Here is a 63,539-nt window from a genome sequence, read left to right on the forward strand (position 1 = left end):
GGATGGACAGTCACTGCACGTGATTGACCACCACTGCACATGGCTAGAGCCGCTGTGTTATGCCCCTCATCGCCATCACAAGGCTATCACGAGCCCTTCCAAGACCACACCTAGCTATCCAAATGCCTAAACAGTTAACGTACGTGGGTCAGCCGCCACGTACGACACTGTCGACATCATCGGCTGTGACGATCAACGAGCAACGCACTGGTTATCCCGTTGATGGTATAACCCTCTATCCCTCGTTAATTATGTTGGATATTGATTAGTTGACTAGGTTGTGGACTGTGCTGTTGGTATTTGTGGAGTTGTGGTATTGTGATATGGTGCTGTGTAATGAAGTGTTGGGCATTCTGTGTAGTGAAGTGTTGGGCATATCTGTGTTGGATGGAGATGTATTGTTCCGTGTAATGTGCTGTGAAGTGCTGCATGTAATTGGGTAGTGCACTGTGTAGTGTTGTGGACCCTGTTGTAATGGTGGCGTGGTGTATGTGGAATGGGAAGAGTACACGCTATGTGTACTCTGGGTGGGGCGTAGTGTGAGACGAGGAGAGTATATGTGGAATATACTATCCTGGCATATTGTGGAACGGGAAGAGTACACGCTGAGTGTACTCTGTGTGGTGTAATATGCATGCAGGGAGTACATTGGAAATGTACTCCAAGTGGCGGAGCGATGCACCATGTGGCGGATATGCTATAATGGTGATGTGGCGTAATGCAGGTGAATGGAGTACACATGGAGTGTACTCCATGTGTTGGAGTAACGCACCATACGGCAGATATGCCGTAGTGGTGATGTGTCGTAACATGCATGGAGTATACGCGGAGTGTACTCCATGTGATGGAGTGACGCACCATATGGCGGGTTTGTCGTAGTAGGTGATGTGCAGTAACGTGTATGGAGTATACGCAGAGTGTATTTCATATAGTGGAGTGACACATCATATGGCGGGTATGCCATAGTGATGATGTGGCGTAGCGTCTGTGAATGGAGTATATGTGGAGTGTACTCCATGTGATGGAGCGATGCACCATATGGCGCGTACGCCATGATGGTGATGTGGCATAGCGTATGTAAAGGGAGTACACGAGGAGTGTACTCTATGTAGAGGAGCAATGCACCATGTGGTGCGTATGCCGTAATGGTGATGAGTTGTAGCATATATGAAGGGAGTATGCACGGAGTGTACTCCACGAAGTGCAGCGACACATCGTATGGCGTGTCACAGTGATAAGGATGGTTATGCAGTTGATAGGCGTAGAGCGTGGTGAATAGTGTCGAAAACTATGGAACAGTGTCCTGAAGTAGTTGTGATGTGGCCTGTAGTCTGAGGTGACAAGTGTCACTGTACTTGACTTATTGCTGGAAGTATGGGTGTAGCAGTAGTATAAGTGTAAGAGTACGCAGCGGAAGTATGACTGGGCAACGTCGCCTCGTGATGTAGTTACTGACAGTCGTGCTTGCCATGTAGTGAAGCGATAGGGTATGAATGGCGTAAGGGGAACGTGACAAAATGTCACGATGTGTCGGGAGTACGTAAGGAATCGTACTCATGATGAGTTAGGAATTTACGTACCAGAATGTTGGGTAACGCGACAAGGTCACGGTGTAGCTTGAGAATAGCCTCGAGCTGTATGATGTGGCATAAGACATCGTTATGATTGGAGTCTTGTCGTGATAAGTGTTGGGATGAACTGTCAAGGGACGGGTAACATGAGGAGTCATGTTAGCCGGGTTAAAAGAAGGTTGGTATCGGAGTATGGCCCTTATCCCTCCAAACAGGTGATCAACGTGTTATATATGTTGATCTTAGGTGATAAGGGGTAAGGTACATGTGTAACATGGTAGACACATGTGTCAGATGGATTCACCATATGTAATGGGTAATCTGTCATTAGCACAGTTACACGGTGCTGAAGCCTCAGAGTTGGCTTAGAGCTGTGTGACTTGTCTGGATGGGAATGAAGATTTGTATGGGCTAAGATGCATGAAGAAAGTGACGAGTGTACTGTCCAAGGAAGGGATGCGTGACTTAGTTGATTTGAGTCATGCATCGGAATGTGGTTAATGAGAAGAATGAGACAGAGGTCTTAGTGTCTTAATCTTAAGGTGAGTCATGAGATCCACTTTAGTGAATGAGCACTGGAGGCAAGACCTTGAGTTGGAAGATGGGGTGACCGTAATGGGTCCCCGAAGGTTTTAACATAGTAAAGGGCACGTAAGTGCATGGGATAGAAGGAGAGTGTTCAAACGATGTTTTCTCATGAAAAGAAAGAAATGAATGAAAGCTCCAGCTCTTTCGAGCTGACATGAACAAATGAATGAATGAATGAAAAGCAAAGAAAGAAATGAAAGCATGAATGTATGAAGATACGTAACAACCACATGAATGAATGAAAAGGGTACCAATGAATGGGCAGATTGCAATGCCTGGTAAGTAGTACTGGAAGTGCACCCAGTGCTGCCCCCTATGAAAGAGATTCCCAACCTGTGGCCACGAGCTGAATCCGGGTCCAAAAGAAGACCGCTAACCCCAACACACGGGGTGTAACAATGTGTACTAGCCTATGAAAGTGATAAGAATGAATGGATGTATGCATGTATGTATGAACGCATGATTGCACGAACCTTGAAGAAATGAAGGCACTGACGGGAGAAACGTTTTACGAAAAGGATGCCCATGTTTAAAAGAGAAAAATCCCGTCCAGTGACGTTTTCAAACGAACGCACGTATGACACGTATGCATGCACGTAATAGTATGTACGAATGATGAATGCATGAATGAAAACCTATATTGTTGTATTTTAACTGTATGAAGTAATGCTTACGAGTTTTTGACCATTTTAGTTTTTATGCATGTCCCTCCCCCTCACAGGAACTGCACGATCAGGACTGACACGGCCCATGGGGAAGAGCATGGAAGTCTAGGCACGAATTTTAAACGTACGAGAGGCCTTTTTATTTCAAGATTTATGTTTTCCACTGTAAACCTCTTTTATTGTCAAAGCACATTTTAATTTATAAGCGTGGAGTCTTGCACCCTGGGTATGCAAGTGAAAAGTTTTAAATCGGACGGTAATTCCCGTCGTCCTTTCCAAAAATATTTTATAAAAGTCCCACCATAAGGATGGGCGTTACACGCCTAAGAAAAAGCTTGCTCAACTTGGCCAGGATAGCCATAATCCTATCAAAAAACTGGAGCATTGACATAATGAGCTCCTAGTGGTTGCGTTGTGGTCTAGTCGACCTCGTTTAGATGATCATTTGCAGGTCCTCCTAATCCTGACACATGGTCCACCATTCGAGATAAATTGTAGTTGGGATTACCATGTGAATTATAAATCTAAGCAAGTTAAGAAACAACTTAAACTAGCAGTTTACAGATGCCTACAGAACAATAAAAGACATGAATGTTGACATGAACATGAATAAACATGACATGACTTGGCAAATAGCATGACATGTGCTGACATAACCTGTAAACCGACATGAATTGAACTGACTTGAAATAAACTTGACATGAATTGAAACTGAATTGAACTTGAAATTGAACTTGAACTTGAACTTGAAATCTTGTTCCCATAAATAAATTGGTTAATTAAACATGACATGTGCATGATTGAAAATATGTGACTAAACATGGACGTGAAATGACACGACTGAACTTAGCTTAACATGAACAGGAACTGACATGAATTGAACGTGAACTAAAAATAATTGACATGAAAGTGAAATGCCCTGATAATTAGAATGATTTTGCCAGTTGTTTTGTTAGAAATAGGCAAAAAATCAGAATGATTCTACCCAACATATTTTGTAAAAGATACTCAGAAAATTAGAATGACTACATCATGAGTATTTTAATGGGGATGCCCTAAAAATCAGAATGATTATGTCAAGACTACCTAGTAATAACTTGAATGAAAATACTTTGACAATCAGTATGACTACACCATGAGTATTTTAGTAGAGATACTCTAATAATTAGAATGACTACTCTAGGAATACCTAGTAATAACTTTAATGAAAATATTCTAACAATTAGAATGGTTATGCTATGAGCATTTTAGGGGAGATACCCTAACAATCAGAATAATTACGTCAGGATTACCTAATAATAACTTGAATGAAAATACTTTGACAATCAAAATGATTAGGCCATGAGCATTTTAGTAGAGGTACTATAAAAATCAGAATGATTATGTCAAAAGTACCTTACGTGAATTATCAATTGAGATACTTGGACAATCATAGTGATTACACCATGAGTATCCCATGCATAATTGACGGGGAAAATATTATTTTTCATGAAAACTGTATGCATGGGACAATGACGTGTCGTTAAATGAAATGACAGATGATATAGCTTAACATGACGTGACATGTACATGTGACTAAATGACATGACATAATATGGCGTGCAACAATTAAGCATGTAATGACATGACATAACATGTAACAGATAAGTATGTACATGAAATGAAATCATGGCATGGCGTAACATAACATGTATATAAGTATAACAAATATGAATGATGGTTCCTTACCACCATACATACATAAGTATCTTGAAGGTAAGTTAGAAGCCAACTTACAGTGATTGAAGCATGACAAAATAATGTGACCTGAAAGGATATATTTCTCTAAGGGTTAGAAACTCCTCATTAACAACTTAGAAACATAAAATTACTGGCTCAAAGTAAAATGACCATTTTACTCCTCTACTTGTTGAGAAATGACCATTTTACCCTTTGCTTAAGGATTTTGCATCCTAATTTCAAAACTCACAAAAATTTACGTTTCTCACATTCAACTTAAAAGCATGATCTAAGCATTAAACCTAAGATTATATGGCAAAAATTGCATTATAACACAAAACAAACTGTGAGCCTCAAGTTTATGTCCTAACCGGACTATAGCATGCATAAAAATTCATTTCCTCAAGATCAAACCCATTAATCTCCAAAAATGACTTCCGAACATATAGAGCAATGTCTTAAGATCAACATATGTGAATATCAAGACCATAGGATCATGCTTCCATAACAAAAGATCAACACTTACTCAAAATATAAACTATTTTTACACCTCCAATTTCCAACTTCCAAAAATCATGCAAAAATTTTAGTAGAAACTCTTAACATACAACAAATCTAAATCCAAATTGTATGTTAACATGTTAACTCTAAACCATAAAAATATCGGACCTAGTAAGACCTTTGCATGTTTAAACATACTTTTCACTAATCCAACCTCTATGAAAAATTACACAAAATACACCAATGGAAGCTAGACTCAAATAGAAACAACTTATATGAAGGTAGTTTTGTGATAATCTACTTACAAAGGCTTCAAACAAAATAGCAAGAACAACGAGGAAAACTGCCTAAAGACTCTCTCTAGAAACAGGATTGTGAATGCTAATTCTGAAGTGTGGGAGGCAATGGATGACTTATACAAGATGTAGGGCTAACATGGGTAGCTGAATGAATTCTGGATCGGAGGTTGGAAACCAAAGATGGGGGGACAAAGGGCTACACAGCTACTGTTGGTAGCAAAAATTTTCTGGTTGAGTGGATGGCTATGATCTTGAAGCCTTTACATCTTCCATCAAAGGACTCTTGAGGGCTGAAATGTGTGGTGGTGTGTGCCAGTTTCTAGGCCTTGGGAGGGGAGAAAAACTTTCTCAAGAAGCCACCCTTTGTGGTGGTTTTCGGTGGGCCTAAGATGCACCTTACCCATGGGCTCAATTTTGAGGGTTCATAAGCTTCATTTTGGGGTTCCGATTAGGTTCAAGCCCAAGTTCAAAATTTCTTGGCCCAATGTGATTACCAAAGTATAAAATAATAAATAAGGGTGTGATAAAATGAATTTGAATGGTTAATAACATGTAGAAGTGATTTAATCAAGTGATTAAACGCTACGTTAAAACCGGCCAATACTTAGGGTTTCGGGTAACCATGCATTTGGGGTTTGGGGAAACCTTTTAGAGTTTCGGTTTTCACCAAGGTTTTGGAGCTTCAATTGGATCCCAAATATTTGTGATTTCAATAGGGTGGAAACCCTCTTTGGTTTGACACAAAAATGAATGGTTGGATGGAATAGTGTTTGGCTTAAGTGGCATGATCACACTACTTGATTTTCCTTCACATTTCCATCTCATGGTTCCTTTTGGTGCCAAGTGTCCTATACTATTCATAAATTGTGGCTATGAACTTGTCATGTATCCAAATAAAACTTCTCTAGACTGATTTGGACAATCCACATTGTGATTTGAAAATAACTGGACTAAGTGCTAACATTGATGTTACTATTCACTACAAAAATGGCGAAAATAACTTTGCTCCATAAAATTCTAAATAATCCTATGAAACTAGGAGTGCAATTCATTTCAAGAAATTCGAATCTTAAGCAACTCGAATAAATCAAAACATGTTTTCAAACAACTATCATCCGAAAAACAAAAAATGGTTTTATTGCATCGTAAAATCCTAAATATTTATCTGAGACTAATGGCACAAACTGTTTCTCAATCATATACTCCTAAGTACCTTAAATAAATAAAATTGTACTTCTGTCACCAAAGTGAGTAAGAAACTGACTAAGCTGATAGACTAAAACCTACATGATTGCACGATTCATGAGACATTTTCGAGATTCTGACGACGTTCCTAAAGCCTAAAGAATTTCATCCGCTGAATTTCTAATGGGTTGTTACAGAATAACATAAAAAATATAAATATATGTAATCAATCGATCTTCAAACTGGAACCGAACCAATTGACATCGATTTCCATCACTTTGTAATGTTGATCGACCGGTTCTCCATTGGTTTCGGCTGATCGATTCTGAAATCCAATGGTTACTATTCACTCCTACTTTTTTATTTAATTAATGAATAGCAAAACGACACCAACCTATGCATTTAATGCTTCCCAACCTTTTTTTTTTTTTTTTCATACAATTTGATTTAAAAAATTCTATTTATAAGTAAGTGTATAAAAGTTAAAACACATTCTTCACACAAATGATGTGTCATCTTCAAAAAGATACAATTTAAAATTCAAAAGTTCAAACTTCTCTCGCAATCTAATCCTTGCCATATCAATAGTATAGAGAGCGTGTCATCAAATTTACAAATAGAAGATTCTACTAAATGGAAAGATAAAATATTTTCTATTAATGGCTATTATACAAATACTAAATGGATCTATTATTTTAAAAAGTCTGTTTGATTCTAACGTATAAAAAGATTTTTTTTAATAAATATTAATTACTCATAAAATAAAATTGAGGTGACATTAAATATCATTAAAATCATTGACATAATCATTAATTTTTAATTATATGATATATTTGATTGGTTGAGAGTAGAATTTTTGTGTACTCAAAAACCTACATTAATTATATCACTCATGAAATCTCCATTGAGATTGAGCATTTCTGCATCCAAACTGCGGAAAAGATTACAAACGATTATTAATCAAAGTATAAGATTAAAGAAAAACCCCCTCATTTGTCCCAAATGAACATTATGACAGTGAACTAAATCCAAACTGCGTTAGACCCATTTTACATCTTCTTACACTATGGCGCTACAATTTCCTTTCCACAAATCATTGCATCCACAAACCAGTTTCATAGCAGCCTACCTAGCAATGCTTGATCTGCAACATGCTTCCCCGTGAATTGGGCAAAACACCGATGGATCTACATACATCATACATCCATCGATCCATACATGCACACACACACATGTATATACTAGTAAGGGCTTAACATGCAAAACACGTTTGCCTGGTTGGAATAACAACACCAATTGATTAAAAAAAGTGCTTATTACATACAACACAAAGCTTTTGGTATTAAAGCTATAACATCTTAGAACATAGCAAATGATGTTGTGTATAATTCTTTCAATTCTACTGGGATATAGCTTTGATGAAATACTTATGTGTTCACCATAGATTAAATAAAGTATAACTACATGCGACACATAATTGTATCTCATTGAAGCACCTGTTAGTTCACAATTAATAAGAAAATTCAAATAGTGTGTAAGACTAATCAGTAAATTGCCTAACATACAGGAACACAAAATCCAACAAAAGTAGGCAACTATTCAAATGGATCAACATACCTTCCTAAGGTGTTTGTTGGGTCCGTTTCACGTATGAAAGGTTACCTATCTTCTGTTATATTTGTGGCAAATTGGGTCATAGTCATAAAGATTGTGAAGAGAGGATGAAAACTAGTGAAACACAGAAGGAAGAGGAATATCCATATGGGCCATGGTTGCAAGCAGGGACCTCCGCTGTAAACTACCGAAACCACCAGGCCGAGCAAGGCAAAGAGGTTCCTGTTCCGCCACCTTGTTCAAGTTCCAAAGGTAATGGAGCAAATCCGACAAAAACAAGTGTAATCTCATATCCTACTATCCTGGGCAGTGCAGGTGGGAGCGTGATTCAAGGCACTATGGCACACGAAGTCAACTCTACTAAGGCCACAAGTATTGACCTCCATGTTGAATTAATGAGGGGAAAAGAGGCCTTACCTCATATAACAGCTAGACTAGATGGGGGAATGGAAAACTTGCAGGAGGAATAGTCAAGAAGGGATGAGGCTATCATGGGTAAACAAACAAACACGATGACTGATATTGACTCTAACAGGAGTTTGAAAGATGAGGCCCTTCCAAAATCAGCTTTGATCCATAAAGAAGGTTCCCTTTCTACGTCTGGTGGTGGGTTGAAATTAGTAGATGAATTGGGCCTAGTTGATCCAACTTCCCGGAACAAATGAGGGAGACCAAGGAGGAAATGGACTTGTGTAGAGGGAACACAAGGAATTACAGTTGAGCTTGATGAAAGAAGAACGATGGAGGCTGCTAAGCAGCCCCGCTGCAAACAATGAAACTCATTAGTTGGAACTCTTGTGGGCTTGGGAACCCACGGGGAGTTCGAGTTCTTCATAATCTCATCATGAGGGAAGTCCCCACGGTTGTGTTTCTACTCGAAACAAAGTTGACTGCTACTACTATGGAAAGAACTCGAATAAGGGTGGGTTTTGACGGTTGTTTTGTTGTACCGAGTGAAGGGAGGAGTGGAGGTTTGGTTCTCATGTGGAAGAATGAGATTAGCTTGAGTATCAAGAGCTACTCATTCTTTCATATTGATGCAAAGCTAGAGGACCCGAGTAAAGGAATTCAGTGGAAGTTTACAGGATTATATGGACATCCAAAAACTGAAAGAAGAGGAGACTCTTGGGATTTAATTCGACGTTCAAGGGAACCTCAAGATATCCCATGGTTGGTCTGTGGCGATTTCAATGAGGTGCAGAGCAACTATGAAAAGTTGGGTGGAAGACTAAGGCAAGAAAGGTTGATGCATGCCTTTAGAGATGCTCTTGATGACTGTCATCTGCTAGACTTGGGGCTTCAAGGTACTAAATACAAGTGGTCTAGTAGGAGAAAAAATCAATAGGTGATAAGTGAAAGGCTTGACCGTTTTGTTGCTAATATGAAATGGCAAGAATGTTTTCCACAAGCTCAAGTATTCCACTACTCTGCTGCATATTCTGATCATCTACCAATATCACTTTCTCTAAGTGATGGATTGGCTAGAAGTAGAACTAAGCTATTTAGGTTCGAGGCCATGTGGATAGAAGATGATGAGTGTGAAGAAGTTATTTCATGACATTGGCAAGAAGTTGTTGGAGGCAATAATTTAATGGCCATGTCTCAAAAGGTCAAGGTTTGTAGCAGAGGTCTAGAAGTTTGGAATGAGAAGAAATTTGGCCAAAGTGCATCAGAATCTGAGGAGTGCATGAGCTACTCTTCATAGAATGCAAATGACAGATCCTAGGCAAGTCACAAAAGAGGAATTGGTAACAACAAGGAATAATGTGCAAGTTTGGCTAGAACGGGAGGAAATTCTTTTGCACCAAAGAGCCAAAGTTTTGTGGCTTAAGGGGGGTGATATGAACTCAAAATTCTTCCACCATAAGGCTTCACAAAGGAAGAAAAAGAACTTTATTAATGGACTAAAGGATGAGCAAGGTATATGGAGATTTGTGGAGGAGAGAGACCAGCTTATTGTAAGCTTTTTCCAGACTTTGTTTCATTTTGATATTAGTAACAATAATTGGGATTTTTTGGATGGATTAAGTGGTCGGGTGTTTGAATAAATGAATGCTGAGTTACTGAAAGATTTTCATCAAGATGAGGTCAAGACAACTTTGGATCAAATGGCTCCAATGAAATCTCCTGGACCTAATGGAATGGCGCCTGTCTTCTTTCAACAATATTGGCATATTGTAACATCCCGATCCTATATCATTAGAGATATTTCATGGATATTTTATTAGGTTTGATAATTAGGTTATTATTATTATTATTATTATTTATTTTTAGTTTTTCTCCAAGCTCACGAGTCTAAATACTATTAAAATTCTTATTTCTTTTTAATGATAAAAACTCTCTTGCACGTACGTCTTTTCTTCTTATTCATTAGGGTTTCATGGGTCTATATATAGAACTCGTTCATTATAGACGTAAATGTCTTCAACCTAGAGCTAGGGTTGCCGCAGCCACTGCATGCAAACCATCTGCACGACAGCAATGGCCTCCTTCCCCAAACCTGGCCACCCACATGGCAACCACCATGCCTCCCTGTCTAGAAACCAGCCGCGACAACTCCACGCCACCACCAGCCACCACAGAAGACAACAGACCATCCTCAGCGGCCAAGGCACGCCGCAACAGCAACGGACGTGGAGAAGCCTTTGCTTCTCTTCCACGGTAACGACCACACGGACGCACCTCTGTCTAACACTCCCAAAAACAGAGCATCCCGATAGTCCGAAACCACCATCACCCACGTTCCTCCACGGCGACTCCACCACCGCCCAGAACATGCCGACGCCGCCACCACTTTCAGATCACGCCGGTGCCAGCTCATGGACAGCCACTTCCGAGAAACCAACTCAACCACGTTGCGGCCTCTTGCACCCGTAGCCGAGCACCTCGACGCTACCAGTTCAGATTGTTCTGCCGCTCACCCCAGGACGTCGGTGCACCACCCACGGTGCCAGAAACCGCCGACCAGCTCTTCTCCGTGGCACCTACTCCATCTCGGTTGGCCTACGACCCTCAGCCACCCAGCTCAGCACGTGCTCCTCCCTCTCTCTCGGTTACACTGCCGCATGGTTCACTTCCTTCGGCGTCGCACCACCACAGACGAGCCCCCAGTCGCGCCGCCGTGACCCCCCGCCAACAACCCAGAACCGCCGCACGTCAGCTTATCTCTCGGTGAGCCCTTGCTTCGCGCGCCTCTCTCTCCCGAGCTCTCTGTTCTTCTGCAGAATATATATACGTATTTGCTTTCGGTTTCAGTTTACTAAGTGTTAGTAGATGAAATTACAAGTATGCCCTTTCTAATCTAGTATCTTGAAGCAGTGTTTTTAAGTATAATTATATTTATAACCTTACGTTTAAGTATATGTTAATTATGAATATTGTTATGTCATTTTAATTAAAGTTGAGTTTAATATTTCAAGTTGAGTTTAATTTTGTTAAGTAAATATATTAGTCAAATGCTCTTTTTATTAAGAAATTGTTTAAGGAATTTAAAATGTGTTTTGAAGTACATTATGAAGCCTATTATTTTAGTTAGTTTTCTTTTATCTATTTAGTCGGATTTTAATAAAATTATTATGTTATATTTTAAAAAGAATTAAGGAATATGTTATGAGTTTTGAATAATATTATGATTAAGTCTACTTTTATTAAATCGAATGTTTCCACCAATTATTTTAGAATTATATATATATATATATAACAGTTAAATTATATTTGAAAGATTAGATATCATATTTCAGCAGTAAGAGTTGTTAATTTATTTTGAACGATTTATTAAATGATATTAATATTTATTAGATTTCTTATAAGATTTAATCATTGTGTTAAGAAATGAAACTTATTTTAAGAATTGAAGTTTTATGACGTATTTAAATAGTTCAAGTATTCTACTAAGTTTTAATATGTTATCAGTATTTTAAGTAATTTAAATACTATGAATTATCGATTTTAGTGTTAAACAAATATTTGTTTGACTATCTTTTAGAATTCCAAATTTAGCTAAGTAAGATATTAGTATTTATTTATGTATTTCCAAACAATTTAGTGATAATTATTTTTTGAATATAGGTCTCAAGTTACAAAGTATTATTCAAGGAGAAACGCATCGAAGTAAGTAAATTTGATCATAAATTAGGATCATCACAGTTAGCTTATATGTATGTATTATTCAAGCCAGTTTTTCGATAGCCATTATTTATGAACCGCTCATGTCATATGCAAGCATGTCATCCAGCATAGCATACAATCATGTCATTCCGCATCACGTTTAAATTCAGAAATTATAATTTATGTATGTAATATGCCATGCATCTCATGTGTATAAGACACGTAAGCCATATTAATTCAAGTGTAAGATAAGTTCAGATCAGTTAATAAGATGGCCATTCAGATGCATGGTACCAATGCAGTTCAGTTTCAGGGTGGTGTGCAAGCCACGAACTCAGTCGTGGTCCACCATAGTATGCTAGAATACTATCAGCAGTTCCCCTTGCTGCAGCGGGATGTGGGGCTGGTGCACAACCTTGCACACAGGGTTAAGTGTGTTGGCCAGTCAGATAAGTCAGATAAATCACTCAGTTAGTTCAGATAAACTAGTCATACATAGCATAAGCATCAGCATGAATAGTCATGAATTTTAAGCTCAGCATGAAAGTTCTTATGAAAATCTTATGTTTATTACATTTTCGTTATGATAGATTTCTTACTGAGTCATCGACTCATTTTAGTTTATTTTCATGTTTTTAACCACCCAGGTGAAGATGATGATTACGAGCAGGCAAGCCAGGAGTAGAAGGAGCATTTTAGTTTTGTTCAGACTTTCTAAAATAAAATGTGTCTTTTATGACGAATTTATTCAGTTTATTCCTTTAATGTTTTTGGGAAGACATTTTTATTAGACCTTTTATTTCATAATAAATTACTTCAGTTTATTTTTCAATTATGAAATTAGAGAATCGCTTGCCGGGTTTATTTTCATGAAAAATACGTGACACACCTAGCCTACGGGAAGGGGGTGTTACACATATTGTGGGTGATGAGGTAACAAATGGAGTGTTGTCCTCCCTCAGAACTGGTACTCTTCCTTCCTCTCTTAATCATACTTTCATAACTCTAATTCCAAAGCAAAATAAGCCTGAGAAAATTTCTGAGTTTAGGCCTATTATTTTATGCAATGTTTTGTATAAATTAGTGGCTAAAGTTCTTCCAAATAGGCTTAAGAGTGTACTTGATGTAATTATCTCAAAAACTCAATGTGCTTTTGTACTAGGAAGGATCATTACTGATAGTATTCTAGTGGCATAAGAGGTGATGCATTTTTTGAGAAATAAGAGACAAGGCAAGAATGGATCTATGTCCATTAAGTTTGATATTAGCAAAGCTTATGACCATGTTGAATGTCCATATTTACAAGTGGTTATGGAGGCAATGGGTTTTAATGCTCGATGGATCCATCTCATTATGATGTGTGTCAAAATTGTTTCATTTTCAGTTTTGGTTAATGGTGTGCCAAAAGGTCCATTTGTTCCATCTAGAGGCTTGAGACAAGGTGACCCTCTTTCACCTTACTTATTCTTACTATGTACTGAAGGTTTGATCTCATTGATCAAACATGTCGAGAGAAGAGGGGAAATTTCAACTGTGAAGATTTGTAGAGGTGCTCCCAAGATCTCTCATTTACTTTTTGCAGATAATAGCCTTTTATTTTGTAAGGCAAATATGCAAGAAAATCAGAAAATTCAATCAATTCTCAACTTTTATGAAGCATCTTCTGGTCAAGTGATTAACAGAAGCAAAACAGGCCTTGTGTTCAGTTCAAATGTGCAACCACCACTTAAGGATGCAATTATGGACTTTTGGGGAGTAGAACAAAGTCAGGAGTATGAAAAGTATTTAGGACTCCCATCTTTTGTTGGGAGGTCAAAGACTAGATCCTTTTATGAAATAAAGCATCGAGTGTGGAGGAAGCTGCAAGGATGGAAAGAAAGGTACTCTTGGCTGGGGGAAAGGAAATGTTGATTAAAGTTATCGCCCAAGCTATTCCTACCTATTCCATGAGCTGTTTTAAGCTTCCATCTTATTTGTGTCATGATCTTGAACAAATGATGGCAAAATTCTGGTGGAGGCAAAAAAATGAAGAGAAGAAAATTCATTGGATGAGCTGGAAGAAGATGTGTGAAACAAAAAAGGAAGGTGGAATGGGATTCAAGGATTTGAGGATCTTTAATGATGCTCTTTTGGCCAAGCAGGGATGACACATAATATCAAATACATACTCGTTGCTACACAGTTTGTTTAAGGCAAAATATTTTCCACTTTCTAGATGTTGGGTTGGGAAGCAATCCTTCATTCATTTGGAGAGGAATTTGGGGCACAATTTCAAGACTAAAGGAAGGGTGCAGATGGGGAATAAGTTCGGGGAACATAGTGAAAGTATGGACTGATGTATGGGTTCCAGGTTTTAAAAGGATTGCTGATATGAACTCTATGTTTGTTATAGGTGCAGAAGAAGCCAGTGTGAATTCATTATTTCTCCCTAGGTAGACAGTTTGGGATGTTAACAAAATTACAATCATTTTCCGTCCTGCAGTGGCAATACAGATCATGAAGATTGTGCTTAGTCAAGGAAATTCATATGTGACTTGCTGGACGCTTGAAGCTCATGGTAGATTCACAGTCGAGAGTGGCTATAGTTTGTTTAGATCAGTAAATATGGTGACACAAAGTGGTGAAGCATCAAATGCTACTCTTATAAGGAAATTGTGGAAGTTTATCTGGAATATGAAACTCCCTTAGAAAATAAGAGTGTTTGCATGGAAGGCTGTCAAAGGAGTTTTACCTACTAAGCATAATCTTTGGAAGAAACATGTAAATATTACAAAAAATTGTGCTTTCTGTAATGATAGTAGAGAATATATTTTGCATGTACTACTCTCCTACCCATCAATAAGAGAAGTCTGGATTAGAAACTTCCCAAAGTAGTTACAGGTTGATGACTTCAGCTCCTTTATTGATTCTGCTCTGAAACTGCAACTCTATAACTGTGCCGAGTTGCTGGAGTTGTTCTTTTTGATATGCTGGAGCTGCTGGTATAAAAGAAACATGAAGATTTTTGAGGAAAAAGATGTTCATGCTGAAGATATATTGGGAAGTGCCTTAGCAATGCAAAAAGGGTTTCGTGAATTGAGGAACAAACCTCTATCTGTAATTAGGCAGCACTGCAGATGGGAAGTGCCACCACCTGGCACTTTCAATTTGAATGTAGATGGAGCTTTCTCTCAAGGTGGATCTGTGGCAGGTATAGGCGTTGTATTGAGAGATTCAAAGGGTGAAGTTATAATGGCGGCAGCGATAAAAGAAAGGGTAAGTCTAAATGTTCTTGAGCTTGAAGGTCTTGTAGTCCTTAGGGGGCTATAGCTGTGTCTTCATCTTGGCATCTATCACTTGTCAATTGAATCAGATTCTCTCTTGGTTGTAAATGAGTTTAATCGAAATGGACAGTCTATGGCCACCATGGGGAACATGGTTAGTGAAGTCAAGAAGTTAATGCATCATTTTCAAACATGTGTTCTAAAACATGCAAATAGAAGCTGCAACACAGTAGCTCATACTCTTGCCAAGCTCGGTTTGAGTGTTTTGGAAATTAGTTTATGGTGGGGTTCTTACCCGGTTGTAATTGCTGATTTTCTTTGGCTTGATTCTTCTTTATAATCTGTTTTATTATATGAATGAAGAATTGGTTTTCCTATAAAAAAAAAAAGTAAGCATTATTCTTTTTTTTTTACCTTTTGCCCTTGTATTTACTTTTGTTCCTTTATATGATTTGTATTAATTATTCTATTTTACTTACCGCTTTATACATTTATGCTTCAGATTAGTGACATTATTCCCTTTTAGATTTTATAAGTAAAGGTTTTATACATTTATATTCTTTTATATCACACGTGGCTGATTCAGAATTAATCAGAGTCTAAATATACCCAAGCATCCATATAAGTTATATTTTGTTATGCTTGTTTTTTGTAGTGTTTATACACAAAAAATCTAATGGAATTGGGAAAAAGAATGAGCATTGTGAAATTTGATATCTTATTTCATTGAGAAGAGATGAGGTTATGCAAGTTAGGTGAAACACAGACTCAAGCGTGTTTCACTCCATGATATGATTAGTTATGCAAGTTAGGTGAAACATATATTCAAGCTTGTTTCACCTCATGTTAAGAAAAGATATGCAAGATAAGTGAAACACGGACTCAAGCATGTTTTACCATAAGATAACAAGATAAATAAGTTATGTATGCATTCACGTTACATGTTTGCCATGAATATGTGTGTTCCACTCATGTTAATGATGAATAGCTATGCTAAGTGAATCTATGATGATGTATGTATGTTTTGAACAGTCTTTCAAAAATTAAGTCTATGTTAAGTTATATTTTACGGTATGAAGTGCTACTTACTGATTATTCGACCCATTTTTTGTTTGGCTTTTTGTTTTCCCTTTTGTTTAATTTTTACAGATGGTGATTGTGATGACGCAGAGCTGGATGGCCAGGAGTAGATCTAGTAGAAAGACTTAGGAAGGAGTAAGTGTTATTCACTCAAGAATTAGATTTATTTTATGTTCTTTTTACCTTACGTTTAGTTTCAAAACAATTATGTTTAGTTCTGTTTTAATATTTGTGATTCTTTTCAATAAATGAAGTATTTCAAAATATGAATCTTTTTATCAGGCATTATGTTAGGAATGTTTCATAATATTCCTAACCTATGGGAAGGGGTGTTACGTTATCCACTCAACCATCAATAGAAAATGCTTAAAATTTGTATCAATCAACCCGAAATGGCAAAAGGCACGAGGATAAAAAGGAGCACTCCCAAGTATAAAAAAAGTATAATTACATGTAGTAGGAACATCTTATATCAACCCTTTCTTACTATCCAAAGACATTTGATTTGTTGATTCTAAAAATTTAAGTTTTCTTGTTTGTGATCCTTTGACATATTTGATACTTTTACGAAATTTTTGGATAGCACAATCAATCTCTTTTAACCCATCTTGTACTACCAAATTGAGGATATGAGCACAACAATGAAGGTGGAAGAAGTCACCATCACAAACAAGGGTTTTCTTAATATTCACTTGAGTTCTTAACATCTCCAATAAATCATCATTTGAAGAAGCGTTGTCTAAAGTCAAAGTAAAAGCTTTGGTTTCAATTCCCCACTCCCATAGAAAATTATAATTTTTTTCAAACAATGATGTCATTATCTGGTGGTGGCATAAAAGAAAATTTCACAACATCTTTTTGTAAAACCCAATTCTTATCAAGAAAATGTGTCGTAATGCATATATAACCATAAGTAGTTATAGAAGCCCATAGGTCAAAGGTCAAGCTATTTATAACAAGAGCATCAAACAACAAAGATTAAAACCTCCTTTTTTTTTTCTCGATTATGCATCTTAACCAAATTAGCATTGGTGGTATTTCTAGATATGTACATAAAAATTGTAATAAACACATAAACTATAACACAACTATAACAATAAAATCAGCATTCCAGAACACTACCACAGTAAATAAAAAATATAAAATCTCAGCATGGTTTTACAAGTGTATAACAATAAAATCAGCATCTAGAACAATGCCCAAACCATTTACCCATAGAGATTTGTCACCATATTTAATTTTTCCTATGTGAAAATGCCCTCCATTCCCTTTCTTACCATCTTTAGTATTCTTCTTCACATAATTAACGGAAATGAAGCTGTAATGGAACTCTCATTAATTCATTGTTACGGGATAACAAAATTTTATACCCATAATAATTTTCTTTCCTCATCTAATGTTTTTTTTAGAAAACGAAGTAAAGGAAAAATGAAGCTCAAAATTCACAAACATGTGACCAATAGCCTCCCTTAAACCAACCAAGATATTTACCATCAAAAGTTCAACGAAGCAACAGAACATTGACATTTTTTTTATTGCTTAGCGGGATTTTAGGTTTTCCTATGGCTATTATTTTCTCGAGAACCAAACAAAGAGAGTTCTTCCAATGGTCAAGCTAGCTATGACAAAGGCACTAGGAATAATAGATATTAGGGTTTAAACCTCAAACATCGATACTAGCACTCGATGTTATAAAGAAAAATAAAGGAGAAGAGAATTAGTGAAGAACCTAGTTTTTGCGGTTGGTGTACCGTGAGAGATGGGGATGCCCTAAGATAGGGTTAAGTTATTTGAAAGAAAAGTTGAGCCTCCAGACCGAGGGGCGAGCAATGGTGAGAGTATGAGATAGAGAGATAAGAGAGAGGGAGACTGAAGGCGGAGGGTTGCGGTCGCGAGGGATGTGGGAGAGCAAGGCTTCAAAAGAATGAATGAGGCAACATGATTCGTTAATGATGAATAAGATTTTGAAGAGTAAGGGATCGAGGGTGGCTTAGGGTTTAGCTTTTAGGTATAAGAGTATAAGTGTAATTTTAACTTTCTAAATGGGTCAAAATGGGTTGACCTATATTAAGCAATCAAGTCATAACGGGCCAGTTGTTAACATTAAGCTCAAACCGACTAATTTCGTGTTCGTCTTGAGTTAACGGTAAGTGTCTGTGTTGAGTTAAAGGGTCGTGTCACATATTGCTACCCCTAGGTAAGACTTATTGAAGGGAACCCATTGAGCATCCACCTTTCTTTAACTCCATGACATTGCGTGGCCACCCAGTTCCCAACATAAACACAAAATTAGCTTAATATTATGCAACCAAGTCCAAAGCACAGGCTTCCTCACTCAAAATGTTCGTAGCCACCTTCATTTCCCACTTTAGTCATCAAACAAATTAACAGTGCCTCTCAGAAGTCTAAGATTACCCCCATGCCACTCCTTTTGATTTTCTAGCTGCATTATTTTGGACATGTATCACATATGGCTGATAAAAAATTCAAAAATTCGACTCTGAATATGGTTCCACTCCAACTTCAAAAAAATGGAGTTGGAGTTGGATTTTTTCTTAATTTTTCAATCGGAGTTGAAGGTGACTCCAACTTTGGCCTCTGACTTCGATTCCAACTCCGATATTATACATTTGTTATAAAAATATGAATTTATCTATATATTTATCATAAATACTAGTATAATTATATAGTTATATAACTAGAACTTATATAGTTAAATTCAATAATATACTAGTATGATCTAATTACTATAAAATAATATACTTATACTGTAATATAATAGACTAATTATTGTTTAGTATATGTAAATATCATAGTATTACTACCATACATAATCAAATATAGAAATAAGTTAGATCCTAGTATTTAAATAAGTTTAGTTTAAAAAGTTAATAACACATATACTAATTTACTAAAGTATAATAACATGTAATTAGATACTAGAAATAAGTCTAGTGTAGAAATAAGTTATAAATAAGTTAAACATTAGTATAATATAATAACAAGTAACACTATATAGTGTAATAACATGTAATTAGATACTAAAAATAATATGTAATTCTATAGTATGATAACATGTAATTAGACACTATAGTTTAAGTCTAGTATAAAAAAAAGTTAGATAATAGTATAGAAGTAAATTAGCAATGAATTATTTAATTTTAGTTTTTAATTTTTTGGAAAATTTGAAATTTGAAAGCCCACAAAAAAATCTTTTTTAAAATGGAAAAAATATGAAGCTAGAAAAAACTAAAGCTGAAAGCCCAAAATCGACTTCGCTCTGACAAGCCGAAAACAGAGTTGGATCGGAGTCTACATAAGTCAGAGTCAGAGTTGGAGTCAGAATTTGGATTTGAACTCCGACGAAGTTAGTGCTCACCCCTAGTATCTCACGTGTGAAGGGCCTAAAAAATGGCTTTGCACACTCCCTCTCAATCTATATGGACTTTAGGAGGCTATTGCAAGCTTCATTCCCATTTGGTTATTTTGGCAAGGCATTGCACTTCTCAATATTTTCATTGGAGGGAGGAGAGATGGGCCAGGGCGAATTGGGACGTGTTGTGCAGTCAGTGCAGTCATAAGTTGGGCATAGAGGAGGAAGAGAGGTTTGGTCAGCAATAGGTTGGTTTGAAGCAGATATGGTAGAGGGAGAGAAATTTGTAGCACCCTTCAGAATGTTTGGCCCAGAGCTGACGTATATTAGCTTCGAACACAAGATCGTCCCTAGCACGATAGTAGAAAGCTCTGCTAGGACATCATTGATACAAGCGATGTTCAACAATGATAGAAATCTTGTTCACATCTCATATCATGTCGTAAATGTGGAGGGAGAAGGGTTGATTGTGGTAATGCCTTCAATTTATCCTGCAACTAGAAGTCTGGAACCAACAATGCTACTATGTGGTAAAAGACAGTCACTTTTTGTTCTGATGGTTTTGATTGTACAACATTGGAGTTCTGAGGATGTGTTGATTTGTATATGGTTTGCCCAATAATAATTGTAAGGGGATTTTTCCCACTAAACCCAAGAAGCCTGCGGATGAAAAAGAAGTAAGATCAAAAGCCCAGCCCAGAGTAAATAGTCCCTAACCCAGCCCATGGGAAAGTTCCTCTGACCACAACTTGCAGGAGGAATGGTGTTGTAGGGGATGCGACTTGTGAATCTGAGGACCCACGAATAGTGTCCAATTCTCAAGTACCCACCCGCACAACAAGTGTGACATATGGGGAGCCATTGATCTATTGATAGAGAAGTCATGAATGAACCAAAGGGGAGATAGACTAAGAGAAGGAGGTCGAAGAACCACGTTGCATTAATGGGTCCCCCACCAGGGCAACACGCCACATTAATGATGTTGTTGCAGAAACTACACCATATTTAAAGATTCTGACACAATGAACAGTACGGGGAATGCGGACTTCATGGGAGTAGGCATGATCTGCTCTCCAGACATATGGTATAAATAGTATATCCTAGGTACGAGAATATCTCTATGATCCCTAGACTCCTTCAGTTATTGATAAACTTCCAAGAATATTTACTAACTTTGACATCGGAGGTTACCCGGCCCCTAGGCCACCCTATCAAGCCACAGTCTTCACTATCTTTTGCATGCTCGTTTGCGAAGACCTGAGTTATTAGAACTTGGCCTAATGGTGTGCAAAACACTACGTTAACTATGGCACCGTCTGTGGAATCGTAATAGATCTGGCATGTCCTTTCATGCCTGCGACAACGCGTTCCAAACGACTCAAAAGAGACATGGAAGATGCTATGGAAGTAAGGTTGAAGACTATAGAGGAGTGGGTGACAAAGCTAACTGGCGAAGAACAAACACTCCACAAGAATAATGAGGAGCTCAGAAAACCCCAACAGGAGCAGGATGGCGGGGCAAGATCCAGTAACATTGAGCACGTGGGATTTTGAAACATGCAAGTAGGACTTAATAAGCAAGAGGAGCAGAAGAATATGCAGGACGAGCTCCACTGCCTTAAAGGGAAATACAAGGAGATAGCAAGGAAAGTAGATACGTCGTCGATGGTAGATCAGTTGCTCACAAGCACGGGTCTACCCTTTACTGAAGAAGTAATGGTGGTGCCTCTACCATTTGAGTCCCCACTATGGAGATGTATAATGGAGGAAGGAACTCCCTTGAGTACCTGGAAACTTTTAGAGCTCACATGACGCTGCATGGCTTCCCAGGGGAAGTAGCTTGTAGGGCATTTCCGCTAACCCTCAAAGGATTAGCACGAGCATGATTCAGGTCACTAGCACCTGGATTGGTGGATAGCTTTGGGGAACTGTCCAGACTATTCCAAACTCAGTTTATGTCCAGTCGAAGGAGGCGGTGTCCCACTGCGTATCTCCTCACCATCAAACAAATGGAGGATGAAAGACTGAAGTCATACTTATCTCGGTTCAACAAAGACTGCATGACCACCGATGACCAAGATGAGAAGATAACTTTGGCAGTGCTCTTGGGAGGGGTCTGGCGACGATCCCAGTTTATGGCGGAGCTGACTAGAAGGACTCCAGTTATATTGCAAGAGTTCATGGACTAGGCCGACAACTTCATCAACGCGAAAGACACTCTCCGAGCATTGAAGGAGTAGCGAAGGAAGGAAGTGGAGCGTGTAGAGAAGAGGGGGAAGGTCACAACCAAGGCCAAGCCCTACAAAAAATGGGAGAAGGGCTCCCAAGAAAAACAGTGAGAGGAAGTCCCGACAAAGGGACCTGGACCACGATATGACAGGCCCACATTCCCCATTCAAATGGAAGATGATCGGGGTACAAAGCGTCGCTAGTGCATGTACCATCGGTCCACCTCACACAATATCGAAGACTACTTCTCCCCACAAGGGAGGAGGGAATATACAAAGAAGCAGAAGCGACTTCACTTCCCGGCCTAGAGACTGAAGCAAGAGAAAAGGGGAAGGTCGAGAGAAATGAGTCAGAACCGAGGCAACTAGAACAGGCGGGCAAACAACCCTCAATGGCAATCGGTGATAAGAGAGCCATTGCCAAGTCGTTCCTATTCGCCAAAGCAAGCACCCCCTCTTGGGAAAATTCGAATCATAGCTGGAGGATTCGCGGGCAGGGGTGTTACCTCGTCACACAGGATGGCACACACCAGACGAGTCTGATACCACAAGGTGTACTTGGCTGAGGGATGACCCTAACTCGACAATCTTATTCTCGGAGGCCGACAAAGAAGGGGTCCTATACCCCAACGATGATGTGCTAGTGGTCACTATACTTGTCGCCAAATTTACCACCTATAGAATCCTCATCTATAACTGGAGTTCTGCAGACATCCTATTCTAGGGAGCCTTCGCCATAATGGGCATAGAGGCCACCTAGTTGCAACCCGCCCCTATGCCCTTGAAAGGTTTCTCCAGAAGCATTGTCAAGCCATTGGGACTATCACGCTCTCCATCCTCATGGGAAGTAGCCCCTGCACAGCCCCTATCATGGTTGACTTCCTAGTAGTGAAGACATCGTCATTGTCAATGCTATTATTGGGAGGCCCACCGTCAATAGTTTAAAGGTCGTCACATCGACCTACGACCTCAAAATGAAGTTCCTGACTCCCCAAGAAGTGGGGGAAGTCTAAGGAGAATAGGTCCTAGCAAGAGTGCTACGTCCAGGAGCAAAAACAGAATGATGGAAGACCTGCCTCAAATAGCATTACCAGGACAGAGTAGGTCGGGCTTTGCCAAAGAAGCCACGGTTGACCTCCATCTAAAACTCACCCAGCCGGTCTCGAAAGGGGAAGGGGCGGTGCACGACTTTAGAATAAAGGATGGACGAGGACCTCCCCTGCTTGAGATTGTATTTTCCTTAATTTTACAATACCTGTTCACCCAGCATGTACTTTTTTATATTTAATGAAAATGCCACTTTTTAGGACAATGCCAAACATCTACCCCATACTTTCATATTACCAGTAAAGCATTAGCAAAAGAAAAAGGGGGGGGGGGGTGTGGCTAATGAAACAAGGTCATCAACAGATTACCTCCTTATGAGGCACTATAAGGAAAGGCAGGCCAAAGGGTTGCCTTATCCCTCTCATGGCGGAGTGCAGGTCAACCTTTGGTGGCCCGAAAATGAAGGCTTACCTTCCTTATGAACATCAATAGGTAGGTGCGAGTCCAGTCACAAACTGCTCGAATGACTTACCTCCCCATGGGATACTATAGGAAAAGGTCAGCCCAAAGGTGGCTTTATCCCTCCCGCAAAGGAGAAGGGGATTGGCCTCACAACTCCCCAAATAAATTACCCCAACCTCCACCACAATGAAGAGTGGAATCAGCGCCAGCCTAACCGAAACATACATTTTCCTATGATGTCAACTGGCGGGAATGGAACCAAAAGAAACTGCCTGAACAATTTACCTACCCATGAAGAATGATAGGCGGGCAAGAGTAGACCAGCCCGAGGAGGTACGAATAACTTACCTTACCTTGACCCCTATCATGATGAAAGAGAAGATCAGCCACGCCACTGTTTTAACTACCTCCTCGTGGGACAACAGAGGGAAAGGTAGGCCTAAAGGTTGCCTTACCCTTCCCACGATGGAGTGCATGTTAGTCCTCAACTACTCGAAGTCAGAAACTATACATTCCTCGTAAATGCCAAAAGGTGGGAGCAGATACAGTAACAAACTGGCCGAATAACTTACCTCCTTGCGAGATACTATGGGGAAAGGTAGGCCTAAAGGTTACCTTGTCCCCCATAGAGAAGAGCGGGCTTGGCCTTTGCGGTAACTTGAATACTTACCCCAACCTCCACTACGAGCAAAGAGTGGGTTTAGCGCTAGCCTGGCCCAAAATGTTGCATTTCCCTGTGATTTCAACGAGCGGGAGCGAGACGAGTAACAGACTGGCCGAATGACTTACCTCTCTGTGGGACCTTACAGGGAAAGGTCGGCCCAAGGGCTATCCCTCCCGCAAAAGAGAACGAGTCTTGCCCTCAAGGCAGCCCGAAAAAGTTACCCCAACTCCTATCACAACGGAAGAGTGGACCTCCACTATGGCAGCTGTCTGAAGAAGTTACCTCATTGGGGAACCAAAAGGGGCAGGCTAATTTTAGGTAGCCTGACCTCTCCCCAACTGTAACAATCCGCTCTTTCCTTCTGACGTACGCTTATTCTTTCTGACGCAAGCAAATTCTGAGGACGGAAATTATGTAACAACCTGCCCTTCTCTCTAGTGACTGTGAGCCTCGTTATGCGTGTCAAACCTCGATAGCATGTTTTAAAAGATATTATGTGATTTCTAAAGTACACCCAGTGTTTTAAATGCACTGGAAATATTTATATGGAGTATTTCCAGCGTTATTGAATTAAGCTTGATTTTAAATAATACAATTATAATATTTTTGGAGCTCTCCAAAAATATTATAATTGTCAGAAATCATTTTAATATCATTTATTAAAATTATTCCAGTTATTTAAAATACTATGTGATTTAAAATTATGTTTAAAACTCTAATTAAATTAAATGATTTTATTCCTTAAAGATACTAAATAAGACTTCATCATTTTATTAATGATGAAGGAATATTATTTTATAAACTAAAGCTTAGTTTAAATAATATTCTACCTTAATTCCTCTTAGTACTTTTAATTAAATTAATGTTTACGTATTTTCAAATAAGTATTTAAAACTCATCGTTAAATCGTTTTGTAGATCCCAAAACGAAGGGACTAGATTAAATGCCCAGCCCCCTCTCTTTCAAACTCACTTTTCCCTCCCCTCTCTCTCTCCTCCCTCTCCCTCACGCGTATGACGTACGCCTCTCCCCCTCTCACCCATTCTTCCATAGCCCAGCTCAGCGCCGCCGTGGGCCGCCCAATCTCACCTCCACCACCGGCAGCTTCCCCTCTTGCTAGCGAGCTCCCACCGGCAAACCCGGCTCCCACCTCGTAGTCGTCCTCCCCTATACACACACGGCCTCACTGTGCCAACACCTAGCGCCGCTGTACGCAGCCACCATGGTCACTGAGCATTGCCACGAGCTCCTCCTTTCCTCCCTCTTCCTCCTCCCCTTGGCAAGAGGCCCATAGCCTCCCTCACACGCACGAGCACTCTCCCTCACATGCACAGGTTATCACCCTTGCACAGCCGTGCGTTGCTACCCAAGCCACCGCACCACCACCGGAGCTTCCTCTGGCCACCATCTGCCTACCCCGACCACCCATAGCCCCGATCTACCCCTCACACATATCCACTCTCTCTCACTCTCTCACGAACTCTCCTTCCACCGTTGGCTTCAATCCGCCGTCGTAAGCCGCCGTGCCGCCTCCACCTCGCCACCGTAGCTCCACCATTCCCTCTCCATTTTCATACTTTGGGACACACGAGTTCCCTTGGAAACCCAAGGCTCCGCCAAGTTTCGCCCCTCACCGCCACCACGAGGCCACCATGAGACCACCCTTAGCCTCCCTTGGCCTTCCCTAGTCGAGCCCTAAGCCCAAACCACCACTTTACATGGTGGACAACCACTGTACGTGGGTTAGCCGCCACATACGACCCTTCCGACATCATCAACCGTGACAGCCAGCGATCAACACACGGGTAAACCCCATCGATGGTATAACCCTCTATCCCTCGTTATTTATGTTAGATGTTAATTAGTTGATTAGGTTATGGACTGTGCTGTTAGTATTGTGGAGTTTGTTGTATTGTGATGTGCTGTGTAATGAAGTGTTGGGCATTCTGTGTAATGAATGGGCGTAGTTGGGAAGTGTGTTGTGAAGTGTTTTGGACTGTGCTGTGTAGTGTGGTTTTGGAATATGTGATGTAATGGTGGCATGGCGTCATGAGAATTGGGAAGAGAGTGTGTACTCTTGTGGCGTAGTGTGGGATAAGGAAAGTATATGTAAAATATACCCTCCTGGCGTATTATGGGATGGGAAGAGTACATGCTGAGTGTACTCTGTGTGGTGTAGCGTGTATGAAGGGAGTACACGCGAAGTGTACTCCATGTGATGGAGTGATGCACCGTATAGTGTGTATGTCATAGTGGTGATGTGGCGAAGCGTGTGAGAAGGAGTACACGTGGAGTATACTCCAAGAGGTGCAGCGACACATCGCGTGGCGTGTCGTGGAGATAATGATGATTGTGTGGTTGATGGGCGTAGAGCGTAATGAGTAGTGTCGGGAACTGTGGAACAGTGGTCCCAAGTAGTTATGGTGTGGCCTGTAGTCTGAGGTGACAGGTGTCATCGTGTAGTTGACTTATGGCTGGGAGTATGGGTGAAGTACAAGAACAAGTGTAAGAGTGCTCAGCGAAAGCATGATTGGGGAATGTCACGAAGTGACATGGTTATCAGCAGTCGTGCTTATGATAGGTGAGGAGTGAGCGTAGGAATGGCGTAGCAGGGATTGTGACGAGATGTCACGACGTGATAAGAGTACGTGAGGAACCGTACTCGTGATGAGTTAGGAGTTAGCGTAGAAATGGTGTAGCAGGATGTCAGGTGACTTGACATGGTCACGGTGCATCTTGGGAGTAATCTCGAGCTATATGACGTGACGTAAGGCGTGGTTGTGAACGGAGTCTTGTCGTGTTAAGTGTTGGGATGAACTGTCAAAAGGGATGGGTAGCATAAAGAGTCATGCTAGCTGGGTTAAGAGAAGGTTGATATCGGAGTATGGTGCTTGTTTACACAAGCAGGTGATCAATGTGTTATATGTTGATCTTAGGTGATGAAGGGGTAAGGTACGTGTTTAATCTGGTGAGACACATATACCAGACGGATTCACCATATGTAATGGGTAATCTGTCCTAAGCATGGTTACACAGTGCTTAAGCCTCAGAGTTGGCTTAGAGCGTGTGGCGTGTATAGATGGGAATGAGGATTTAGTGTGAGCTCAGATGCATGAAGGTCATGATGGGTGTATTGTCTAGGATTGGGATGCGTGATTCTGTCGGTCGGAATCATGCGTCGGAATGTGGTCAATAAGAAGAATAAGACGAAGGTCCTAGTATCTTAATCCTAAGGTGAATCATGGGTTCACCCTAGTGGATAAACACTCGTAGTAGAACGTTGAGTTCGGAAGAGGTAGTGACCGTAAGTAGTCCCCGAAGGTTTTAGCATAGTAAAGGACACGTAAGAGCACGAGATAGAATGAGAGTGTTCCAAGTGAAGTGTAGCTCTATTTCTAGTTTAAGTTGTTTATGCATTAGATAGAAAATGACGTGAAGGTTATGTGTATGCACGTAGGTTGCCATTTGACACATACATGAATGGACTGCATGATATGAAAGTAGCATGGAGTCTAGGTAAGTATTGTGTTCATACTTTTCTAGAGTTTTCTAAAATACAAGAAACGAAAATGAAACGCTTTTTCTTTACGACACGAAAGATGTTTTACGAAAGCATGCTAAGTATAAGTGTTCAAAGGTATACGTATGTATGACCCTTATTAGCAACCCCGTTTTACGCACCCAAAAGTATTAAGTTCACGCATGTGAATGGATGACTATATGCAGTATCTATTGTATGTATTTTCTAAGAAAATAAAAGAAATGTCAAGGCTTGTGCCTCAAGCTTTAACTGATGCTTTGATTGACGTAAAGAAAGTGTTTTAAAATGTTCCTATGAACTGATGTTAAAATGCCCCTATGAACTAATGCTTTATGGATGCCATGAAAGATGATGTTTAAGCCCATGCTCTTAAATGACGTTTTTCCATGAATGAACTGCTAAATGAAAAGGACTAAAGTGAAATGAAATGAAAGGACTGAACTGAAAGAATGGACTGAATGAAATGAACGTTTAATGTATAAAAAGACGTAACGGCCACATGAATGAATGGAAAGGATACCAATGAATGGGCAGATTGCAATGCCGGGTAAGTAGTACTGGTAGTGCACCCAGTGCTGCCCCGATGAAAGGGATTCCCAACCCGTGGCCACGAGCGGAGTCCGGGTCTAAAGGAAGACCGCTAACCCCAACACAGAGGGCGTAACGGTGTGTACCGGCCAATGAAAATTATAAGAATGAATGTATGAATGTATGAATGCATCGCACTCTTTAAGAAATGAAGGCACTGACGGGAGAAACGTTTTACAAAGAGAAAGCCCCCTTTTTAAAGAAAAACCCCGTCCAGTGATGTTTTCAAATGAACGCATGTACGTATAGTACGTATGAATGATGAATGCATGAATGAAAACCTATGTTGTTATATTTTAATTGTATGAAGTAATACTTATGAGTCATTGACTCATTTTAGTTTTTATGCATGCCCCTTCCCCCACAAGGACTGAATGGGAAGCACGCGTTAGGACGGACACGGCCTATGGAGAAGAGTACGGAAGTCTAGGCATGAGTGTCTAAATGTATGAGAGACTTTTTTATTATTAAAATTAATGTTTTCCGCTCTAAACCTATTTTATTCTCAAAGCACATTTATTTTATAACGTAGAGTCTTGCACCCTAGGTATGAAAGCAAAATTTTTAAATCAAACGGTGATTCCTGTCGTCTTTTCTAAAATTATTTTATAAAAAGTCCCACTACAAGGACGGGCGTTACACCAACAGAGTGCAGGCTTAGTCTCTCGACTGCTCAAAGTAAGAAGAATCTCCAGAAGGGAAGTGGTATCCCACAAAAGCCATAGAAGCATCAGCAAGCGAGAAGTAGGCCGAGGTTCTAAACTCGCCAAATATCGAGACAAAATATACAAGCAGGAGCAACAATAGCACACGGAGAGGACTATAAGCATGAAACGATGCAAACAGAAGAGCCTAAGAGAAGTATAAAGATACAAACAAAGAAGGGCAATAGTGGATCCAAACTGTCTAAACAACTCTCCATCAATGTGTGCGGAAGGACGGAGGAAAGAAGCCAGTATTAAAGATGGGCGGTAATGGAACAAAAAAAAGAAAAGGAGCTAACAGCTAGCGAGGTCGGAGGGTTTAAACCGAATGTCAGCGGGGTGGGTTGAGAATCTTTGAACCCAGCCACAGACTACGACTGCCTAAATAATCATGATAGCAAAATATAATGAAGAAAGCCCAGCCGAGCATGGTTTTTCAAAACAAAAAAGTACATCGCGGTTAAAAGTAAGCACAGCACAACCGGTCGGTGGGGTGGGTAGGAGCCCTACAAACCCCTTTATCGTAACTCCCCAGATCGGCCACCAAAGCAAAGAAGAGACAAAGAAAAGACATAAAGAATAAGGTATGTATGTTAGTCAATATATATAAATATATTTATATATATATATACACACACAAGTCACTGGGCGACAAAGTGCGAATACATATGGGCACCAAAAAAAAAAGGAGAGTAGAACAAAACAATGAAGCCTTTAAATCTCAACACCAGGGACACCGATCTCAGCAGCAGCAGGATTGCCTGACTCCACAACGGTTGGTAAGGGAACAATCAGACTAGGAAAAGCATCGGGCCTCACTTTCCTACCTAAGTTACAGTTGGTTTGGAAACCCACCCCGTTGGTGGGAATATCGGCAAGCACAAGTCTCTGAAGGTACATGGTAAAAGATCTGGAACGCAGCTCCGGACTCCCCAAAAGGAATGCCCACGTTGACCTACGACCCTCGATGACCCCGTTCCCCCACACTTCGTCACAAAGTCTTGGGAACCACTTCTACTGTGTTTGTAGGGAGAGGGTGACATCCTGAGGACATTGGTTCAGCTGCTCCATTTACACCTTTTCCTCTTGTGCTTAAGATAAATCATCCCAAAAACTTTGATTAAGCCACTCCAATTTTGCCTTCACCTCCCGTGACTTCTACTTATAGTTCCTCCGGTGATGCTCCAAATCCTTACCCTTTTGCGCCCGTCCGCTAGGTCGAGTTGCTTCCTCTCTAGCTCTTGCATCAACAACTCCCTTTCCTCCCTTTTGTCGCGAGCACAATCAAGGGAGGTTCTAACCACTGAGCAAAGATCCAAGTTATCTTGCACAACTGCCTCATGATCATCCATGATGAAAGTTGCAAGCTGGGAAGTACCCTGCGACAAGAGAGAGAGAGAGAGAGAGAGAGAGGAAAGGAAGGGAAAATAAGGGAAAAAAAAGGCAGGAAAAGAACGATCGAACCTCGTGGAAAAATCCAAACAACCATTTGACGACTCGACCAATGGCCTCCTCTTGGCTCTCCTCTGTGGCCAGACGGGATAATGAAAGGAGAACGCCTGCAGGGCTTCGAGTTCAAGAAATTCCGCAGAGACTTCAGAGGGAACAAGCGGGTCTCCGCTCAAATCCACCAGACTAAGGCCAATTGCAACATCCAGAAGAGAATCACCCTTAGCTGGGTACTCGGCTTGGTGGACTGTTCATCATGCTGACCCTCGCAAGCTATAACACCCGCAGAACCATCCTTCTCGGGAAACTCAACCTGGATAAGTGGGTCGATGACTGGACTCCTCGGACCTTTAGCGGCTAAGATATTCAAAAAGGAATCCCCCCCCCCTCTATGTTCAGCCCGATCAAAAAGGTCTGCAGCTGGACTTTTTAGACCCCAACGAGCTGCCATGTCAGAATGGGGCCCTGCCTGCTGTACGATCCTCTATCTCCATGCGGTTGCTAGCAGTATCCGCTGATGCCCCTCATCAGCAGCATAAAGAGAATGACTACTGAAGATCGAAAGAGACGAAAGAGGTAAGATCCATGAAGAAGAATGTTGTCCCTTGTCAGGATTAGTGGTCACAAAGATGCTCTAGAGGAGTGCGTCCATCTCAACCTCAACCCCGGACGCGTCAACAGTGACCACTAATAAAGGCGTTGGAACCGACACAGCAATGGGGTGGTTGGCCTCCAAGATAGCCGATCCTAGGGATAAGGAGTCTTGAGCCCCAGGAGAAGGCCTGCCCTCGTTTAGGGCATTCCCTTGGCAGGTTTTCTTCCCCTTGTCCGACGGAGGGAGATCTAAAGAACACTACTGAGCCAAAGGGATTTGAGGTCGGTTCCAATGCAGAGAGCTTCTTAAACTCTCTTCAGAAATGAGGGTTTCAGGATTGTTCTGCACCCATTCTCGTACAATTGCAATGTGCCGCGCCTCGTAAGAGGTGGCTGATGGACGCATAGCTTTGTCTTCTGGGATTTTTCCCCAGTTCGTCCATATTGGAAACTCACGGTGATTTAGCTAGCCTACCGGAAACTCCCATCTAAGGCCAAACACGAAGAAGAATTTGGGAAACCAGTCTTTCACCTTGCGATACCTCAGCTCTAGGGTGATTAGAGCATGTATCACTCTGAAACTAGATAGATTCCCCTTTTGCCGTAGCACATTATTGGTAAGAAGAAATTCACAACCGGTAAGGTTAGCATCATTCGGGAAGGATTCCAACAAAGCGTGCCGCAAGATAATGCTGTAGCACATCAGCAGTCTCCAAGCATTCGGGTGCAGTTGGGAAGGAGCCAAACCTAGGTGGTCTAGAAGGTCACGAACGGGGAGAGGGAATGGCAACCTCAGACTGCATGCAAACATGGATGGGTATAGGGCCACCTTGGTGGAATAACCCTTTGAATTGACGGCACCCTCGTCAGGGCTAGGAACTTTGAAGGAGGCAAACTCCAGTACTTGGTAAGTGAGAGCCAAGGAGGCCAACGTTGATTTGGTGGTAGTTGAGCACCATTCGCTACCCCCAAACAACGACCCTTTATCAACAGAGCCCACACCGAAAACATTGGGTTGAATGGATTTTTTAGAGGCCATCATCACTAGCATACGAAGTAGCAAAGAAGATTAGTTAGAGGAAAGAAAAATTGAAAGAACTAAAATAGCGGGACAATCACAGCGTAGTAGGTGGGAACCACGCCCCCCTCCCATGTTATATAAAGAGAAAATGAAGGTTAAACTCTCACTCACCAAGGCAACAAGAGTATGCGCCACATCAAATTCTGGGAATGTAGGCTACGAAGCAATGCAAACACAAAAAGCCACCTGACACCCCCTCATTAATGAACTTGAAAAGACGTTATGAAAATGTGAGTCCATCAAGGAAGATTGGAATGCTACTAGAAACTCCAATCAACGGGAGCCTCCCCAGGCTTCAGAGCAACATAATAAGGATCCCGACCTTAGCAATAAGGCGGGTTCAGTTAATGAAAGAATTCCCACCATACTCGTCCGGTGAGAATTAGCGGTGTAACTATAAGGGAATTTTTCCCACTAAACCCAAGAAGTCTGTGGATTAAAAAGAAGTAAGATCAAAAGCCTAGACCAGGGTAAATAGTCCCTAATTTGGCCCACAGGAAAGCTCCTTTGACCACAACCTGCAGGAGGAATGGTGTTGCAGGGGATGAGATTCGTCGATCTGAGGACTCCTCGAGTAGTCTCCAGTCCTCAAGTACCCACCCACACAACATGCATGATATACGAGGAGCCATCGATCTACTGATAAAGAAGGTATAAATGGACCAGAGGGGAGACAAACTGAGAGAAGGAGGTCGGAGAACCACGCCGCATTAATGGCTCCACCACCCAGGCAACACGCCACATTAATAACGCCGTCGTTGAAGCCATGCCGCATTTGAAGATTCTAACACAAGGAACAATACTAGGAACGCGGACTTCATGGGAGCAGTCACGATATGCTCTCCCAGACGTATGGTATAAATAGCAAATCCCAGGTACGAGAATATATCTCTGATCCCTAGACTCCTTCAATTATTGATAAACTTCCAAGAATATTTATTAACTTTGGCATTGGAGGTTACCCGGCCCCTAAGCCGCCCTCTTAGGCCGCAGTCTTCTCTATCTTTTGCAAGCTCGTTTTTGAATACCTGAGTTGTCGGAACTTGGCCCAAAGGTGTGTGAAACATGACATTAACAATAACATTAAAAAATAAAATTTATTCCACAAGTTCCTTAAAAATAGAGGTGAACAAAAGTCTAAAACATCAAATAACATGTGATATAAGGCAAACAATACTAAAATCATTCTCAAAACGTTTACATAACCATGCTGCTAATTGTGTAGAATGCCTTACACAATTTGTCATTAACATAAATTTTGTACTTCAGTTCACTAAAAAGACATTATTATCCAAGCAAACATACATTGAAGTGTAAGTAAAGAGGATCATTTCTTTGGGGGAGTGTTGGCAAACTTCCATTCTAAATGATCCAAGTTTGTATAGCTTCTACTACCGGCTACCACTTCGATGGGTACAACATTAGATATCTCTTTGAGAGCTTCTCCTATAAGTTTCACCTTCAAAGAGCCAATATTGTTATCCAGGCTCTTGATCTTGGTTGTCCCTAAAAAAGTTCAAGGCCAATGTGAATAGCGAGGAAATGCAGATGAATGTCCCAACTAGATTTATTTTTTAAAAGAAGATATAAGCAATCATGCATTAGTATCACAATTTGCAGAAATCGCAGTGTAAATTGAGCTCTGGATTCTAGATTTAAATTCCGGATAATACATTCTGCACAACAGTGTGTAGCAATTCTAAAGAATTATTACCGTGTGGAATCAAGTCCTTCTAAGGGCAACTGAATAGACATTTTTAAAAGCTAATATATAAAAGGATGGGAAAATATTGGTGAAATTTATACCAAGCTGCTATCTGTGGCCAAACTTTCCACAACTCCTTTGCCAGGAAAAAAGCCACGACCAAGAGGACTGTATGGAACTATTCCAATTCCAAGTTCCCTGCATGCACAAAACCATCAAGTCATAATTCTGGATAACATAATTAGTAAATACTTGAGCTATAAATTGAACAAACCTGCAAAGTGGGATTATCTCTTCCTCAATATCACGTGTCCAGCGAGACCACTCCATTTGTAGAGCTGTGATTGGATGTATAGCATATGCCCTCCTTATTGTGTCAGGGCTGGCTTCAGATAGACCAATATCTAATGAGTTTTGCCACCTAAGTCCCATCATAATTAAACTGAAATAATGAATTTCAATAAAAACCGACCATTTCAGATTGAAAAACAAAAGATAATTAGCAAAGCCGCCCATTACAGGCCTGCATCTAGCTGAAACACTAACAGTTTCTTCAATAAGTACATTTATGTCTACGCGATGCTGATAATACAGATCAATATAGGCCACATCAAGGCGCTTCAAGCTCGCCTCACAGCATGAGCGAACATAATCTGGACTTCCATTCACTATCATATGAGAAATGACTGCTTTTTCGATGCCAAATTTGGTGGCTATTTGGATTTTCTCTCTTGGCAGTTGTTTCAAGGCCTGAAGGATGGATATAAAGTTGTTTGATCAGTTAATGTCAGTAAGTTAAGGGCAGGTTTGGGGGGTGGGATGAGAATTTTTTGTTTTGTTTTGAAGTTTAAAATTTTATGTTTTAATATTATTATTGTTTTGGGATTTGAAAAAGGTGTATTGGAATTTGAAAAAGTTGAATTGTTTATTATATTTTAAATGGAGATTTGAAAAAAGTGTAATGATGAGATGAGATGAGATGAGAATTTTGTGTTTTGTCTTGTGTCCCAAACCTACCTATGTGTTCCTCAAATGTTAATCAGTTTGCTAACAACAGAACATACAACATGAAAAACTGCAAATTTAATTTCCATCAGTAACAATCACCTTCCCAGTCAGAATCTCATTAGTATGAGGCCCTAAATTGAGAAACTACTATCTCACGAGTTGAGATAGAGAGTGTGCTTTCATTCCATATTTATAGTAGCATATACAAGCTGATCCATCTATGGAAAGTGTACAAAATATAGAAAGAATGCTATACAGAAAATATAAATTAAATACACAGCTATATACAGCTGACAGATTTGATCTATTTCCTAAGTATAGCCATTAGTTGACTTGCTGGGATCACGTGCTGTGTTGAGCTGTGTTGCTTGATTGAAGCACGGCTGATCTTGTGCTGTGTTGCTTGATTGAAGCACAGCTGTTTGAATTCTATCATCATTCCTTATATTCTCCCTCAAACTTGGCTGTGGAAGAAAACAAAGACCAAGTTTGTCACGCAACAACTTGAATTGATTTTTGAGCAAAGGTTTTGTGAAGATATCTGCAAGTTGAGCAAGAGAGGGAACAAATTTTGTTTCCAAGGAGCCGAGTGCCACCTTTTCCCTGACATAATGGTAATCAAGTTCTATGTGCTTTGTTCTAGCATGTAGAACTGGATTGACTGTCATATACAGGGCACTAATGTTGTCACAGTGAAGAGAGGGTGTTTTCAGTAAGGGCACTCCAAGGTCTCTGAGTAGAGTTGAAATCCAAGTTAATTCAGCTGCAGTGGCTGCCATAGCCCTATACTTTGCCTCTGCACTTGATCTTGCAACTGTTGGTTGCTTCTTTGCACTCCAAGAGATGCAATTGCTTCCAAGAAAGGTACAATAGCCTGAGGTGGATCTCCTTGTGGTTGGGCAACCTGCCCAATCTGCATCAGAGAACCCATATAAGTCAAGTGAGCTGCTGGACATGATGTGAATGCCTACGTGTGCAGTGCCTTTCAAGTATCTGAGGATCCTTTTGACAAGCTGGAAATGATGCACTGTTGGTGCTTGCAAGAATTGACAGACATAGTTCACACTAAAAGACAAGTTTGGTCTGGTGAATGTGAGGTACTGCAGACCACCCACAAGACTTCTATAAGTTGTTGGATCATGAAACAGCTCCTCAGAGGCAGTGGATTGTTGAGCTTTGGAAGGCATAGGTGTTGCCAAGGGTTTGCATTCATGCATATTGGCTCGAGTCAACAAGTCCATGATGTACCTGTGCTGAGATAGAAAAAGATCAGTACCCACTTTAAGAACTTGGATTCCCAAAAAATGATGTAGAAAACCCAGATCTTTGATTGAGAATTGTTGGCTGAGCTGAGATATCAACCATTGAATTCTCTTTGGATTATCACCAGTCACTACCATGTCATCTACATAAAGGAGAAGAATAAGGAGTCCCTGATCTGAGTGACATATAAAAAGGCTAGGATCTGCCGAGCTTGAGTAGAAACCAAGCTGCAAAAGAAAGTCACTTAGCCTATCAAACCAAGCTCTTGGAGCTTGGATGCTCGGTTTAACTTGCACACATGCTAAGATCTATTTTGATCTACATAACCAGGTGGTTGATCCATGTAAACAGGAGTGTTAAGAAAACCATGTAAAAAGGCATTCTTAACATCTAATTGGTGCAGTTTCCAGTGTTTAACAGTGGCAAGTGTAAGGACAATTCGAATGCTAGCAGGTTTGACCACTGGTGAAAAAGTTTCTGTAAAATCCACCCCATCAACTTGACTAAAACCTTTTGCAACCAGTCTTGCTTTAAGTCTCTCAAGAGTGCTATCTGCCTTTAGTTTGGTTTTATAGACCCACTTGCAACCAACTATATTCATCCCCTCAGTTTTTGGAACCAATTGCCAAGTATCATTTTTGGCAAGAGCATCAAGTTCTTCCTCCATTGCAGCAGACCAACCAGGATGTTTGAGTGCAGATTTTATGGACTTTGGTTCAGAAGGAATAGGAGTTAGAGCATGCAAGTTTGCATATCGAGGATTGGGTTTGTGAATACCACACCTAGACCTTGTTTGCATAGGATGAGGTGGAGGAGTTGGCTGCTCAGTAGCTGGAACAGAAATGAGTGGTGATGAGAGAGGCAGATTATCTGTGTGTGGAATAGGGTTTGAATCCATAGGAGATGAGGGGGAAATGGTCTCAATTTGAATGGCTGTAGGGAAAGCATAAGCAGAAGGCAATGGCTGCTTTGCAGGTTCTTTAGAAATATCCTGGTGCCATTCAGTGAAGGTTGAAAGTTCCCCCTCAATTTTAGGGGAGTCATAGAGGAGTGTTGGTTTAGAATAAGGTAGGACAGATTCATCAAACACAACATGTCTTGAGGTGAAAATACGACCAGTTGGTGGATAAAGGCATTTGTAGCCTTTGTGTTTGTTGTTGTAGCCAATAAAGACACATGGCAAAGACTTTGGTTCAAGCTTATTGGACCTGTATTCTCCAAGATATGGAAAACATCTAGACCCTAGAGTTCGAAGTATGCTATAATCAGGGTGTTTAGCATAAAGTCTGAAAAATGGAGAGTCCATGTTAAGCACAGGAGTTGGCAATCTGTTTAACAAGAAAACAGCAGTAGAAAAACAGTCTAGCCAGAACCTAGGTGGGAGTTTAGCATGAAACATCATAGTCAAACCTAAGTTTGTGATACTTCTATGCTTTCTTTCTGCTGTTCCATTTTGTTCAGGTGTTTTGGGACAGGCAGCTTGATGAAGGATGCCATGACTTTGAAGGTATGCAAGGAGTGTGGTGTTATTCAACTCACCACCCTCATCAGTTTGGAAGACACGAATTTTGGCATCAAATTGACATTATACAAGCATGTGAAACTGAACAAAAGCAGAATGGAGATCAGATTTATGTTTGAGAGGAATCAGCCATGAAAATTTGGTTGCTTCATCAACAAAAATAGCATAGAATTTATACTTTTCCCTAGAAGGAGTAGGAGCTGGTCCCCATAAATCACAATGGATTTTTGCAAAAGGAACATTAACAGTGCTGTCTCTAGAAAGAAAAGGCAACTTGGAGGCTTTCCCCATTTGACAACAAGTACAAATTTGTGTAGAAGTTTGTTTTGACTCAAGAGTAATAAACTTTTTGTTACAGAGAAAGTCTAAAATTCTCGAGTTTGGATGTCCAAGCCTTTGATGCCATTGAACTTTATTTGTGGATCGAAATCTGGAGGAATAGAAGCTCTCCTTATTTTGAAAACTTGAGGCAGCATCAAAAGTGTATAGCCCCTTCTGGTTCCTTCCTATTGCCACTATCTTCTGTGTTACCCTGTCCTTAATCACAAAACCATGTCCATCAAACTCAAATTTCAGAGGATAATCAGTAGTTAACTTGCTAACAGACAATAGGTCCTTTTTTATAGCAGGTACTACAAGAACATCATTTAAGATAATCGGAGATGTAGGGGGGCCAACCATGGCCTGACCAACATGTGTGATAGGTAATACTTTCCCATTACCTACCATTATACCATCATGACCTGTGTAAGGAGTCAGTGAGTGAAGAATACCTTCATTTGCAGTCATATGGTCAATAGCACCAGTGTCAGGATTCCATGTAGAATTTTCAGAGTTGTCTTCCATTTTGAATGCTGCAAAACCTTGAGGGAGGCTATCATTTGTGAAAGAATGATTAAACCTATTAAAACACCTTAAAGCAGTGTGATTTCTTTTGTTACAAATATGGCAGAAAACTTCTTCTTTGTTTGCAGATTTGAAGTTGGAAGGGGAGCCACAAGAGTGATTGTTAAAACTTTGTTCAGCCTTTGTTTTGGAGCCAGTGGACTGTCCTTGTACAAAACCACAACCCTTTGATGTAAAGGAGCCAGGATTTGCATTGGATTTCTTTTGCTTATAGGACTTCTGTCCATAAAAGGCCACAGATGAAGGGGTAGCATCAATTTTATACCTGTCTGTGTAGCTCTCCAAGAGGGTGACAACTTCTGAGTATGCTGGAACTGGTGGCCTGAGCATGGTTGCTGTGAAAACTTCAAACTCCTTGCCAAGGCCATTGAGAAGCCACCAAGACTTCTTGTGTTCTGCCACTGGTTTGCCAATAGCAGCAAGTTCATCACAGATGGTCTTAAACCTCCTTAGGTAATCACTTAAGGAATCAGATCCTTTTGTGATGGAGGTGAGTCTGTGCTTAAGAGCAAGACTTCAATCAGAGGATACTCTTGCAAATGCATGAACAAGAGCATTCCACACTTCTGAAGCTGTGTTTAGACCAACAACAATGCCTAACACTTCTTCAGAAAGTGTAGCTGTAAGCCAGCCTTTAACCAATCTATCAGACCTGCGCCACTTTTGATATAGTGGGTTAGGCTGAGATGAGTCATTTAGAAGAAATTGAGATGGTGCTGAAACATCACCTGTTATGAATCCTTGAAGATCATAACTTTCGAGTATGTTTAGCATTTGTGTTTTCCAAAGCAGAAAATTGTTTGAATTCAATTTGAGAGATACATAATTGGCGACATTTTGTGATACTGGGTAAGGATAAGGGTCTGAGTTGGTAGAAGAACCAGAGAATGCAGAGGAATCCATAGAAAGGGGAAAAAAAAAACACAATTCTTTATCAACCTGTATAGGCTCTTGATACCATAAAGAAGTTTTTGAGAAACTACTATCTCACGAGTTGAGATAGAGAGTGTGCTTTCATTCCATATTTATAGTAGCATATACAAGCTGATCCATCTATGGAAAGTGTACAAAATATAGAAAGAATGCTATACAGAAAATATAAATTAAATACACAGCTATATACAGCTGACAGATTTTATCTATTTCCTAAGTATAGCCATTAGTTGACTTGCTGGGATCACGTGCTGTGTTGAGCTGTGTTGCTTGATTGAAGCACGGCTGATCTTGTGCTGTGTTGCTTGATTGAAGCACAGCTGTTTGAATTCTATCATCATTCCTTATAGGCCCATAAGCGTCAGCTGTATCATAGAAAGTGATTCCCTTACTGAAAGCATACTTTATTATTGAGATTCCATCCTCATCACAGAGATTAGAATTGTAGGCTCCAGTCAGGCCCATACATCCAAATTCCAACTTTGAGACCTAGGAATATATAAAAATAAAAAATAAAATAAAAATTAGCATTCCAAGAAACTAATTACAATCTGAAATCAGAATTTCCCTCCTCGTCGTCGTCATTATCATCAAAAAAAAAAATTAAGATGTCGTTTGAATTCAAAGATGAGTTGAGATGGGTTGTGAATAGTAATGAGATGAGTTGTGAATAGTAATGAAATTTGTGAGTTAAAGTTGTTGAATAGTAATGAATAGTAATAAGATGAGTTGAGATAAATTGAGATGGACTGTAAATATAAAGTTGCTGAATAGTAATGAATACCAATTACCCCATGCCAATAAAATTAACCAAAGCCCAGTTCAAAGTCACTCAACAAACTCACAACGTGGCTCAAGTCAAGTCAATTGGTTAGACGCTCGTGGACCGAATCACCTAAATACCGTTATTTCCTATATATGTGAAGGTATTTTTGCGTATTTTTTGTGCATTCTACTAATGTGATTGGTTGCATCACTTTTTTTAATATAAAATAACTTTTTTTAAACAATCACATTAGTAAAGTACACAAAGGGTACGCAAAAGTGATTATATGAAGCAACATAACTCAATGATATTTGAAGTATAAATTTTTTATTTTTTTTGGATCAGACTGAAATTCAGAAAAAAAAAAAAGCGATCCTTTTTTTTTTATAGAAACATACTCATTTCATTAAAGAACCGAAGTTACAAATGTGACTTATCAATACAAGAAAATCTAATACATAGAAAATCCAGTCTATAAGCCAACTAACGCAACAGCTCTGGAGCTTCTCCACTCACAAATTCTTTTGTGATAGACATTGTCTTAACTTTTAATAAACTTTCTTATAACAGAGAAAGCGCTCTGTAAAAACAGAACTTAATGGCCCTCTCTATCCTCCCAGGGAAGAAGAGTACGAGACACTGCTATGGACATCAAATCCAATAGCCTAATTCCTATTTATTAAAAACTAAAGCCAACAAACAACTACAAATAACCACAAAAACAACTACAAGACCACAAGCACTGGTGAGGCCCCCGACGACATGCCCACCGCAAGCATCGTCATCTCCAGCCCTGGTGGAACTAGCACACAGCTTTCGTGCGGACCACAATAGCCTGGCTGTACAATCACCGGCCGTAGCATCACCCATCACTCTGAAAAACACTTGCCCCGGATTACGTCCGATCCAAAGGCCCAAACCTCACTCCGGTCAGCAAAAAAACAATACTAAAAACAGAAACAAGACAAACACAAAGCACTGAAACAGACAACAAGAAATAAACAAAAAATAAAAACGGATGAACAATACACAATGATCAACATTGGCTCGTGCAGAAACTGTTCACGCTGGGAGGAGGGCCGATGGTCAGACTTGGAAGTCCAGGAGTTAGAGGTTCCACAGAAACCGAGCGTGGCGTCGGGAGAGGGCATCTTGGTGGCGCGTGAAGACCACGCGCCAACGATGTCCGGAACTTCGTCCCGCGCGTGCGGACTATGCTCCACTCCGATGGACGCCGGATTTGGAGGTTTTGAAGATCAACGGCTGGGCGTCATGCCGGAGGGGCACATGTAGAGATGTGATGGCTAGAAAGACTCGAACGACGATCCTCCCTTATTCGGCCTAAAAACACAAAAGTAAAACAAAAAAAACACTACACAAAAATAAAAAGACAGAGCAGAAAAAGAGGAGGGCAGGGGGCGAGGAGCCAAAGCTCTCCCCCCCTCCCCCCTTCCAACCGATCTGGGGTTTTGGGAACTTTAGAGAGAAGGGGGAGGGTTTTAGAGAAAAGGGGTTCTTTCGCAAATTGGCCAATGTTGCTCCTTTACATTGGCCAATTTGCGATCATTTTTGCCATCATTTAAATATATTTTTCTAAAATGAGTTTTAGCGATCCTTTTCTAAAATGAGTAAGAGCTATCCTTTTCTAAAATGAGTAAATATATTTTTCAAGCTAATTAATTCTTGTCATTATAAGTCATATATGTCACTTGATATGACATGTTTTACTTGATTATCATTTAAATATTTGATAGAAAAAATCACTTGAAATATAACACATAATTGTGCGTGTCTTTGAGTATTAAAGCTTAAAGATAAGTAATATCATAACTCTTTGATATGGGCAATCCGGCAAACTTATTTGATTAAAAGAAATGCTCAGATTTGGCATTAAAAAAAAAATGCTGCCCGGCATATGCTTGAAAAAAGAGTTACCTCAAGGCCTTGATGGCCTATTTTCACCCTTGGAATTTAGATTAGATTTAACATTTGACATTGAATCATATTAGTTTATAAATTTGTTTTGTATAATCTCTTTATACATCTAGAAATTACCTTTTCAAGATTTTTTTGTTTGGTAACAGTCAAAAGAATGAGAATGAGAATGAGAGCTCGCCACGCCTAAAATATACATATCCAACCCCCTCTTCGTCATTGCTTAGGTTATTATTTGTTACTTTTGGTTCTTGGTGGATTCTACACAGGTCCAAGTACACGACTAGGCAGCGCGTTCCAAATTCAAGCGTTATTTTATCTTTTAAGAGTTATGTTATTTAATGTGTATGTAAATATATTGCAAGCTAAACTCCTTACGATCGACAGCTTAATAGATAGAGAAAGGAAAGTTAGCACAACCCTCTAGGATGTTTGGCCTTGAATTGATCTGTATTAACTTGGAAAACATGATTGTCCCTAGCACGGTGGCCGGAAGCCCTGCTAGGTCATCATCGATATAAGCAATGTTTGACAACGATGAAAAATCAGTTCATGTCTCATATCATGTGGGAAATGTGGAGGAAGAAGGGTTGCTTGTGGTGACTTTGCCTGAGAAGTAATTGGCTGAGCTATGTGAGGACCAACCTATCCTGCGTCTGGAACCAATAATGCTACCATGTGGGAAAAGATAGTCACTTTTAGTTTTGGGTGTTGTTTTTGCCTAAAATAAAGCTTTAAAAAAATATATAGTGAAGACGAACAAACATCTAATAACGTGTGATACAAAGCAAGCAAAAATAATATCACTCTCAAACAGTTTACATAATCATGTTGATAATTGTGGCTCGTGAAAGGCACAATTAGTTATTAACATACAAGATATTATCCAAGTGATGATACATTGAAGTGTAAGTAGAGATAAGAGAGTAGAAGAGTATTAATTCTTTGGTGGAGTGTTGGCAAACTTCCATTGTAAATGATCCGCGTTTATAAAGCTTCTACCACCAGCTACCTCTTCGATAGGCACAGCATCAGATATCTCCTTTAGAGCTTCTCCTGTAAGTTTCACCTTCAAAGAGCCAATATTGTTATCCAGGTTCTTGATCTTGGTTGTCCCTATAAAAGTTCAAGGCCAATGAAAGGTGAGGAAAATGCAGGTAATATTGTCTCAACTTGCTTTGATCTTTTAAAAGGTGATATATGCTTTAGTATCACAATTCCTGCAGAAATTGCATTAAAACTCCTTGGACCATGAGGAGATTTGGCACGTCGGATAATTCATCCAGCAAAACAGTTCAAAAGGGTTCTGGAATCTGAAGCTACTGTGTGTGTGTGTACTAAATGAATATGATTGGAAACTTATAGCTTAGTATTGTAATTTATTTGAGAAAGAGAGGAAGATACTGCATAAAAGCAGAAATTGTAAAAAGCAAATTTAATTTCACCTGGGAGATAAAGGAATTCTTCATCCTAACTATGGAATTCATCAATGCATGGCTTTGGCATAAATTTTTACTCTCTTTCATGCTATTCCTTCTTGTAACATTTTCCAACACACTCGACGAAAACGGAATCTAATACCATTAGAACATATAACGGATAGAGAGGAGAGGAACTATGAGGGTATTCCTCTATCACAAGTGAGAATCAAGGAAACTACTAGGGTATAACTGTGAATTAAATTTTCTGTTTACAAAATTGATGGAAAGGGTAATGGAGGAGGACTTGGATTTGAGCGGCTTAAGAAAGGAAAAAGGAAAAAGACACTAGGAAAGGAAACAGTATTAATAGCATTGGACAGAACTTCAGGCATTTGTTTTTCTCTGTCTCTCTTCTCCCACCAAGTTTGTAAGCAAAACATCAAACCAAACGAATTTTAGATCAGTTTAACTAATTAGGGCTAAAAGGTGAAAGTCACTTACCAGGTATAGGTACAACATCGTCCCCTTGCTCAAGAACCCATGCTAGTGCTAGCTGGGCAGGAGTGCATTCATGCTTTCTAGCCAGGCTTTCTATTCGAGTATATATGGTCTTGTTCTTATCCAAATTCTCACCTTGGAACCGAGGATGATTGACCTTAAACCAAAAAGAACTGGATTCAGTTGAGAAATTTTATTATTTATGGTAACATTTTTGCCCAAAGGCAAAAGTCCTGAAATCCTCAAGTAAGAGGGTTCTTCAAATAAAGTGCAGAATATTGGTAAATGAATCATAACAACTTGACGATAAGAAAAGAAAAAAACAATGCATTTACATGAAAAGTTGTTTGAGGAAGAAATTCTCTTAAGAAAGAAATGTAACTTAAGAAAAATACGTAATACCAGATAGAATGATGTGCTTCTAAAGGCAACTGAATGGACATTTTTATATGCATAAATTGTGTGTTCAAATCAACTTTGAAGAGTAAAGCACCGCTGAAAGAAGAATATCATACTTGCAAGAAGAATTATGCTGGCAATTATTATTCATTGAAAATTAAAAAATGGAGGGGAAAAATAGTGGGGAAATCGATACCAAGTTGCTATTTGTGGCAACAGTTTCAACAACTCCCTTGCCAGCGAAAAAACCACGACCAAGAGGACTGTATGGAACTATTCCAATTCCAAATTCCCTGCATGCACAAAAGTATTGTTCTAATTCTAGATAAGATGATTATAATATATTGAAATACAAAATATACACAAACACACCTTCAATACAAGCAATAATCTCTCTCTCTCTCTCACACACACACACCCCATCAGAAACCAAAGGATACAGAACACATTTAAAATACAAACAATCTAATGTCCAAATCAGAACTTTAACAGACAATAGCTACTGAACAAGTAAGTAGAACGAGATGGGATTTCTCATATCAAGCATGGATAAACACGTTAGTAAGGAATTCTTTGAAGGTTTCTTTCAAGTGAAAGCACACATGAGACAAACTTTTGTAAATACGTGGGCTATAAATTGATCAAACCTGCAAAGTGGAATTATCTCTTCCTCGAGATCACGAGTCCAGAGAGACCACTCCATTTGTACAGCTGTGATTGGATGGATAGCATGTGCCCTCCTTATTGTGTCTGGGCTGGCTTCAGATAGACCAATATACTTGACTTTTCCCTCTTCTACCAGCTTCTTAAGTTCACCAATCTACAAACCAATAAGATGCACCAAATGAGTTTTGCCACCTACTGGCTTCAGATAGACCAATATACTTGACGGGTTCAAACTGCAAAACAAAAAATAAGAAGCAAAACCACCCATTACAGACATCTAGCTGAAACAGAGAAAAATTCACTTACGGTTTCTTCTATAGGTACTTTTGTGTCTACCCTGTGCTGATAATACAGATCAATATATTCCACATCAAGGCGCTTCAAGCTTGCCTCACAGCATGAGCGAACATATTCTGGACTACCATTCACAACCATACGAGAAAATACCGGTCTTTGGATGCCAAATTTGGTGGCAATTTGAATTTTCTCTCTTGGCAATTGCTTCAAGGCCTGGAGGATATATAATTTTTTCAGTTAATGTCACAAAGTTGTATTGCGTTCCTCAAATGTTAACAATCAATTTGCTGACAACAGAACAACATAAAAAACCACAAATTTATTCTCTGTTTACTACTAAAAAAATCCAACTTCTTGAGAGAGTAAAAGTAAAAGTTGGTAATAAACACCTTCCCAAGAAGAATTTCATTAGTATGAGGCCCATAAACGTCGGCAGTATCAAAGAAAGTGATTCCCTTACTGAAAGCATGCTTTATTACTGAGATTCCATCCTCATCAGAGAGAGGAGAATTATAGGCTCCAGTTAGGCCCATACATCCAAACCCCAACTTTGAGACCTGGGAATAAAAGAACAAAAGAAATAAGAATTAAAAATAAATGAACAACATTTAGTCAAAATTAATGAATTGGAGTGATAAACAGCACCAAAAAATTATTCCAATAAAGAAAACTATTACTTAGAACCCATTCTGCATCTTGAACATTATGAAAGACTAATATCATGATTTCCAGAACTTGTTAGTGACACAAGGATATATATTTTCACTTAAATCAACTAATAGGTCTTCCATGATTAGAAGTTATTTCTGCAGGTCCAAACTTATATTGAGGCTTGGTGAAGGAAGAGGTGTTCGTTGATTACAGAATAATAACTACTCTTTTAAAGACAGCAACTCCACATGATCTCCTTTGATTGAATGTAGTACGAGACTATTAGGACTTAAAACTTTACCTCAATAGTTTGACAACCTCAATCCGTTTAGCAAAATTTATATCTATACAAAGTCCATAAACACTACTGCCTTTTCATTCCACTAAAATGTCATGGGGGTTTTGTCACAATGCCAAAGTTTATATAGATTACCTCCTACTAAATCATATCTCTTCCCTGAGGTTGATACAATTAAAAGCACCTATAGAAGCTCGGCCTTTGCAGGCTCATGATTTGACCATAGGAAACATTCTTAGAGATGATGCAACTCTTGCTGCAGCCAGCAGTAGGATGTTCTTCTTGAGCTATTTAGAAGACATCATTATTGCAGCAACAGCCCAAGACCAGTTTATTTTAAAACTTCACTAAAAACTTAATCTCAAACTCCCTGTAACTAAATAGCTTCGGATGAAAATTGCTCCTAATTTATGGTGCACTCTTCTAGGTCTCCAAATAGATATTCTCATAATAGTTAACTTGTACAAACTCTACACTATCTACAAGAGCTTTAATTTCATAAAAATAACAAATGAAAATCCTGATCACTGAAAAGCAACTTGGAAACTCCCAAAATCAGTTTTAATTTTCTTTTATCCTTTCCTTCATTCAAAGATAAGAGATTTCACATTCAAACTCATGGTTAATGAGTAGTAAATTCATGTCTTCCAAAAGATAATGGCTAGGGACATAATACTATCATCATTCAGACTAATTCTGTTTAAGAAAATGAATTTTAGTGCTGATGGTACAAGGTCAGCTTTCAGATATCAGTGAATGGCATCCATTTGACATTTTTTATGTCAAATACATGATGGGCTGGTCACGAATTCACTTCTTCGGCTACCATTTTTTTTGTTTTCGAAAAGTAAATTTTGCAGCACATGTTTATGCTGATTTTGGGACCAGAAAGAAATACATGTTTCCCAACTAGTCTCATCATTTCTTGTGTCATAATGTCATTATCTCACCGTATGGGACTATATGCCACTATTTAAATCGATTGATTGCAATAGAAAAACAAAACGAAACGAAACAATGCATAAAGAAGGATTCACATAGTTTTTCATTTGAAACCATTCATATGTCTGTGTCTACACGCATGCATATAGCATTTTCACAATCACAGACCACCTCCACCAAATAAAAACTTGGGAAGTTTGTCCATCAAAGATCATCTCAACCAAATAAAAATGGTCTAAAAACTATTCAATACTGCCAGTTCCATCAAATCAGGAATTCCAACAAACTAATCACAATCTAATAACAATCTGATGGCAAAATTGTCATCATTGGTCTACAAAGTTCTCAAAAAATCTTGGGACTCTAGGATCTCAAACTATGCAGATTGGTATTCAAAGAAATGTGACTTGAGCAGATGCAAGTGGAATATTCTTGAAAAATAAAATTGAAACGGGTACGCAAGGAATGAAATTGGGAGTTACCTCAAGGCCTTGATTGCCCAGTTTCACCCTTGGAATTTGGACATCGTTTGCTTGTGCCATCTTTTTAGAAGTAGTGTTTCTGTACTCAAGATTCGATGTCTCATTGCGTCTCAGACGTGTGTGTATATATAGAGAGAGAGGGCAGAAGATGCGACAAGTGAGAGAGAAGCCACTACTCTTATCTGTCCTGTTTTAGAATTTTTGCTCTTAGTAATAGTAGGAAGTAGGATGTTTTTTCCTTTTCGTTATAAATTTACGACTTTACAATAGCTTTGTAATACCATAATAACTTGAAATATCCTTATCCAACCTCCTCTTCGTCATTGCTTAGGTCATGGAGTGTTTGAGGACTGCTTTGTTACATAAAATTAAAATATTTTATTTTATTTTATCTCTTATAATTATTATTATTTTTAAATTTTTATATAAAATATAATAAATAATTTAATTTTTTTAAATTTTAAAATAAAAATAATATTATATTTAATTTTTAATAAAACATTTCATCTCATCTGCATAACCAAATGAGACCTGATTGTTCGAAAAAATTTATGTACATTTTATTTTAAAAAAATTAGATATATATAAAAAATTATTTTTAATAATAAATTCTATTATTTTTAAAGAAAATACCGAAATAGGCAAAATTATCCTAAAATTCTATTTAATATAATTATTAATTTGAGTGCATAAAATATATAATTTATTGTGAAATCACTTCAATTATAACAAATAATATAAAAATTTTAATATTTTTTTATATGAACGAAACAATCATTTTCTCTTATCCAGATTCCCTATCATCATTGCTTATGTGTCTTTGTTTATATTTATTTTTCTCTGGGGATCATTGCTTATGGCAGCAGGTGATTAGCACGTGGGGAATTGATACCTTGCAATCACATAAGTGGCTACCACTTTTCAGCCTCTCTTTTCGTCATCGATTATGTCATTACCATCTTTTGCATTTTTTGTTTTTTTGTTTAATTTTCTGTTTTGCTTAAAAACAATTAATAATTTGATGAAGTGAAGTGAAGTCCTCCTTTGCCAAAACTCAGAAAATGAGTCCGACAATAAAGAAATTTACTGAAGAGAAATTTTCAGCTTTTTCAAGGAAAACAAAATCCACTTTTCGACTTATTTAGATAGAGAAATGATCTTATTTCATCTTATTATTATAATATTTTTTAAATTTTTATATAAAATATAATAATTTTAAAAATAATATTTTAATAATATTTTATTTAATTTATTTAAAATTATCTCATTTTATCTCATATTATCTCACTATCCAAATGAGTCAGCATCTTGTGAGAACCAAAGACAAATCTCATCTTTCAAAATTTCTTTCATCTCTTTCATTAGCACTTATTTTCGTGACAAAAAGAAAAACATACACTAAAATTATTTATAGATAATAAAAATAAATAAATTTCACAAAATTTATTTTTATATATTTCAGTGCACTCTACTGCACTTTTAAAAACTATCAAAAAAAAAATCTCATTCTAAATATTTTCTTAATATTGGAAATCGAACCATGATTTTTAACATGGCAAGGTGTTATCTTAGATTCTTAGTACTAGACCCATGATGCTTTGTTGATTATGGAGTTGAATAAAAGAAAAAATAATTATCTTTTAATTACACTACCCTTACAATGCAAGCATGAAGTACAAAAACCATTAAATTTTAAAATATATTTATTCTAAGAATAATGTTAGATACAGTCATGAGTTGTGCAACTACTGCGTACTTTTAAAAAATAATTTTTTTATATAAATCTCATACTTAGATATTATTTTAAAAGTAATGTGCGACGCTTATACATTCTATAACTTCAAATATAATTTCTCTTGTTATAAATAGATTCCCTACTTGATTAATTCACTAAAAAGTTATATATTGATATTTAGTTATCATTGCTTTTATTGATAAGGCAATTATTATGTTCTAATGTAAAAACATTATGAAAAGTAAGAGTATATCTTACAAATGCTTTTTGGTTGCATGTAAAAACTACGCATTAAGTAACTGATGATGTCAAAATATTATTCAAACCACAAACCAGTGATTAGTAGGATCGGTATTCGACTTCTCTTACGTGCAATATAAGAAGAACTACCGAAATTCTTAAGCTCATGAAGATCGGGGAACACTCTCATGATTGAATAAATGTTCTTAGGATATATGTCTTAATGACAAATCAAAGCTAGCTCTCTCTGAGCGATTCCATTCTCTCCCTTTTCCCCAATAGAGAATCCTCCACTCTCAGTAGAATTAACCTTTCTTTCTAAACCTTCACTTTCTACAAGCATAAGTTTCTCTTTATGAATCCCTCCAATTCAGAGCTAGAAAAACTCATCACTCAGGTTGATGCCCTTTCATGGAGCGACCTAAACCTAGAACCTGAACCAGACGTAGCGAAGAACTTCTCTGAACTGGCACTAGCTGGCAAGCTCATTTCCATGAAAGCACTCAACAGACAAACGTTCCATGCAACAATCAGAGCTAGCTGGAGTTTCGTAATACATCTCGCTATTAAAGATATAGGGGAAAATACCTTTCCCTTCACTTTTGCCTCCCATCAGGAAAAAATAGAGTGCTGGAAAACAGGCCTTGGAACTTCAAGGGCTTTCACATGGTTCTAAGGCAATGGCCCCCAGGGTTAAGCATACATGATATCCCCCTTCACATGTCAATTTTCTAGATTCAGGTCCACGGGTTACCACTCGAGATGCTGACTAAAGCAAATGCAACAAAAATTGGTCAAGTCATAGGTAATCTTCTTGAAGTAGACTTTGCATCCATCTTCGGAGTCACGATCAAAAGATATCTAAGAATAAAGGTAGAAATCAACATTCACAATCCATCACCAGAAGGCTTTGATCTTATCTATCCCAATGGAATCTCTAACAGGATATTCTTCAAGTATGAGCGTCTTTCAGAGTTCTATTACACTCTTGGGAAGCTAGGTCAAATTCAGCAAGCTTGTTGTGACGCCCCCAAATTCCGCTTGGGATCGGACGGACATTTGAAGTGTCGAGACATGCAACACAAGGTTACTTGCCCCCGTTCATGACATATAAGATGTAATATTCCTAACATGCATCTAGCATTATGCAATATTCGCAGCGGATAATTTTTTTCTTTAGCAATACTATGCACCAAACTAAAATATCCTAAATACTTAAAACATACTCCATACTTAACGACATACTAAACAACTAAGATCACAATAATAGTCCATAAGATTGTGATCAAAAGAGTGCTGGAGATTGAACTCCACCAATACAAGTAGTAATCTGAGGTAACTATTGAAATACCATCTACGTCGCACCGTCGCTTAGTCGGCCGTTTCCAGTTGGTCGATTCCCGGTTCTCCTTCAGATCCTATAACAAAATCTACCATTCGGGGGGAATGGTAGTTGGGACTACCATAGTGAGATTTGATTACAAATCTCAGCAAGTTAACGGAAAACTTCCACACAGGTTAATGATGCATGCATGGCAGTAAAAGCATGAATGCATAATCAAATCATAAGTAATCATAGCATAACTTGACATACAACATAACATAACTGGCATAACTTAAACTGAAACTGAAGCTTAGCATGAACGTGACTTGAAACATAGCATGAACGTGAACTTGAAATATAACATGGACTTAAAACATAACATGAACGTGAACATGCATAATTTAAACATGAACTTGAACATGACATAACATAAATGTGAACTTGGAACATAACGTAAATGTGAACATAACATAACATGAACTTGAAACATATTCTTGTCTCATGGGATTACCATGATTGCGTGAACGTAAACTTGAACGTAACATAACGTGAACTTGAAACATGACTTGAACGTGAAATACATGAACTTGAAATCTTATTCAATAGACTTAATCATTAAAGTGACCATATGGGTGCTACACAGGTCCCCTTGAGCCGTGTGTCCCTGCCGATTACCGCATCACATCACAGGTTTCTATACCAGCTGTGAGTGCGTTAATACGTACTCCACAGTTGTTGTGGCCCCACGTATTCTACGTGTCACAATTGCTGTGTCTCACGTAGTGTATGCTCCACAGTTGTTGTGGCCCCATACTTCATGCTCCACAGTTGTTGTGGCCCCATGACTTATTTGTTTGTGCCACACTTGCTGTGGACACACGTAACATAATGTGTGGCACCATCGGCGTTAGTGCCTGGCGCGCTCCGGTGACCAGCTAATTAGGCCCCATTCGCAACCTGTTGACTGTACTTCGTCAACCCAGGGAATTTCACACCTATTTAGACACTCCAGCGTGAACAAAGGAGTTCCACTAGGATATTACCCCATCCTAGCGCTTAGGGTCGTGATTGACATGAATGACTTAACTGGCAGACATGACATTTCGTAACGTGACGTAACATGAACGTGACATAAAAGACAGAAATCTTGACGTAGCATAACGTGACATGAACATAAGATGACAGACATGACATACTTCAAGACATAAATGTAACAGAATACATTTCATAACATGGCATACATGTAACATGCAACATTTCGTAACATGGCATACCATATAACAGACAACATTTCATAACATGGTGTAACATGTGACAGTGAATCTTACATGACATGAAATACATGTAACAGATGGCATACTTAACTTAACATGACATGCTTGCAATGTATAGGAATACGTGACAGAATATCTTTTATAACAGATGAATAATTCATGACAGAATAAATTTTGTGTAACAGATAAATATGTAATGACTTGGCATGGCACATATGATAACATGCATACATACAATTTAGTTCCCTTACTTATCACACATACACATTAAATTGATAGTAAGTTAAAAGCTAACTTACCTCGATCGTCGCGTTCTACTAGAATAAAGCGCGAAACACGAGGAACTGTAAAATGTTATTCTAAAAGTTAGAAATTAATTACTAACAATTAGAAATGTGAAAAGAGACAACTTAGAGTAAAATTACCATTTTACCCTTTACATGTGGGCAAATGACCATTTTACCCCCTAACTTAAGGATTTGATATCCTAATTCCAAAAATTACCAAAATTTACATTCCTCATGTAAAGTTTTTCCCAAACCCAAATCTCAACTCAGAAAAATTTAAAACCAATCATAACTATGAAAAACTCACTATGGCCGAAACCTACATAGGCCATTTGTCTTATTTTGGTTGCAATTCTTTCAAGTTCCAAAACTCATGAATAAACCAAAATCTTGTAACAAAGATCTTCCTATCCTAAGTTTAAAAACACCCTTAAAACTATCCATTAAGAAAAAGCTAATTATCAATACCAAACTTTTTGTAAAAAGACCCAAACTTTTTAACAAAAAGTAAACCTTAAATCACAAGTTTTAACCTTAATAAAAACATCTCCAAGAATTCCAAAAAATCAAATCTTACTTCTAACATATTCATAACATCATCCTAAGATCAAACATGCTTTAAAACATCAAACAAAACTCACCAAAAAACACAAAACAACACTTGGAGTTTTTGGTTTTAAACTTAGTCCAAAACAGAAACTGATTTTCCCAAGTAACTATGATCAATCTCTTGATCCATGGCTTAAAGACATGTGATCTTCAAACTAACACATCACATGGTTTAAAAATGTGTCCTAAAGAAGATCCAACCATCAAACTTAAAATCATATGGCTAAAATTTAATAAAACATGGATCTAACTCAAAAACATCAAAGTTTAGGCCTAACCGAAATCCTCTTGCATATAAAATCATATCTTTAAAAATAATACTAAATATCTTCGAAATAACATCCTAACATGTATATAAGAGGCTTAGGATCATCATATAAAAATATAAAAGCCTTTGGAATAAGATTAAACCACGAAATATTCAAACTTTCACCAAACAGAAACTGTTTTTCCACTTCCAGTTTTCAAGTTTCTAACTCTAAGATAAGTCCATTAGCTTGGTCAAAACTTCCAAAACATAACATACTCTCCAGTTTCACGCCCAGAAAGACCTTTCCATGGTTAAAAATACTTTTGACCGACCAAATGAGAATGGAATGAGCCTAATAATATATCCACGGAAACTAGACTCAAAGAAGAACAACTTATGTGAAGGAATCATCGTGTGAAAATACTTACAAAGGGTCGTAAATGGCCACGCAAAAAGTCCCAGAAATCTGCCCGAGAGAACTCTTTTGGGTTTCTCTCTAAGAACGGGAGAAAGAAGTGATAAAATGGAGAGAAGTATGTCTTGCACGACTTTAGAATTCTGGAGGGAGAAGTTATGGGCTTGAATGACCCTTGATTGGAGGTGGATATGTGACATAAAGTGGAGAATAGAGAGGGGCAGAGACTGCTTGCAGCAGCTGTGAAAGATGGAGGTTGATGGAGTGGATTTCTCCTTCATATCAAGGCACTATTGGGTGCAGCCAATGGCAGTGGATGGTCTGCCATGTGGGGGAGGAAACTTCTCCAAGAAGCTTTGCCAAGGTGGCCAATTTCGTGGGCCTTGGTGGGCCCCACCAAGTGGGCTTCAATTTGGGGTTTAAAGGGGGTTTGGTTAGGGTTTGAGATGCTATCAAGCCCAAAATCAATTTTTCTTGGCCCAATCAAATTCCCAAGGTTTAAAAGGTTGAATAATGATGTCATAACAAGGATTTGATTAATTAATAGCATGTGGAAGTGATTTAATCAAGTGATTAAACACAATGCTAGAAATCGGATTAAAAAGGGTTTGGAGGCCAACTTTAGGGTTTGGGAAAACCATTTAGGGTTTTGGTTTCAACCAAGCTTTTGGGGTTTCAATTGGATTCCAATCATTTAGGGTTTTGCTAGGGTTGAAACCCTCTTTGGTCTGGCACAATTTGGTTGAACAGATGAAACACAACTTTGCTTAGGTGGCATGATCTCACACCTTGATTCCTTCACAAATCTATCTAATGGTTCTTCTTTGTGTCAAGTGTCTAATACCATTCACTAAGTGTGGCTAAGATCTTACCAAGTGTCCAAATAAAACTTCTCTAACCTAATTTGGACATTCCACACTGTGATTTTGAAAACACTGCAATGGGTGATCTTATCGAGGTTACTATTCAATCCAAAAAAATACATAATAAACTTAGTACTAAAAAATTATAAATATTCATATTAACTTATTGTGAAAATATTTTAACGAAATTCAACCCTGAAGTACCCCTAAAAAATAATTTCACAATTTTCAACAGACGTTTCGTCCGGAATTATGAAAATAAGTTATTGCGCCATAAAATCCTAAATAATCCTCTGAGTCTAATGGCGTAGATCATAACGCATTCTGACACTTCTAACTACCTCAAATAATTAAACTCATATTACTAGCACCATAGTGAGTGATAACACTGACTATGTTGACAGACTAAAACCTATGCGATTGGTCGATTCGTAAAAACTTATGGGGCTTTCACGAGATTCCTAAAGTCAATAGAAATTCCACCAATGAATTTCTAGCGGACTGTTACACTTGTCCCAACTATGTCAAAAACAACAATGGTTCATCATACTGGCCATGGATGAGAGCAGCCTCAGCAAATAATCATCGAGTGAATCCATTTGATATCCCTCAGAATAAATATGAATTGCCACTTGCATACACAAGCACAACGCACCAGCAAATGGAGCGAGTTGTAAACCTAACATCCATGCATGTAAGCAGAACCAACGAAGAACACCTGCCTATTACTGGAACTTCCAAGGATCTTGCTTACAAGGCAAAAGGAAAAGGAAAAATGTTCTCTGAATCAAACACCTATCAGATTGGAGTGCTGGAAGAAGACGATCATGGTAGCCATGCGCAAGTAGGAACAGTTCCAATCATAGAAAGTCAACAATTGATGGAAAGTCAAACTTTAAACAGTAAGTTTCCCTATGCTAAAAACTTGTCGTCTACGTGGGACAAACAAACACAAGTATTAAATGCAGCACAAGTCAAACACACCCAGGAATTAAATGCAGCCTACAAATTATCCTATGTTTTCAACTGTGAAACCCAATCATTCCATGTATTCAGTCCTGCGATAAATCCATCTCTGCCACATTTACCATCTATTTTAATGTAGCCCACATTTGTCCCCCCCAAGTATATCCCTGAAATGGAAGACAATCAGTCATCCAATTTATCTCAGAAGGGACAAAAGCCGTCAGTCTTCAAAAGGATTCTTAACCAATTTAAGGATCTACATGGGCCCATTTATGCATCAAGCCCAGCGATATCTTTACTTGTCAGCCCAATGGATAAAAATTTTCTAGCCTTGAGGACACCGGACCCTGAGAATCCTATCTACTTAGCAAAGCCTTTAAAGCCCACTCCTAAAAAGGCCACTGAGGCCTTATGGCCGATAGCCATGGTCCATCCTCTGGAACCAAATCTTCAGCTTTCGCTAGACTCTCAGTAAGAAGTGGAGACAGTAGCCCTAACTGATGCATCATAGTCCTCAACAACACATTGTAGCAAGCGGGCAAGAAGAGAGTGTTGGACCTTCCAGATAATGATGTTCCCCCAAAGAAGAGAGCAAATCTAGTAATCTGGGATTTGACAAAGACAACAGTTGCAGTTAATGACGCTCTTAACGTTCAACCCAGGGAAGATCTGACTCCAGAAGAAGATCTGTCACTCAATGCATATCTACAGAAGATTAAGAAGGAGAACAAGGAAAAAAAGGGGAAGAAATATGCAAGCAACCTGGGAAGATTTCATCCATACTCAAATAGCAATGTCTTCAACACTGGCAGTAACCTCTCTCAATCTTCCTCAGATTTTATTACTCCAAACGTCCATTTGGCCAAGGAGGCAGGGCCTTACCTGCCCCAAGATGATATATGAGGATCCTCTCATGGAATTGCATAGGTCTGGCCAGACCTGCTACAAAACGAAACTTGAGGGCCCATATTAGGTCTCACCAACCTGATGTGGTCTTCTTATCGAAGACTTTTTTGCAAGATAACAATACCACTGGTGTTGTAAATACTTTAGGCTTTTCTTTGTCTATAAGTGTGCCTTGTGTAGGGAAAAAGGGTAGCCTTTTGCTAATGTGGCGCCCTGGTGCGGATATGGAACCAATCTTCGTTTCTAGTAATGTTATTGATGTAATAGTGTACTCTAATCCTGTTTATATGCCATGGCTCCAGTTATTAGTCTACTGTCCTACGCAACATTCTCAGAAATTGAACTTTTGGAATTTGCTTTCTTTTATAGTCAGTAGCTACTCGGTTCCTATATTGGGTCTAGGGGATTTTAATGCTCTCCTGAGCCAACAAGAAAACTTGGGAGGAAGACCATTTGCTTCTTCATCCTCACCCTCTAGGTCTTAGAATTTTATGAATGTCAATGGGTTTGCAGATTTAGGCTATTGTGGTCCTAAATTCACATTGTCTAATAACAGGCAGGGCAAAAGTAGAATTAAGGAGAGATTGGACCGTGCCATTTCAAACTCACGTTGGACTATGCTCAATACGGATTCCAGGCTCTTCAATCTTCCCATACATAACTCTGATCACTCGCCTATTTTACTTTTCACTCAAGGAAAGACCAAAGTCAAAAGACCCTTCAAGTTTGAGGAGTTCTGGTCTAGAGATGAGTTTTGTGCCTCAGTGATTAAGGAAGCCTGGTTAGTTGCAGTATATGGCACCTCTTTCTTTATTCTAACTCAAAAACTCAAAACAGTGAAAAAAGCTATTAAAGCTTGGAATGTTAAGCACTTTGGTCACATTCAAACCAGCATAAAGAGTCTTAGTAGGATGTTCAACAGCAGGATCTTCCCAACAATTCTTTTTCCCACAAAGAATCTATCAAAGATTGCCTTAATGAATATATTAGAAGAGAGGAATTATTGTGGAAACAGAAATCAAGAACCCAATGGTTGACAACAACAGACTTGAACACTAGATTCTTTCACATGTCGACTACTATTAGAAGAAGGAAAAATGAGATCAACTATTTGAAGAATGACTCCAATCAATGGGATTCCAACCCTCTGAATATTCAGTCCATGTTTCTTAACCACTTCCTGAATATATTTCAGTCTTCTAATCCTACTTTTCCTGAAACCTTGGACAACCTTTTCCCAGAAATTATATCAAACTAGGAAAATGAGCTCCTTTGTCTGATTCCATCAGAAGAGGAAATTCTGAGTACCATCAAGCAAATACCTTCTTCAAAGGCTCCTGGTCCAGATAGGTTCATTGGGTTTTTCTATAAAAGATACTGGAAAATTGTCAAAAAGGATTTGATTCAAGCCATAAAATGTTTTTTCATAGATGGCAAGTTGCGTAAAGAGATGTATCATACATATATTGTTCTAATTCCTAAGAATGGTTCCCCTAGTACTGTCCATCAATATAGACCCATTAGCCTCTCGAATGTAAGTTATAAAATCATAGTCAAACTTCTGGCTAATAGGCTAAAGGGGGTTATGCACAAGTTCATCTCTCCTAACTAGTCAACATTCCTCCTAGGAAAAGTTATTCAACAAAATATTATCCTTGCTCAAGAAGTGTTTCATGTGCTGAAAAAAAAAAAAAACAAGGTAGACAAGGACTTATGGCAATCAAAATAGATATGGAAAAAGCATTTGATTTTATGGAATGGAATTTCATTCTCGATATCTTCAAATGTCTTGGTTTCAATAGTACTTGGATTCATTGGATCAAGGAGTGTATCACTACAATCTCATATTCTGTAGTCATCAATGGTAACCCCCATAGTTTTTTTAATCCTTCAAGAGGACTCACACAGGGAGACCCTCTCTCCCATTTTCTTTTTATGCTAGGTTCAAAAGCCTGCTCTAGGCTGATATTAAGGCAAGAACAAATTGAGTCTATAAAATGTGTCAGTATTTGCAGGAATGGACCTTCTCTCTCACATCTGTAGTTTGCAGATGATCTGATTCTCTTTGGATATGCCAATTGCAACACTGCTTCAGCATTTGCAACAACTCTTAATTCCTATTCTAAGTGGTTAGGGCAAAATTTCAATAATTCTAAGTCCTCTATTCAATTCAGTAATAACTGTAGACAAGAAATCAAAAGTGATATAAGGAATATCCTTCATTTCTAGATCTCTCCCTCTAAGATTAAATATCTAGGAGTGCCTCTAAACTCTAGCAATCCAATGAAATCACATCTCAGTGATATCTTGGCTAAAATTCAAGAAAAACTTGTAGGCTGGAAATCAAAACTTCTTTCTCAAGTAGGGAGGACCACATATATCAGATCTGTAGCAAGCACAATACCTTCCTATACCATGGCTACAACTTTGATACCTGTTAACATGGCAAAAAAAATTGATAATGTTTTGATGAGGTTTTGGTGGTGCTTTGAAAATCACAAGAAACACAAATATACCCCTAAGGCTTGGTCTTCCATTTGCATACTCAAATCCATGGGAGGCTTAGGAATCAGGCTCACTGCCCATTTCAACAAAGCTCTTCTTGGCAAATTTGTCTGGCACCTTATCACTAATGAAACAAGTACATGGAAAACAGCTATTTTGAACAAATATATGACAAACAATGACTGGGCGAATGTTAAGGCCAAAGACTCAGATTCAAGATTCTGGAAATGCCTGATAGAGCAAAAGGATCTCATCTTCTCAAGTGTTATCATTCAGATTAATAATGGAACTGCTAATCGTGTGTGGTCTGACCCTTAGCTACCTTGCTTACGTCCTCCACTCCCTACACCACAGTCAAGGTACACATCAAAACCCAGATCTTAGAGTTGTTGAGCTAACACTTGAAAATTCTAGGAGATGGAACACACTTCTTTTGAACACTCTTTTCTCATCTGCAACAATTACAACAATATAAAAAATTCATCTTTCTCAATACCAATTCTATAATATCATGGATTTGCCCAAATGGAAACATCACTCTTAAGGTAATTACAGTGTAAAGTCTGCTTATGCAGCTTTAGTTCTCAACACAAATACAAGCATACCTGATGATGTCCTCGGGAAAAAATTATGGGCTCTCAAATTGCAAGATCGTTTGAAACTTTTCCTATGGAAAGTTTTCAATAAAATCCTTCCCACTATCTATCTCTCAGTCACTGTATTGCACTAACATAAGATCAGGTTCTTTGTCCTCTGTCATATGGATAATGAAAATCTGGATCATCTATTCCTAATTGTATTTTTTCTAGAATTTTGTGGAGAAATGCCCCATGGCCACTTGACAAAACATGTTTCAAACAAGTTGAAATCAGGAAATGGATCAATATTATCCTAAACCCATCAGACAAATTAAAGATCCCTACTTCTGAAGCTCGCAACTTTCAGCTTTTCTCTACATTAGCTATGGATAACTTAAGGTTTATAAGGAATTAGATCACACACAACATTGCAAACCATACAGTTGACTACTTCATAAAAAAAACACAGGATCTATATGGAGAACATGATAGAGCCTGGGAGCTGAAGTTGTAACAGTCCGCTAGAAATTCATTGGTAGAATTTCTATTGATTTTAAGAATCTCGTGAAAACTCCATAAGTTTTTACGAATAGACTAATCACGCTGGTTTTAATCTGTTAACATAGTCAGTGTTATCACTCACTATGGTGCTAGATTTATGAGTTTAATTATTTGAGATAGTTAGAAGTGTTAGAATACGTTATGGTCTACGCCATTAGAGTTAGTAGATTATTTAGGATTTTATGACGCAATAGTCTATTTTCATAATTCCGGACGAAACGTCTGTTGGAAATTGAGAAATTATTTTTAGGGGCACTACGGGGTTGAATTTTGGTAAACATTTTTCACTATAGGTTAATATGAATATTTAGAATTTTTTCAGTACTAAGGTTATTATTCATTTTTTTGGAGTGAATAGTAACTCGATAAGCGCACCCAGTGCAGTATTTTCAAAACCATAGTGTGGAATGTCCAAATTAGGTTAGAAAAGTTTTATTTGGACACTTGGAAAGATCTTAGCCACACTTAATGAATAGTATTAGACACTTGGTACCATGAGGAACCATTAGATGGATTTGTGAAGGAAGTCAAGGTGTGAGATCATGCCACCTAAGCAAAGCTCTGTTTCATCTGATCAATTAAATTGTGTCAAACCAAAGAGGGTTTCAACCCTAGCAAAGCCCTAAATGGTTGGAATCCAATTGAAATCCCAAAAGCTTGGTTGAAACCGAAATCCTAAACGGTTTCCTCAAACCCTAAAGCTGACCTCCAAACCTTTTTTAATCCGATTTCTAGCATTGTGTTTAATCACTTGATTAAATCACTTCCACATGCTATTAATTAATCAAATCGTTGTTATGACATCATTATCCAACCTTTTAAACCTTAGAAATTTGATTGGGCCAAGAAAAAATTAGTTTTGGACTTGATAGCATCTCAAACCCTAACCAAACCCCCTTTAAACCCCAAATTGAAGCCCACTTGGTTGGGGCCCACCAAGGCCCATGAAATTGGCCACCTTGGCAAAGTTTCTTGAAGAAGTTTCCTCTCCCACATGGCAGACAATCCACTGCCATTAGCTACACCCAATAGTGCCTTGATGTGAAGAAGAAATCCACTCTATCAACCTCCATCTCTCACAGCTGCTGCAGGCAATCCTTGCTTCTCATTATTCTCCACCTTATGTCACATAGCCACCTCCAATCAAGGGTCATTCAAGCCCATAACTTCCCCCTCCAGAAGTCTAAAGTCGTTCAAGACACACTTCTCTCCATTTTATCACTTCTTTCCCCCGTTCTTAGAGAGAAACCCAAAAGAGCTCTCTCGGGGTAGATTTCTGGGTCTTCTTTCGTGGTCATTTTCGATCCTTTGTAAGTATTATCTCACGATGACTTCTCCATAAAAATTGTTTGTATTTAAGTCTAGTCTCCGTGTATATCTTTTTAGTCTCATTCCATATTCATTTGATTAGTAAAAAATATTTTTAATCATGTAAAGGTCAGTCTGGGCGTGAAACTGGAGAGTATGATATGTTTCGAAATTTTTGACCAAGCTAAAGGACATATCTTGATCCAAAAATTTTATGGAGTGTTTTTAGCATGTGTTTGTAAATGTTCATTGAGGTTTTGTTGATGAATAAAGCTTTTGATGATAGATTTCCTTAGATTTAGAAACTTAAAAACTGGAAGTGGAAAAACAGTTTTGGTTTTGTGAAGGTTTGAATATTTCATGGTTTAATCTTATTCCAAAGGCTTTGATATTTTTATATGATGATCCTAAACCTCTTATATACATGTTAGGATGTTATTTTGAAGATATTTAGTATTATTTTTAAAGGTATGATTTTTCTATGCAAGAGGATTTTGGCTAGGCATAAGATTTGATGTTTTGGGTTAGATCCATGTTTTATTGAGTTTTAGCCACGTGATTTTATGTTTGATGGTTGGATCTTCTTTAGGACACATCTATAAACTATGAGATGTTTTAGTATGAAGATCACATGTGTTTAAACCATGGATCAAGAGATTGATCAAAGTTAGTGGAGAGAAAAGTTTCTATTTTGGACTAAGTTTAAAACCAAAAACTCCAAGTGTTGTTTTGTGATTTTTGGTGGCTTTTGTTTGTGATTTAAAGTATGGTTGATCTTAGGATGATGTTATGAATATGTTAGAAGTAAGATTTGATTTTTTTGGAATTCTTGGAGATGTTTTTATTAATGTCAAAACATGTGATTTAAGGGTTTACTTTTTGTTAAAAAGTTTGGGTCTTTTTACAAAAAGTTTGGTGTTGATGATTAGCTTTTCTTAATGGATATTTTAAGTGTATTTTTAAACTTAGGATAGGAAGATCCTTGTTGCAAAATTTTGGTTCAATCATGGGTTTTGAAGATGGAAGAAATTGCAACTAAAATCAAGAGAAATGACCTATGTATGTTTTGGCCATTGTGAGTTTTCCATAGTTGTGATTGGTTTTAAATTTTTCTGAGTTGTTATTTGAGTCGAGGATAAAATTTATATGAGGAATGTAAATTTTGTTAATTTTTGGAGTTAGGATGTGAAATCTTTAAGTTAGAGGTAAAATGGTCATTTTTCCACATATAGAGGGTAAAATGGTAATTTTACTCTAAGTTGTCTCTTTTCACATTTCTAATTGTTAGTAATTAATTTCTAACTTTTAGAATACCCTCTTGTAGTTTCTCGTGTTTCGCACTTTACACTCATAGGACGCGACGATCGAGGTAAGTTAGCTCTTAACTTACTATCAGTTTGCTATGTATGTGTGATGTGTAAGGGAACTACAGTTTATGTTCGTATGTTGCTATATATGCCATTTCATCACATGTTTATCTATTACACGAATTATTCTGTCACAAAAATCTTATCTGTTATATAATATATTCTATCACATATTACTATCTGTTGCAGGTATGTCACATTATGTATGCTATCTGTTACATATATATCATGTCACATAATATTTAATGTCACATGTTATGCCATATTATGAAATATTGTCGTTTACATATTATGCCATGTTACGAAATATTGTCTGTTACATGTACACTATGTTAT

General features: G+C 38.5%; 2 protein-coding genes across 2 annotated transcripts; both read right to left on the minus strand.

Moving 5' to 3' along the window:
- Positions 1-33,650: 33,650 nt before the first annotated feature.
- Positions 33,651-42,397, minus strand: LOC108995236 (probable aldo-keto reductase 1; the record flags this gene model as incomplete). The annotated part of the gene is made up of 7 exons (XM_035695833.1): positions 33,651-33,782; positions 34,130-34,226; positions 34,303-34,432; positions 34,556-34,778; positions 35,136-35,168; positions 40,015-40,149; positions 42,362-42,397. Coding segments are annotated over 7 exons (786 nt in total), but the record flags the coding sequence as incomplete, so codon positions are not given.
- Positions 42,398-43,111: 714 nt separating this feature from the next.
- On the minus strand, positions 43,112-48,231 carry LOC108984452 (probable aldo-keto reductase 1). Its single transcript, XM_035695380.1, has 7 exons — positions 48,016-48,231; positions 46,032-46,199; positions 45,652-45,855; positions 45,327-45,499; positions 44,876-44,972; positions 44,284-44,437; positions 43,112-43,477 (listed from the first exon to the last, which is right to left on the minus strand). Exons 1-7 carry the CDS (start codon positions 48,073-48,075, stop codon positions 43,299-43,301), a joined length of 1,035 nt encoding a protein of 344 aa, XP_035551273.1. The 5' UTR covers positions 48,076-48,231; the 3' UTR covers positions 43,112-43,298.
- Between the last annotated feature and the right edge of the window lie 15,308 nt (positions 48,232-63,539).

The sequence above is a fragment of the Juglans regia genome, chromosome 11 (assembly GCF_001411555.2).
Source record: "Juglans regia cultivar Chandler chromosome 11, Walnut 2.0, whole genome shotgun sequence".
In the NCBI taxonomy this organism is placed as follows: domain Eukaryota; kingdom Viridiplantae; phylum Streptophyta; class Magnoliopsida; order Fagales; family Juglandaceae; genus Juglans; species Juglans regia.

Bases quoted from the DNA above. Each gene is read 5' to 3' on its own strand.
- LOC108984452 (XM_035695380.1), bottom strand. From the start codon at position 48,075: ATGGCACAAGCAAACGATGTCCAAATTCCAAGGGTGAAACTGGGCAAT. The intron at 45,500-45,651 runs GTAAGTGAATTT...ATTGGTTTGTAG, and splicing joins AAGTACCTATAGAAGAAACC to ATTGGTGAACTTAAGAAGCT. The intron at 44,973-45,326 runs GTTTGATCAATT...TTGTGCATGCAG, and splicing joins GAGATAATTCCACTTTGCAG to GGAATTTGGAATTGGAATAG.